The sequence below is a fragment of the Leucopleurus acutus genome (genome assembly GCF_964270905.1).
Source record: "Leucopleurus acutus genome assembly, chromosome: 2".
In the NCBI taxonomy this organism is placed as follows: domain Eukaryota; kingdom Metazoa; phylum Chordata; class Mammalia; order Artiodactyla; family Delphinidae; genus Leucopleurus; species Leucopleurus acutus.
This window is the reverse complement of record NC_139143.1, coordinates 76,795,235-76,867,323: the sequence shown is the minus strand read 5'-3', so window position 1 is coordinate 76,867,323 and position 72,089 is coordinate 76,795,235. Positions and strand designations below refer to the sequence as shown.

Genomic DNA, 72,089 nt, shown 5'->3' with positions numbered 1-72,089 from the left:
AATGGTTTCATTTTTTCACCACTGAGAATGATGTTTGCTGTGGGTTTGTCATATATGGCCTTTATTATGTTGAGGTAAGTTCTCTCTATGTCTACTTTCTGGAGGGTTTTTATCATAAATGGGTGTTGAATTTTGTGGAAGCTTTTCTGCATCTATTGAAATGATCATATGGTTTTCTCCTTCAATTTATTAATATGGTTTATCGCATTGATTGATTTGCATATATTGAAGATTCCTTGCATTCCTGGGATAGACCCCACTTGATCATGGTGTATGATCCTTTTAATGTGCTGTTGGATTCTGTTTGCTAGTATTTTGTTGAGGGCTTTTGCATCTATGTTCATCAGTGACATTGGCCTGTAGTTTTATTTCTTTGTGACATCTTTGTCTGGTTTTGATATCAGGGTGGTGGTGACCTCATAGACTGAGTTTGGGAGTGTTCCTCCTCTGTTATATTTTGGAAGAGTTTGAGAAGGATAGGTGTTATCTCTTCTCTAAATATTTGATAGAATTCGCCTGTGAAGCCATCTGGTCCTGGGCTTTTGTTTATTGCAAGATTTTTAATCACAGTCTCAATTTCATTTCTTGTGATTGGTCTGTTCATATTTTCTATTTCTTCCTGATTCAGTCTTGGCAGGTTGTGCATTTCTAAGAATTTGTCCATTTCTTCCAAGTTGTCCATTTTATTGACATAGAGTTGCCTGTAGTAATCTCTCATGATCTAGGGACTAGTGCCTGTGTTCTGGTAAATGAGGCTGGATCTTGTCTTTCTGGTGGGCAGGATCACGTCCAGTGGTGTCTTTTGGGATGTCTGTGACCTTATTATGATTTTAGGCAGCCTCTCTGCTAATGGGTGGGGTTGTGTTCCTGTCTTGCTAGTTTGTTGGCATAGGGAGTCCAGCACTGTAGCTTTCTGGTCATTGAGTGGAGCTGGGTCTTATCTTTGAGATGGAGATCTCTGGGAAATCTTTCACCATTTGATATTACATGGAGCTGGGAGGTCTCTGGTGGACCAATGTCCTGAACTCAGCTCTCTCACTTCAGAAGCACAGACCTGACATACGACTGGAGCACTGAGACCCTGTCTGCCACATGGCTCAAAACAAAAGGGATAATGAAAGAAAGAAAGAAAGAGAAATAAAATGATTAAAATAGAAAAAATTATTAAAAATCTAAAAAAAATTTAATAATTAAAAAATAAGAAAAAAACAGACAGAACCCCAGGACAAATTGTTAAAGCAAAGCTATATGACAAAATCACACAAAGAAGCATACACACACCCATTCACAAAGGTAGAAAAAGGAAAAATATATATATATTTAAAAAATGACGAGAGCAACCAAATCAATAAGCAAATCTACCATTGATAATAAACTCTAAATACTAAAATAAGATAAAAATAAAATCAGAAACAAATTGGATGCAGAAAGCAAACCCCAGGTCTACAGTTGCTCCATAAGTCCACTGCCTCAATTTTGGGATGATTCATTGTCTATTCAAGTATTCCAGAGATTCTGGGTACATCAAGTTGATTGTGGAGATTTAATCCGCTGCTCCTGAGGCTGCTGGGAGAAATTTCCCTTTCTCTTCTTTGTTCGTCCTGCTCCTGGGGTTCAGCTTTGGATTTGGCCCCGCCTCTGCATGTCGGTTTCCTGAGGGCATCTCTTCTTCACTCAGACAGGACGGGGTTAAAGTAGCAGCTGATTCAGGGGCTCTAGCTCACTCAGGTTGGGGGGAGGGAGGGGGACGGAATGCGGGGCAAGCCTGCAGCTGCAGAGGCCAGTGTGACGTTGCTACAGCCTGAGGCGCGCCGTGTGTTCTCCTGGGGAAGTTGTCCCTGGATCACGGGACCCTGGCCATGGCAGGCTTCACAGACTCCCCGGAGGGGAAGTGTGGATAGTGACCTGTGCTTGCACACAGGCTTCTTAGTGGCTGCAGCAGCAGCCTTAGTGTCTCATGCCCATCTCTGGTGTCCACGCTGATAGCTGCAGCTGGTGCCCACCTCTCGAGCTTGTTTTCGGGGTGCTCTGAATCCCCTCTCCTCGAGCACCCTGAAATAATGGTCTCTTGCCTCTTAGGCAGTTCCAGATTTTTTCCCAGACTCCCTCCTGGCTAGCTGTGGTGCACTAGCCCCCTTCAGGCTGTGTTCATGCAGCCAGCCCCAGTCCTTTCCCTGGGATCTGTTCTCCAAAGCCCGAGCCTCAGCTCCTAGCCTCCACCAGCCCCAGTGGGTGAGCAGACAAGCCTCTCAGGCTGGTGAGTGCTGGTCGGTGCTGATCCTCTGTGCGGGAATCTCTCTGCTTTGCCCTCTGTACCCTTATTGCTGCTTTCTCCTCCGTGGCTCTGAAGTTTTTTCCCCGCCACCCCCCAACTCTGCCAGTGAAGGGGCTTCCAAGTGTGTGGAAACTTTTCCTCCTTCACAGCTCCCTCCCAGAAGTGCAGGTCCCATCCCTATTCTTTTGTCTCTGGTTTTTCTTTTTTCTTTTTGCCCTACCCAGGTACGTGGGGAGTTTCTTGCCTTTTGGGAAATCTGAGGTTTTCTGCCAGCATTTGGTAGGTGTTCTCTAGGAGTTGTTCCACTTGTAGGTGTATTTCTGATGTATTTGTGGGGAGGAAGGTGATCTCCAAGTCTTACTCCTCTGCCAACTTGAAGGTCTCTTCAGTTGTATTTTTAAATGATTGATTTGTAAACATTTACTTTTCTTTAAGCTAATTAAATAGAGCTCATTTACAAATTAACCTCAACAATATTATCCAAAGACACATAATCATATTGAGACATACATATATCCAGACAGAGATCTCATAGCCTCATCTTAAAATTTAATCATGAATCAGATATTTTCATATAAAACTTATTAGTTTATAAATTTTACCTACTTCCCTCTCTATTGTAAAACAGCTGTAATTGCATAAGTCGCATAGTTCAGAGATCTACTTGTGGGTCACTTTTTCCCCTGAATCTTAGGAGTATTACCGCTAGCCCATATTACAAGGGAAAATCATCTTTTTATATATCACTGGCTTATAAATGAAATTCTCCAATTCTGGAGAATGCACCTCAAGGGGCTGCATCTGGGAAACAAATTTGAGTTTCCCACAGCTGACACACTTACACACAAGATAAAATGCAAACATACACACAAAGAACAAAATCTAATTCCTGTGGGACAAAAACAAAAGGGTGAAGTCCAACAATTTTCTCAAAGTTTTTCAAAAAAGGATCCCTCTTTTTAACAACAAACAACATGTAAATGGAAAGATAGGGAATAATGACCACACATGTCATGGCAATTTACCTGGCAAATGCAAAATCAAAAAAATAACATTAGGAATAAGTTAAGTTTACTTACTTGAGCTTAAAAAGTCTCTTTATACTTTTTTCCTTGCTTGAAGTTCTATTAATTAACCCAAGGCCAAAGTCTCAGGCAAAGGTGAGCTGTGTTTGTATTTCAAGGACATGATAAGAGTTAAAACTTCAAGCTTTTTCCTAGGAATATTTTTGTTTTCTCAGGGTCAGAATTCTGAAGTATTTTATCAAGCCAGCTTTTTCTAACTACCTGTGCAAAAAGAACTAGTTTTGGAATTTCAAAAGAGTTTCATCTTAACCAGTTTTCTCCAGAGTCTAAACAATATTGTGCCACAGAGTTTTAAATCATTTTTTCCTTAGTCATATGTTCATAGCTATAATAAGATCATTTTTCCAAAATATGCCCCAGAGGGAATGTTCCCCAGACAAGAGAAACAAAACACAAATGGTGCCCCCCAAACCAAATGTTAGCATCCAAATAAACAAAGAACCAGTTCACAAATAGGGTAGAAGTCCAACAACTGTTCCTCTTTCCAGCAAGCTACCCCACACCAACATGAAACAAACAGGCTTATTCTGGGGAGGAAAAGCCCAGGGTAGAGAGGAAAGGAATTTTTGGTTTTACACACAAAAGCATCTTACCCTCCTACACTGAGTTGGTCAACTCCCAAATGTCTGTTCATTAGCAGAGACAAATCAAAAACAGAGCTTTTTTCCTTCATCACAGAATTGAAAGCACTGTGAGCCGATAATGTCTGGTCAATCGCAAGCACTTGGGGCTGTCCCCAAGACAAAGGTGCTCAGGCAGCTGCTGAACAGGATTCAAGAGCCACCTTCATCCAGGCGCTGATGTGCCACAGGCAAAACACCCACTTGGGACTTCCATCCCAGCTGGGGTGCCAACATTGTTACCAAACAAAACTTGGGTCCACTTGCCTGTGCACAGTAAAGCCAATCTACTGACATCAGGTTGTGGTGAAGGAAAGTGTAATGTTTATTACAGGGCACCAAGCAAGGAGTCCACGTAGCTAGTGCTTAAAAGGCCTGAACTCCCGGAAGGTTTTCAGGGAAAGGTTTTTAAAGATAGGGTGAAGGAGAGGGTTGTGGGGTATGTGATCAGCTCATGGACATTCTTTTGATTGGCTGGTGGTGAGGTAATGAGGAGGCAACACCATCAACCTTCTGATTCCAATTGATCTGGGGTCTACATGCTTGTGGGCAGCATACAGTTAACTTCTCCCACCTAGTGGGGGTTTCAGCATCTACAAAACAGCTCAAAGGACAGGGCTCAGAATATTATCTATAGTTCTTCAGGAGGAACTAAAAGCCCTTGACTTTGATTAATGGCTGAAGTATTATTTTGTCTTGCTTGACTGGTTTCCTTTTTTTCTGTGTTCTCTCACTTCTTTGATTCATTTTGTTCTTTGATTAAAAGTTTTCTACAGAGAAAAGGCAAGCAGAGGATATTGGGAGGAGGGGTGTTCTGGGAGGGGCCCATAGGGTCCTGCTTGGTTACACTTGGATTTCTAGATTTCACCAGGATGTGTTCAAGTGTGGGGTTTTTTTTTTCTTCAATATACTCCTGTATGGCACTGATTTTTTTTCTTCAGTAAAGGGCAATTTTCTTCTGTTTCCTTGATTATTACTTCTTTTCTGGCCTCTCTACTTTTTATTCCTGAAATTCCTATTAAAATATCTGAAGCTATCCTCCATACGGATGAATTAACATCTCCCAGTTTTCTCTTTGCCTTTCTGTTTTACATTCTGATATAATTCCTTATAGACATCTTATAGAACATCTTCCAAACACAGGTTTCAACCATATTCATACTGCTCTTCAGCTTTTTGCTTGAGTTTTAAATTTGGGTAATGTAAATTGATTTCTAAGAGTCTTTTCTTAGCCTCCATTTGCACCTGACTCTGGATTTATGATTATCTTTAATTCCATGTTTGGGAATTCTCTACACTAGAAAAAGTGTATAGTAAAAAAAAAAAACATAACGACAAAACCCTGTAAGAAACAACTATGACTGGAAGAGAAGGAAACTGTGAAAGAATTGTTAAAGTGGTCAGAGGAAAACAGGAGAGTAATGTCATGAAATTCAAACAAAGAAGGGTTTAAATAAGAAAGGAATGTTGAGGCATTTTTAATTCTGCAGATAATTGAATGAGAAATGAAAGAGTATGTGCAATTTTTAAAATAATGTAAGCAAAATTTAGGCTCTGAGAAAGAAATAAACCAAATAACCAAGTGGCATAAAAAGGCTCCAAGTCCATTTACCTGCATGGCCATAGCTTTGAGCTTAACAAAAAAATCCCCAAAAAAACTGTCAAGAGGGAAGAGAAAGGAGGATACCACAATTTAAGTGAAAAACAAGGGGAAAGTTATAAGATGACAATGTTGTACAAATAGTTGAAAACATGAGAGAAAATACAGAAGACTACAGTCCCCACCCCTTTGCTATATTACCCCATCAGGTTTTTTTAACCATTCTAGGCCTTGGTTTCCTGATTTGTAAAATAAGGGCAAACCATAATAGTACCCTAAGTTTGTTTTGCAGTTTCAATGAGAATGTCTGTAAACACTTAGCAAAGTGTTTGGCACATTGTGAGCTTTCAATAAGTGTTAGTTCTTGATATTATCATTACTAAGAAATGAATAATAAATAGCATATCATTTGAACAACATTAATGATCAGGAAACTGTCCACCAGAGGGCAACTGATGGTGAAACATTAGGCACTGACAACAATAAGAAAGACATAATTATCTTTTATTGATTGCTGAGTTTGTTTCCAGGACTATGTTAAACAATTCCAGATGAGAAATATTTGAAGGAATTGGGGTTGATTAGCTTGGAAAAGAGAAAATCTGGTGAGGGGGCTGGGATTAAGGCAGGGAGTGAAACAGTGTAATAACCATGGCCAGATATTTGAAACACTGTTGCTTGGATGATGACATCAAGGTGTCTCCATAAGGCAGAAATAGTCACCATGGATCTTGTTCCAGGAAGCAGACTTCAGTTCAACATAAGGTTTCCTGTTGGTCCTCCTGCCTCCACCAACAAGTGTAGTCATTCCCCAGGGACTACACCTGGACCTCTAGTTAGCAGATGCTGCTGTGGGAATGTCTCATTTTGTAGTTGAATCTTGAATGTACCCAAACAAAATTTTTTAAATTCTGTGTTTCATTCTTATGAAATCCTCCCTAGCTACCTAGTGTGTGGGGCCATGAAATTAGAGGTTGTTTATTTAATAGATTTTGTTTTTCTAGCTGGCTTAAAATACCATCAGCAGCTTGTGGGTAACCTAAAATGATAAATATCAGTGGAGGAGGGGATAAATTCTGCAACAATTTTGATATTCTCAGCATGCAAACTAAAACCAATCACTTTTTATATCAACATATGGAAATCTATTTGGGAGTCATGAAAATCAAAGATGCTTATGTTTAATTGTTAATCAGAGACAGTGTGAAACACCTGAAGCTTACTAGTGCTCTCTGTCCAGTTGTTTGGAGAAAAAATCATGTGAAGAACAGTAAGCCCCCCTACACACACACACACACACACACACACACACACACATACTCAAGTGCATATCTTCCTTAAGTTATTTGCTCAGAGTCCATTATTAACATCTAATTCATATCTTTTGTGCATAGGGAGAGGTTCAGTTTTTAAATACAACTCACTATTTTCTTCCTCTCTCCTCATCTCTCTTATTTCTCTCCTATTTTTTTATCAAAAATTATTTGAAGAGAAGGTAAGACAACTAACTTAAAAACAGAAAGATCAATGTTAGTTTAAAAAATATATTCTTCTAAAAAATTCCAGTAACCTGGAATTAGAGACAGATACAAATGAAAAACTAGAAAAATTCTGTGACTATGTACCAGGTATAATTATTCTATTTATGTTATTCTATTTATGTGACTTTAAAAAAAGACAAATAATCATGGAAATTAAGTGGAATAAAGAAGAGAAAACAAATATGCTTTTCGGAAGGGACAGTATGGTGGCTCTGAGTGAAAGGTCAATCTTCCTCCTTGTTATTTGGACTTTACCCTTTTCCCTCTCTCTATCCTGCATCACCAATTTCTACCTCATCACTGGACAGCAATGTAAATACACAAACATGCTTTATAAACTAATCCCCACAGTATTATATCCTAACCTCACATCTTCTACCACAGGGGTCCCCAACCCCCAGGCCATGGACCGATATTGGTCCGCGGCCTGTTAGGAACCAGGCCGCACAGCAGGAAGTGAGTGATGGGTGAGTGAGTGAAGCTTCATCTGTATCTACAGCTGCTCCCCATCACTCACATTACCACCTGAGCTCCACCTCCTGTCAGATCAGCAGCAGCGTTAGATTCTTATAGGAGCCTGAACCCTGCTGTGACTGCACATGTGAGGGACCTAGGTTGCACGCTCCTTATGAGAATCTAATGCCTGATGATCTGAGGTGGAGCTGAGGCAGTGTTGCTAGCAATGCGGAGTGGCTGCAAATACAGATTATCATTAGCAGAGAGGTTTGACTGCACAGAGACCCTAATGAATCAATTGCTTGCAGACTCATATCAAAACCCTATCAGTAAGTGGCAAGTGAAAACAAGCTCAGGGCTCCCACTGATTCTGCATTATGGTGAGTTGTATAATTATTTCATTATATATTACAATGTAATAATAATAGAAATAAAGTGCACAATAAATGTAATGTGCTTGAATCATCCCAAAACAATAGCCCCCACCCTAGTCTGTGGAAAAATTGCCTTCCATGAAACTGGTCCCTGGTGCCAAAAAGGTTGGGGGCCACTGCTCTACCATATACCATCTCATTTTCTTTCCTCCTATTAAAAGCAAGACTTATTGAACTATGAAAATATTGTCATTGTCTTCATGCCCTTACTTTACTTTCTTATTTCAGCCGTCTCCAATAAATCTCGGCTCCACTAAAACTCTTCCTGTCAAGTTAATCTGTAACCTCCACATTGTGAACTGTATTGGTTGATTCTTTGTTCTCTTCTTTTTAAAATAATTGTATAATTTATCATCGAAACCAGATGTTTGAGATTTAAAGGGGCACTTTAATACTATTCAATTATTTGAAATATTAGTATTTTGGATGACAAATTGATTTTTATTATAATGGTGAACTGGTAAAATAGTTTTGTAAGAATATTTTCAAAGTGAAATGTTTTTCTAAAAAGACATGTTTATGTTTATTGAAGTAAAATAAAAACTTTATTACTATTTATACATTAAATTATATTTATATTATTGGTCATCTGAACATCAAAAATAACATAAAATAAAATTTTTTAATAACATAAATAGAATAATTATTCCTGGAACATAGTCACAGAGTTTCATTAGTTTTTCAGTTGTATCTATCTCTAATATCAGGTCACTGGAATTTTTTATCATTTAAAAAATTTTATTGGAGTATAGTTGATTTACAATGTTGTATTAGTTTCAGGTGTACAGCAAAGTGAATCAGTTATACAGATACATATATCCACTCTTATTTTAGATTCTTTTCCCATATAGGCCATTACAGAATATTAAGTAGAGTTCCCTGTGCTATACAGTAGGTTCTTATTAGTTATCTATTTTATATAGAGTAGTGTGTATGTCAATCACAATCTCCCAATTTATCCTTCCCCCCACCCCTTATCCCCTGGAAACCATAAGTTTGTCTTCTACATCTGTGACTCTTTTTCTGTTTTGTAAATAAGTTCATTTGTACCACTTTTTTAGATTCCACGTATAAGCCATATCATATGATATTTGTCTTTCTGTGTTTGACTTACTTCACTCAGTATGACAATCTCTAGGTCCATCCATGTTGCTGCAAATGTCATATTTTGTTCTTTTTTGTGGCTGAATAATATTCCATTGTATATATGTACCACATCTTCTTTATCTATTCCCCTGTTGATGGACATTTAGGTTGCTTCCATGTCCTGGCTATTGTAAATAGTGCTCTAATGAACACTGGGGTGCATGTATCTTTTCAAAGTATGGCTTTCTCTGGATATATGCCTAGGAGTGGGATTGCTGGGTCATGCTGGTTCTATCTTTAGATTTTTAAGGCCAGGTCTCTGGAATTTTTAAGAAAAATGTGTTTTAAGCTAACATTTATCTTTTCATATTAGGCTAATTCTCTTATAAAATGACCTGTAAGCTTCCTAAAATTTACATTTTATTATTATTTTGAATTGTTGGCACCTTCAAATGACTTTTCTAGAAATACAATATTTTTAGTTAAGAAGCTGATCCCTCCATAGGCGCTGAGGTTCATGGTAAACTCAGAGAAAATTCTGCAAAGTGGATACTCTGAATTCTAAATTTTTATATGAAAACCTGTGAACATTTTAGCCCAAATATTTTCAAATTCCATATTAGTACCTCCATTCAAAATATTTTCTTTTACAAATATTATTTATGATACAATGTTTGTCAAATAAATTATATCTAATTATAATTCTTTGGTTATTTTGCTTAATTTAAGTGCTACAAAATTATAAGCCTCATTAATTGCATTCAAATCCAGTACAGAATAAAAATGTGACCAATAAAAAATAAGAATTTGATTCAGAAATTCTTTGCAGAAGTCAAGATATTGCAAAGCATAAGTTTTCCACTTCCAAGTGGGATGTAACAGTTTGCACCAGGTCAATGCTGAAAACATTTTAAACAAATTTTAAAAGGCCAGATGAATTATAAAAGTCTTATTTTTAAAGGCATCAGAGGACTGTGGAAAGGATGGGACCCCATGACCTAAAATTCCAGAGAGGCAGAACTTTTCTGAGGTAAGCTAACAATCACCAGCCATTTTTACACTTGGAGGTAGGGGAGATGGGTTTACTCTATTCATTAGCTGAATATTGAACTTGGTCCAGGTTGAGTAAGGGAGGGATAACAAGGATTTTTGACTGTGAAAATCTAGAGGGAAAATTGGAAACCTGAGGCAGTCTCTAACACATGGCTGATTTTCTGAACAGACATTTGCTTGGTTCCAGGAGTACAAAGGAGCTAGACTGACATCTTCTAAGAGAAGAGTGAAATCTTTCACAGTCCTGCAGCCCTGTGAAAGAGACCTACCGTGATGGTCCTTCCCTTAATTCATTGCTAGAATTTGAAGTTGTGTGGGATGGAGGCTGAAGAGTTAGATCTTCCACTGTCTTTCAGATCTGAGGAGGTGGATGCCTTAATCAAAGGCCCATGAGAGCCACACCCAAAGGACAGAGTAAAGCAGAGATAAATTAAGTCTTGTTTAAATTGAAGCCCAGCCCAATCAAGCAAACTCTCTGATTGCACTGAGGTGATCAGCCTCTTACCCTATCTGCCTAACAGAAAAAAAAAGGGAAACTTTTCTGCTGAAAGATAACATAATTTGAAGCTTCTTTGGTTCTTTTATACATAATATATGGCATTATATTGAAAAAATTCTATGCAGACAAAACTATGATTGATAATAAAGAGAGAAAATAGACATTAGAAGCAGACCTACAGATATAGATTAAATAAATATTTTAAAACAACTATGATTAATATTTTGAAGAAAATAGAGGAAAAGATGTACACAATAGATGAAAAGATGGAGAATTTCAACAGAGAATTTGAGTCTATTAAAAAATTAATTTGACATACTAAACCTATTAGATGATAAAATAGAAGAATATCTTTATAACCTTGAGAATGAGGAAATTTTTTAACCAAGATATAAAAAACGCAAATATTAAAGTGAAAATTTTGTTCTTTTTTATGGCTGAGTAATATTCCATTGTATATATGTACCACATCTTCTTTATTCATTCCTTTATTCATTCATTTAGATTGCTTCCATATCCTGGTTATTGTAAATAGTGCTGCAATGAACATTGGGGTGCATGTATCTTTTTGAATGGTTTTCTCCAGATATATGCCCAGGAGTGAGATTCTTGGGTCATATGGTAGCTTTATTTTTTTAAGGAACTTCCATACTGTCCTCCATAGTGGTTGTACCAGTTTACATTCCCACCAGTAATGTAGGAGGGTTGCCTTTTCTCCACACCCTCTCCAGCATTTATTGTTTGAAGATTTTTTTGATGATGGTCATTCTGACTGTTGTGAGGTGATATGTCATTGTAGTTTTGATTTACATTTCTCTAATAATTAATGACATTGATCATCTTTTCATGCACTTTTTAGCCATCTGTAAGTCTCTTTTGGAGAAATGTCTATTTAGATCTTCCACCTATTTTTTGATTGGGTTGTTTGTTTTTTTGATATTGAGCTGCATGAGCTGTTTGTATATTTTGGAGATTAGTATCTTGTCAGTTGTTTCATTTGCAAATATTTTCTCCCATTCTGAGGGTTGTCTTTTCATTTTGTTGATGGTTTCCTTTGCTGTGCAAAAGCTTTTAAGTTTCATTAAGTCCCATTTGTTTATTTTTGTTTTTATTTTTATTACTCTAGGAGTTGGATCAAAAAAGATCTTGTTGCAATTTACATCAAAGAGTGTTCTGCCTATGTTTTCCTCTAAGAGTTTTATAGCATCTTGCCTTACATTTAGGTCTTTAAACCATTTTGAGTTTATTTTTGTGTATGGTGTTAGGAAATGTTCTAATTTCATTCTTTTACATGTAGCTGTCCAGTTTTCCCAACACCACTTATTGAAGAGACTATCTTTTCTCCATTGTACATTCTTGTGTCTTTTGTCATAGATTAGGTGACTATAGGTGCTTGATTTTATCTCTGGACTTTCTATCCTGTCCACTGATCTCTATCAATAAAGGAATAGGTAAAGAAGATGTGGTACATATATATGGTGGGATATTACTCAGCCATAAGAAGAACAAAATAATGCCATTTGCAGCAACATGGATTGACACAGAGATTGTCATACTGAGTGAACTAAGTCAGACAGAGAAAGACAAATATCATACGATATCACTTATATGTGGAATCTAAAAAAAAAAGTTACAAATGAACTTATCTACAAAACATAAATGGAATTGTAGTTGTAGAAAGAAAACATATGGTTACCAGGAGATAAGGAGTGGGTAGGGATAAATTGGAAGATTGGGATTGACATATACTCGTTACTTTATATAAAATAGATAACTAATAAGGACCTACTGTATAGCACCGGGACCTCTACTCAGTACTCTGTAATGGCCTATATGGGAAAAGAATCTCAAAAAGAGTGGATATATGTATCTGTATAACTGATTCACTTTGCTGTACACCCAAAACTGACACAACATTGTAAATCAAGTTACACCAACAAAAAAGTGAAAATTTATAACTACATCAATTTAAGTTTTATAGTTAGAGAAAGACACTATGCACAGTGTTAAAAGAGAGGTATACATAACCAACTGAGACTTAATATCCCAAACATATAGGAATAACCTGCATATTATCAAGAACAGAACAGAATATCTCATGATACTGAGTCCATAATATGCATAGGCAATTCATAAAAGTGGAAACTAGATCAGCAAACAAGCATATGGAGAGATGCAATACCCCTCAATAGGGATCAGAGGAGTGAAAGTTAAAACAACTATGCTATATCACATACTTGAGTGGCCAAAACAAACAAACAAACAAAACAGATAATATCAAGTGCTGTTGAGGAAGGGGGAAAGGAGAAACTTTAATGTACTCTCAGCGAGAGTATAAATTTTTCAGAATAATTGCACATATCTAGAGAGCTGAGTATGTGCATAATTTACTACCCAGCAATTCCACCCCTGTTACTACCCAGAAAATCACTTATATGGGTGGCAAAAGAGATATAAAATGATGGATATACGGTCATTCATAATAGCATTGTTTGAAATAACAGAGAGTTAGAAAAACTTCAATGTCTATCAATAGGGAAATGGATAGATGAAAATGTAGCATGTCTGGAGGATGTAATACTATACAGCATTGTAAAAGGTTGACCTAAAGCTACATGTTTCAGCCTAGAAAGATCTAAAAATCACAACATTGGGCAACAAAACCAAAATGAAGCTGAGAAGCAGAATGAGATGTCTATATACGTAACTTGAAAACAATTCTAGATATTCATGTATACTTATAAACACACACATAAATAAATATATAGATAATGAACTAAAAGAGCACACATTAGATAAATTCTATGCAGGGACATGGAGGTGGGAAAGGGAGCAGGGATGTGGTATGAAGGAGGAAAAATAAGAATAAAATTAAAATGAGATAAAAGAGGTGTGATACATGGGCCAGTGATGATCATATACCATGAATTGAGGAATATGCTTAAATGTATTCATCCATTTCTGTAGACCTGAGTCCAACTTAAAAATCAAAATGACTGTATATTGCTCATATCATGGAAGATAACAGTTCCATTCTTGTCTGCATTGGTACATCTGAAGCAAAGTTCAATCTTGAGCAGTAAATTTTAAGAGGCATTGACGAACTGGACTGTGTTCAGAGGAGAGCAGTCAGGACAGTGGGAGGGACATGTAAGGGGCGTGTGTCATGTAACAGATAATTGAAAAAAAAGGAGACTTAGACACAATAGAATCTTAGGAGAAGGAGGTCTTCGTTTCCATTGTTACTTAAAACATTTTAACTTAAATAAGCTTACTCTCCTCACTCCTGAAGTCTGAGTTTTGTGCACCTCCTCTGTGCTTACTGAATATCCCTTACCCTCTCTGTCATTAGGGGGACTACATATTCTGATTTGCCCAGCCATTGCCACAGTATAATTATTAACAGCACCTCCTTTTACTTTCAAGCAGTCCCAGTAGAGCATATGGTTGTCTACCTACTGTAGTATTTTATTTATTTATTTATTTATTTTAATTTTACTGGAGTATAGTTGATTTACAATGTTGTGTTAGTTTCAGGTGTACAGCAAAGTGATTCAGTTATACATATATTCATTCTTTTTTTAGATTCTTTTCTTATATAGGTTATCAGAGAATACTGAGTAGAGCTCACTGTGCTATACAGTAGGTCCTTGTTGGTTATCTATCTTATATATAGTAGTTTGTGTGTGTTCATCCCAAGCTTCCGATTTATCCCTCCCCCCACATTTCCCCTTTGGTAACCATAAGTTTGTTTTTGATATCTTTAAGTCTGTTTCTATTTTGTAAATAAGTTCATTTGTATCTTTTTTTAAAATTAGATTCTACATATGAATGATATCATATGACATTTGTCTTTCTCTGACTTACTTCACTTAGTATGATAATCTCTAGGTCCATCCATGTTTCTGTAAATGACATTATTTTGTTCATTTTTATGGTTGAGTAGTATTCCATTGTATATATGTACCGCATCTTCTTTATCCATTCCTCTGTTGATGGACGTTTAGTTGCTTCCGTGTCCTGGCTATTGTAAATAGTGCTGCAATGAACATTGGGATGCATGTATCTTTTCGGATTATGGTGTTCTCCAGATATCGGATATTGTAGTATTTTAATTGACTGTATTTTTTGTATCTCCTACTGGATGACAACCCCTAATACTTAGTGGGAACTTAATAACTATTTGTTAAATGAGTGAAGCACTGAGTAGAATTAGGAGTCTTCTGTGAAAGAAACTTATTGCAGTTAACTTTGATTACAGTCTGTTATCAACTCACATTGGGCCTCCTTATCTCTAGGGGGAGGGGTCAACTCTCCTTCCAGCCTGTAAGTGCTGTGAACTGATGAGAATCCAGCCACCATTTCAGCAAGTCTATGACTAAGTCCACATCCTTTAGATGCAAGCGAAGTGGTGTTGGAGATGCTGGTGTGGGATGGACTATATTGCTACATCTCCCTCTTGTGGTTGTTGTGTGGAACTCGTCACAAAATCCTCTGGTTATAACCATAGCCTCTAAGTTAGTGGTTCTATAGATTGGTGTCCACAATCCCCGGTCCACCTACCGGTTCTGGTCCGCAGCCTGTTAGGAACTGGGTCGCACAACAGGCAGTGAGCAGCAGGCGAGTGAGCGAAGCTTCATCTGCCACTCCCCATCGCTCGCATTACCGCCTGAACCCCTCCCCCACACCTACCTCCCACCCCTCCCATCCCAGGACCACAAAACTGGTCCCTGGTGCCAAAAATGTTGGGGACTTCTGCTATAGATCTTCACCCAGATTTTATTTGTGTTTGAGGTAGGGTTTGGGCAGGGAGCTCTAATATTTAGATAACCTTGGTAATATTGGCAGATGTGGGTCATGCTTAAGTGACTAGGTGGCCACTTTCAAAATATGATATTTGATAGATCTACTACTTGGTATATTGATGAATATTTAGTCTATGCAAAGATGACTAGGGAGCCAGTATGTTTCTAGATCATCAGCTCTCAATTTAGGGGTTCTCAATCAGTGGGAAGATTTTGCCCAGTAAGGAATATCTGTCAATGTCAGGAAGCATTTTTGATTGTACTGACCAGGGACAGGGGATGTGCTACTGGCATCTAGTGGGCAGAGGCCAGGGATGCTGATAAACATCATATGATGTACAGAACACCCCCCATGTCAAGCAATTATCTGGACCAAAATGTCAATAGTGCTGCAGTTGAGAAACCCAGTCTAGATTTGCTCCACAAGGGGAATTTGGAGAAATTCAGGAAAGGCAATTACCCTGGCAGTGACAAAAATTAAATACTCCTTTAAACACAAGTTATCCTCTCCATGTGGAGTATGACTTCTGACCTTCCGCCTAGGATAAGGACAACCTCATACTTCATCAAATCAAATCAGCCACCTTCAGTGCTTCACACCATAACTATAGAGACACAAGGTCATGAAACATGTTTTGCCACACTGCTATGTTATGCGTTCTCTGGGCAACACAAAAACAAAAGGGCAATTTCTTGGATGGACTGTCCATATTTTACTCATTTCCAGGAGGTAGAAAGAAAATCTTGAGGAAGAGAAGTAACTTACTGTAATCAGTGGTTTCTTAGTCAGCTTATGGACACTTTACCAATCACATCCTGGTCGTGTGACTAGAGTTAGTGTCCTAAGGAAGCTCAAGGTTATGCCCAGCTGTATTTCAGAACCCCAATCCATTAATACTGAGAATGAGCCTGTTCCTCCTGAGTTCTCCAGAATTCAGATATGCTCAGTCAAAAGAAAACATCAGAGAAGAAACACGGGGAAACCAGAAATCAGAGAAGAAACACGGGGAAACCAGAAATTGAAGTATCAGTTTTATTTAAGCCGAGGAAGAAGAAAACTTCAGCTCATGCACAGTGCCTTAGGGGAAAATTGGAGAATGGTAAGAGAATAATCTGAGGGGTTCTCTGCTTTCCCACTTGAACCTGGGACCTGGTGATGCAGGACATACATCAAATGTTGTTTGAAGAATGGCTCCAAAGACTGCTAATCACAGCCATCCTCCCAGTGAGCTATTGAGTCTTGTCAGGGAATTTTGAGGGGATAGCCTCTTCTTTCCCCCTTTGTTTCTGCCCTTCCATCAAGTAGAATTCAGCCACAGGAAAAACCCAAATGTTGGGAACTGAACTGTTAAAACAATCTGAGTTATAGTAAAAGAATGATTGCTCATAACCCCAGGGTTTACAAATCCTGGTTAGTAGCTCCTTGGTTTTTTAGTATAGACAGCTAATGAGCCTAAGATTATACAAGGGTGGTATAATGGACATTGTGTGTGTGAGTGTGTGTATGTGTGTGTGTGTGTGCCTGTCCAGCATGGAATCTCACTGCTTGTGTTTGGGGAATTCCCTAATTCATAAGAGACAGACCCCACCACCACCACCACTATGAACATGGAAAATGCCATGTATTCAATTCCCAGCCTCCTTTGGAGGTAGAACATGGATGTGTGACCTAGGATTGGCCGCTTGGTCCTGGACTCTGATTTAGAAACTAGGGATGAAAAGCTGAAGAATGGACCCTGGAGATGTCACTTTGGTACAGATAGTACAACAGCAATTTGGAGTTTTCAAGTCCAGCTGAGGCAGGGAGGGAATGATGGAGTCTGGATCTAGAGCTGGGAGGACAATAGCAAAGCAGCTGGTGCCCAGCATTGTCATCCCTGGGCTGGGTTTGTGATTTGGGCTGTGGCCCTAGTCACAGTCCAAGTCTCCCCTTCCTTGCTCATTTTCAAACCATCATTTTACAGAACCTCCTAACAGTTATCTGAACCAACCAGTATCTTTTCCGTAGATTCCTTTTCTACATAGAAAAATGCAGAGTCAGTTTCTGTCTTCACAAAAAAGAATACTAATGCATTGGTTCCAGGAAGTGGGATGCTCCAAACAACAGAGCTAAAATGTGAACTGACTGAATAGAGGGGATAAAGTACAAGGCTATAAGGAGCTCAGAGTTTTGAGCTGGAAATTTGGTGAGTCTTATTATATGGGTGTAAGACAGTTGGTGATTTCTTTTTTTTTTTTTAACATCTTTATTGGGGTATAATTGCTTTACAATGGTGTGTTAGTTTCTGCTTTATAACAAAGTGAATCAGTTATACATATACATATGTTCCCATATGTCTTCCCTCTTGCATCTCCCTCCCTCCCACCCTCCCTATCCCACCCCTCCAGGCGGTCACAAAGCACCGAGCCAATATCCCTGTGCCATGCGGCTGCTTCCCACTAGCTATCTACCTTACTACGTTTGTTAGTGTGTATATGTCCATGACTCTCTCTCGCCCTGTCACAGCTCACCCTTCCCCCTCCCCATATCCTCAAGTCCGTTCTCCAGTAGGTCTGTGTCTTTATTCCTGTCTTACCCCTAGGTTCTTCATGACATTTTTTTCCTTACATTCCATATATATGTGTTAGCATACGATATTTGTCTTTTTTTTTCTGACTTACTTCACTCTGTATGACAGACTCTAGGTCTATCCACCTCATTACAAATAGCTCAATTTCGTTTCTTTTTATGGCTGAGTAATATTCCATTGTATATATGTGCCACATCTTCTTTATGGTGATTTCTTAAAGTGCTCACTAGGGTCACACAAGACCCTATCAGACAGAAGTGCTTAAATTGAAGAAGGCCTATATGAAAGCGAGAATAGAAGGGAAATAGGACTTTAATAGAAGAGGCTCTTTCTGTCTGCAGCCAATAATTTAAGTTATTAAGCATTCAATTACTTGAAACTGTTGGGCCAATATATGTTATTGTCTACTTCAAGATACATTTAGTGACGGGGAGAGGTATGCAAGGATTAAGAAGTGTCTGGTAGAGACCCTGAGGATATGAGGTCATGGATGTAAAATGGACTCAGAATCAGTTTGAAGAGTCTTAGTTGAGGCTCCAGGTTTGTTGTTCAATGGAGTAAGCAGAGAACTAGGATTTAAAAATCATTTTGGGAAGTGAAAAGTCACTCTGGGACAAGTTCTGATTATCCCAAGTTCCTTTGTAACAGTATCACCAAACACTTACCACTTTTCTTTTTTTTTTTTTTTTTGGTGGTACACGGGCCTCTCACTGCTATGGCCTCTCCCACTGCGGAGCACAGGCTCCGGACGCGCAGGCTCAGCGGCCATGGCTCACGGGCCCAGCCGCTCCGCGGCATGTGGGATCTTCCCGGACCGGGGCACGAACCCGTGTCCCCTGCATCGGCAGGCGGACTCCCAACCACTGCGCCACCAGGGAAGCCCTACCACTTTTCTTTAAATCTGAACATCATTTGCACAAAACTGTACTTTTAAGAATCTTAGATTGTTTTTCATTCCATTATTCAAAGCTCAGAGACCTCAAAGTCATATTTTCAGTTTATTGACTCTTAGCTTCCAGGTTTTACAAATAAAATACTTTATTAGCTTCTTTTATGGAATAATCTCAGAGTGTTTATTAATCTCATTGAGACAATAATCTCATTGTCTATCCAGAGAGAGAAACTGAGGCCCGGAGCCTTGATCAAGTCTGCATGGTGATCGGGAGCAGCTCCCAGACCAAGGACAGGCAGCCCAAGTGTACGCTGTTCCAGACTTTGTGGCTGGTGGTCAGCTGTCTGAGATAGGTACTAGATGTCCTGTCCTGACTTTCTGCCTTTGGCTTTTATTACCCAATTGCAGCAAAGAGCGAGACACCTCACTGGTCCGGCATTATCCATTTCATCTGCTACACCACAGAGATGGAAAGCTATTCCAAGCAGCTCTCTGTTCTGAGCCTGTGCCTCCCACAGAGCAGGCTAAGTGCTTGGGAAACCTCGCTTCCTTATCTATTTCGCGGGTAGATGTGGGAGAAACATCACCAGGGAGTCGATCCAAGAAGAGTACAGATGTGTAGATGTCACAAGAAACTTGGGACTTGGGACCAAGTTCAGTGTTTATTTTGGCTCCTCCGTATTCCTTCAGAAAGTCCCTTCACTGGATCTGTGGTGTCAGCTCTCTGGAAGTGTCACGCTGGCATATACTGTGATGGAGCTTGATTGCTGGGGGCAAAAGAGAACAAGTCTGTGGGTGGAGGGACCAGCACTAGGTTCACAGGCTACAAATGGAAGCAGTGATGCTTAGAAAAAGGAAAGCGTCTCAAGAATCATGTAGCATTGCAGCTTGCTCAGGGTCTGCCACAGCTGGGTATTGCTAGAGGTAGCACTCAGCTTCCCAGACTGCTCCCTCGCCCACAAGATGGGTTACAGCTCCCTTCAAGCATACGCATGTCATCAGGGAGACTGGGAGACCTGTCCCAGTCATCTGAGGACCTGCACTCAGTTTAGAGAAGCCAAAAGAGTTCTAAATTACTGAGCTCTAAAAAGGGGGGGATTAATGAGACCCAAAGGGAGAAGAAAGAAGTGGTTCCTGCAAGAGAGGGATGGGGAAGAGGTGAAGATTGTGGGCAAAGACTTCTCGCAGGGAGAGGAGATTCAAGAGTCTGAGACAGAAAGAGACAGGAATGAGGGAATTTAGGCGGTTTTGCTGTAAAATGTGAAATATACCGAGTGCTGCGTATCTTCCCCAAGAAAACATCATTAAAAATCTACATTATTTAAAGCTTTTAAAGTCAGATTTATGTTTTTACTTCCCATTGGATAGGAGAGTGGTCTGTGAATACACCTCAAGATGAAGATGAGGCATCCTCCCAAGCATTGCTGAGTATGTGTACAGTAGGAGCTTTGAGGAAAATGGGTAAATGTAGGCATTTCTGTGGCCTTTTGATCCTCCATTGTCTCCTAAAATGCTTTAATTAATAGGGTCCAACTACAGCCAAGATTTTAGCCCAGAATTTACTTCTGTTCGTTTAGTAAAAGGAAAGATTCCTGTCAAGTAAACTTAATCCATGCTGATCTTGCAATGGGGTAGAACAGGCGGGCCATGTGTCATACTGTCTTCTAGGCTTTACACCTACGCAGAGTTCTACTCCTAAATGTTCTGATTAAACAGGGATGAATGGAGACTAGGCATGAGCATTTTTACAAAGCTTCCCTGGCAATTCTGTTAAGCAGCTGGACTGGAGAACTCCTGGACTCAAGGTGCGATTCCTGAACTTAAATGTGCATCAGGATCACCAGGAGGATGTTGTTTTTTAACGTGTAGATGCCTGGTTACCCACCATAGACATTCTGATTGAACAGAATCCTAGGTAGAAGGTCCCAGGAGCCTTTATTTTCAACAAATATGCCAGTTGATTCTGACGTGACAGCTCTCAGAGAAAGCCTGGTGAGCAGAGAGTGAGCAGAGACCCCATGTAAGCAGCCACGAGGGGTTTCCCGGAAGCCCTGCAACTGAGGCTGCAGATGCTCCTTGCTACCTGCTTGCAAGGGCCTACGTCCTCCATTTCAGCTCTACACAGGTTCCACCCTTTCCCCTCCTCCACCTATTCCCTCTCTACAGAGAGGAGGCACAGAGCAATGCCTCACCTGGACGGGCTCTGGCACAGGCTCTGTGGCAGCAACGTAAATGGTGGTGCAGGGGTCCTGAGCTGGCAGAGAGTCAGGTTTCTTCTGAACAGACTACAAGGGAAGCAAAGACAGCAGGAGATTAGCTGAGCAGCAAGTTATTTCCCATTCAACTTTCCCCATGGAGAAGCGTAGCATCAAGAAGTTTTGAGTTAGAAAGCTCCTTGGAGTCATTTGGTCCAGCCTCCTTCCCAGGTGAAAATTCTCCCCCAAATTCCCTGGAACTCAATTCTCTGGGCTTTGCTCAGACTCCCCCGAGTGACATGGAGCTCACAGCCTTGTGAGGCAGCCTGATTCATCATCATCCCTTCCCAGATGTTTTAAACATCTTGCTCACAGTGAACTGAAATTGGTGTGGTTCTTACATAGGCAGCTGAAGGGAACGCGATTTTTATAGTATTTTAGTCTCACTCATATCACCCACAACATGAAGTCCTGCTATTACTCACTCTAATATGGTTTCTCATCAATTCTCTTTCCTGTCCAAACATTGAACTTCATAATAACCACACATGTGCGAGTGTGTTAAAGTTTACCAAGTTCTTCACATATATCTTCCCATTTGTCTCACAACCACTCTTTATGTTAAAGACTGTTACTCACATTTTACAGATGAAGAGGCTAAAGCCCAGAAAGATTTAGTACTTTCTTAATGTGAACATGTAAGAAGTATCAAAGCCAGGATTTTAACTTAAAATATCTTTTAACTTAAAGCGCATGTATTTTCCATTATACTGTTCTTCTTTGGTTACCCCCAACTTATAATGACCTCTCCTTCACCTAAATTCCTCAGGTACCTAAAGTCTAATTCACACATTACGGCACTTAACTGTACACTGTATTTAAGACACTCTGATGTATTTACACATCGCTTCTCCAAACAGACCATCAATTCCTTGAGAAATAGCCTATTTTTTCTTTGCATTCCCCATGTAACAGTGCTAGGCACATAAAAACCTTCAGCTGTTGTTTGTTAATGTTACTTAGAATGAATTAAAATCCACAATACCAGGACGAAGTCATTGTAGGCATAAATTGAGACCCCGTCCCTCTAAGATGGAGACGACATATCTTATGCCTGGAAAGTCATCTTTTCAACATACTTGCGGGCACTGGTGTAGGGTAATGCTATCCTCTGCCTTTCCTGGACATAGAACAAGCCTTAAAACGGAAGCACATGGGTTATAATGGGAGAGAACTTGGAATCTTGTCATCTGGTGGAAGAGATAAGGAATTGGAAAACTTTACTGGAGGAAAGAAGATTCAAGGTGGGACATGATCTTTCTTTTCATATATCTGATGGGTTGCCATGTAGAAGAGGAATTACATTTGTTCTGTACAGTCTGTCAGCTTTAAACCAAGGTTGGAATTTTTAGGGTAATATTTTGGTTCAATATAATAAGATCTTTCTAATAGTAAGAAGTGCTCAAATGTGGGATGAATTACCTTGAGAGGCAGTGAATTTCCCATTACTGGAAGTGCTTGGGGTAGAACAGGGCTTCTCACACTTTAATGTGCATATGAATTACCTGGAAATCTTGTTAGAAGTCTGGTTCTATTTCAGAAGATCTAGGGTGGGGCCTGACTTTTTGCATTTCTAATTAGGTCCCAGGTAATGCTTTTAATAAAAGGTCCTTTTAGTAAAAAGGTCCTTTTAGTAAAAAGGAGCTAGCCAGCACTTTGGAAGTAATGTTGCAGAAGATAATTCAAGGAGTGATAGGGTAAAATTAAAGAAGATCTAAATAAAGGATATATCATTTTATGAATTGAAAGACTCAATAGGAAAACATATATGATCTTCTGAAATTGATCAATGCAGTTCTAATTAAAATTCCAGCAGGATTTTAAGGAGGATTTTTACAAACTGAATCTAAAATATATAGATGAAAATGCAAAGGACCAAAAATGGCCAAGAACTTGAAGAACAAGAACAAGTAAAAAGATTTGTTTTACCAGATATCAAACTTGTAATAAATCTGCAATCACAGATTTGTTAAGACAGTATGGTTCTGGTGCAATTGTAAAGAAATAAACCAATGGAGCAGAATAGAGAACTTCAAAATAGATCCACACACAGATGGACGCTTGATTTATAATGAGGTGGCACTGCAGTGAGGCAAGGACAGTTTTTAAATATAAATAGTCAATAGGATATCCATATGGAAAAAAATAAAACTTGACCCATCTCACACCACACTCAAAAAATCATTTTCAGGTACATAGCAGATATAAGTTGAAAAGATAAATCATACAGTTTTTAGAAGATGATAGAAGAATATCTTCATACCTGGGAGTAAAGAAAGATTTCTTAACTGGAATACAAAAAGTGTTATCTTTTTATAACACAAAGGAAGAGATGATGAAATTGTTCTACAATAAAATTGAGAACTTTCCTTTATCAAAATGTATCTTTGAGAAATTGCAGAGGCAAGCCACAAGATGGGTGAAGGTATGTGCTAAAATATAACTGCTAAAAATGTTTAAAAGCCTTATAATAATCCCACCCAAAACAGACTGAAGTGCAATGGAAAATTGGCAAGAGATTTAACAGTCACTTTAAGAAAGAGGATATTTATACAGCCAATAAACATATGAAAAATTGTTCTACTTTCTTAATAATTAGAGGAATGCAAAATAGAACTATAAAAAGACACATCCAAAAGAATGACTAAAATTTAAAAGACCAATAACACCAAATTTCAATTAGAATGTGTAGCAACTGAAACTCTTGTATGTAGTTGCAAAAAAGTAAATTGGTACACCCACTTTGAAAAACAGTTTGGCCTTATCTAATCAATTTGAGGATATGCATACTCTGTGACTTAGCAGTTCTACATTTAGATATATCCCCAACAAAAATATGTGCACATATCTACCAAGAAGCACACATATGAATATGAATGGCTGCAATTTTCATAATAGCTTCAGACTGGAAATAACACAAATGTTCATCAATAGTCAACTGGAAGAATAAACTCTTGTATATGTATACATTGATATTCCATAAATCAATGAATATGAATGCATTATATCTAAGCTCAAAGACATGCTTGAATCTCATAAAAGGTAATATCGAGCAAAATAAACTGTACACAGGAGGAAAAATGGTATAAGATTCCATTTTTATAAAGTCCAAAGGGGAAAAAAAAAGAGTAAACTATATTTTCAGAAAGTAAGGATAGGAAATCTTTGGGGAGGAGAGAGAAGATAGTGATTATGAGGCACACAAGGAGGTCTTCTGGGGGTGGGGACAATGTTCTGTTCCTTGATCTGGGTGGTAGTTTTATGGTCCTAGAAGACTCAATACTGAAAGATATGATTTCTCCTCAAATAGATCTGCAGATTCAATGTAATCCTAATAGGATTTTTCCCCTTTCTGTGATACTTGAGAAGCTGATTCGAAAATACATATGCAAGTACAAAGGGACATAATAGCCAAAAGCTCTTGAAGAAAAACAAGCTGGGGAGATTTGCTTTACTAGGTATCAAGATGGGGTAATTCATTGAGCTGACATTTATACATTGTGCACTTTTTGGTATGGATGTCATACTTTACAGTAAAAAGAGGGGTGCTAGGGCTTCCCTGGTGGCGCAGGGGTTGAGAGTCCGCCTGCCGATGCAGGGGACGTGGGTTCGTGCCCCAGTCCGGGAAGATCCCACATGCTGCAGAGCGGCTGGGCCCGTGTGCCATGGCCGCTAGAGCCTGTGCGTCCAGAGCCTGTGCTCCACAACAGTGAGAAGCCTGTGTACCACAAAAAAAAAAAAAAAAAAAAAAAAGAGGGGTGCTAGCAACATGGGATAGAATAGATAGGGAAGGCACCATGGTTAAGTTGAACCTGATTACCTAAATATGTATATGCAAAAGAGGTTGCTCTTGGGACTCATATATTTAAATGGAGTTTGGTTCTCAACGGTGGTCATGGCTTGTGTAATACACCCTCCAGGCCACTAGGGGACAGCAGAAAGAAGGGCTTTGTCCAAGAGTTTATCTCTGGTTATCAGAAATGCATTTACTGTCATCTGATGCAATTTTCCAAGGTGCTAATCAAAGCTGTCTTTACCTTCACATCTTTTACTCAAGAATTTGCCTTCCCCTACACCCTGAATGGCCGTATTCTGGCCTATACATCACCTAGAATTGCCCTCATGTCAGAAAAATAATATCTTCATATCTAGCCATCATTCTTTAGCCTCCCTCTTACTTCTAACTTATCTGCTCCTCAACTTCATCATGACTCTAGTTTTTTAAATCCATCTCTTCTGTTTCAGCCCAACCATCACTTCGTCACAGTTTTGCTTTCATCTGGTGCCTACATATCATCTTCCATCTCACCAACCACTCTCTAGGCAGAATCCTCAAGATCTTCCTTCCTTGTCTCTTTGATGTTTGCAAACTCTTAAGCTTGGATCAGACCAACATGTCACACAATAGCCTTTCTCATTCTTCCCCTCTCTCCTCAAGCTGGCACCCTCTTCCATAGAGAAGGAAAGAGTTTGATATCAGAGAACCGTAGACTCCTAGAATGCCAGAGCTGGAAGGAGTCATACATCACGTGTTTCTAGCTTCCTCAATTTTTCCTACGAAGAAACAGATGACCAGAAAATTACCCAGTGTTTCCCATTATTTCAAATAATAAATAGTCCCATCTAACACCGAAGTTAATGTCCTTTTAGAGAGCTCTTGTTCTTGACTTCTGCTTTCTTAATTTCCTCTGCTTCAGAACCCACGTAGAACCATGAATGTCAGACATGCAAAGTGAACTGAATGGCCAGGGATTCCATGGGAAACATGACAGGTCCACCCCAGACAAAGACAGTATAGGACTTACACCTGATTTCTGGACTTGGGCATAGATAGTAAGGCTTTTTGCTTCCATTGTTGGCTGGTAATTGTCTGTTTTACCTGGGGAAAAGAAACCATAGTGGTTATCTCCCTCTGGTCCCCAGCATGAACTCTCTGCTCAGACCTGTCTGGTCTTTACCCCCCATTGCACACCCACCTTCCCCAGAAGTACCACAGGAACAAAGCACTGAGTCCCAAACCCCGTGTACATTTGTCATATGACATTAGGTTAGTTACTTGATCTCTCTTGGCCTATTTCCCTATCTGTAAAATGGGATTGAAATACCTGCCTCACAGGGCTGTTGTGATGATTACATGAGACATTACTTGTAAAGTGTATAGAACAGTGCCTGGCACATAGTGTTAGGTGCAATTGTTAGGTGTAATTGATATGCCATTCAATTATTTTGATCTCTATTGTTTGATGTATATATCTGATCTCCTAATAGAATTCTAAGTTCTTTAGGGGCAGGGCAAGTTATTTATACCTCTTTCGAATTCTTCAGCTCATAGCATGTTGTTTCATTCACAGCTTTCTCACCTCCCTGTTTCTGGGGGACGGTGTATGTGTAGGTGGAAGGGGTGTAAGAGGGATGATCTGCCTGGGACTATTTGGAATAAAGTTGCAATGTCATTCTAATGCCTACCATCTCTTTTTGCTCAGAGCCTAGGATCTCTGGAAATTAATATGTTGCAGAACATTTAAATTTTTAACCAGTTTTTAAATTTTTTCTTTTTAAATTATAGGAATAATTCATTCTTGTTACAAAAATTTAAATAATAGAGAGTAAAAAGTATATCCTCTTTCCCCCATTAACCAGTACAATTTCATTCTCAGAAGTAATTGCTTTTAACAGTTTGATGTATATCCTTCCAGATCAGCTCTGTACAATAGAACATCATCTTCGATGATGGAAATGTTCCATATTTGCAGTCTACTATGGTAGCTGCAAGCCACAAGTCACTACTGAGCACTTGAACTGTGACTAATGCAACCGAGAAACTGAATTTTAAATTGTTTTTAATTCTATGAAGAAGAATGTATATATATGTATAACTGAATCACTTTGCTGTACAGCAGAAATTAACACAACATGGTAAATCAACTATACTTCAATAAAATTATTTAAAATTGTGTTTAATTCTAATTAATTTAAATTTAAACAGCCACACGTGGCTGATGACTACCGTATTAGACGGTGCAGCTCTGGACACTTGCTATACTTATACAGATATTTCTTCTGCAAATACAGTCATTCCATACACTTCTCTGTAACTTGACCCTTTCAGCTAAAATGTGTTGAGGACATTTTCCATGCTAGTGCAGTAGACCTATCTCATTCTTTCTAATGTTTTGTGGTATTCTTTGGATATATCATGTAGCAGTGAGAAGGATGGAGGGTAAAAAACAGATGGGAACAGGGAGGCCTGTTTTGGGACTATTGCAAAATCCAGGCAAAAACAATGGAGACTTGATTCAGAGGAAATCACGTGAAGTCTTTAGGGTAGACTTATTTTAACACCAATTAATTTATTCTCTTAAAAATCTAGGAGCATGTCTCTGAGGGAATAGCACTTAGGAGAGGTATATTTTTATTTGGAAGGGAAAGGCCTTGTATGTATGTACGTGATGAAGGTGGCGGAAGGTGCTGCATGAGGGTGTGACACTTGGGAAGGAAATGATGGGCAGCTGCTGGGAAGCTCAAAGAATTCAAAGAAGCCAACGTATGGTTTTCCTGTGCATGTGTGGGCATGGAGTACCTGCCTGGTGGTTCCAACTTCACTTTTTTGGTCAGGGTTGATAACTGGCTGAGGATGCGTGTTGCGGGGGGATAGGGAGGGAGGATAGGGTTTGGGGTGATCAGAGGAGATAACAGAGGGGGCACAAGTTACTTCTGTGAAATACATCCTTCGGTTCAAAACCATGAATGTTTGCACAGTTAGAAGCCCCCACTCAGCACTGTCCTAGGTGTTGTAGGGGAACAAATAGTGTAGAGAACAGACCTCGGTCCTTAAGGACTTTCAGTCTTTCAGGTCAGCTCAAGCTGAAAATTACAATTGAGGGGAAAGTCCCAAAGGGTCAGAGAGATGGAAAAGGCAAGGCTGAATGTTGCTTCTCAAAAAGACCACTGGACCAAGATAATTCAGTCTCATGCTTTTCTTCCCCAATGCAGAAACAGGTTTTCAGGAGCCAGCTCAACTCTAGTCACTGAGGCCTTAAGATCTAACGAAAAATGTCTTGACCTTAGCATTGGGGCATCCCCCTTCTAGCCCTCATTAGCTGTGTGTCATTGGACAACATGTCATCTCAATGGGTCTCTTCTCTTACCATGACTGTAAAATGAAGGCATAGTCGGTCTAATATCCTTTTCAGCTCTCATCTGAGGCATAAAGTTGTCTTATGTTACCCTAACCTCAAGTACTTTAAATCTGTTCTAGGTGCTCTTCCCAGATCCTTCCAGCGCTGCCCTCTGCTGGCAATAGAGATTAAATATTGATGCTTACATTAAGAGATTAGTCTTTCTGTGTGTGTGTGTGTGTGTGTGTGTGTGTGTGTGTGTGTGTGTGTATCCATCTATTTATCCATCTCTCATCCATCATCTATCCATGGAAGCCATCGTGTTCAGTGCTTTCAGTATATTGACTTATGGATCCCCACATCAATACCATGAAGTACATAATATTATCCCCATTTTGCAGATTTGTTTGCCTTTCGTTTGATCACAGAGCTTGTCAGTGGCAAAGTCTGCATTTGAATGCTAAAAATCTATGTTCTTATCTAGTGTGTCTCCTGGACACGAAATTTCCAGAGAGTCCATCTGAAAACCTTCAGAGTCAGGCTGCATTCTGGAGGTGACACCAATAGAAGTTGGCAACAGAATCTCTTGAGCTAAGTCTTATGGGGGTACAGCAATTAAGTATAAGCTTTTCCTACGGACTTAAGGCAGGGCTTTGTATGTTCCTGGCTTACAAGGAATACACGGTGATTAGAAACAAGGATGGGTACGTGTTTGGGAAAAGTAGTAGAGAATTGCAGTGGGGTGGGGAGCGCTATTCCCTTCAGAGACAACCATGTGATGAGCAGGATGTAGTTGAGGAAAGAGTGCAGGTTAGGATCCCAGGACCTTCACCAGCTGGGTTAATGCAGGTATGTTAATCTCAGTTTTCTCATCGCTGGTATTTCACTGCTTCCTTATTGTCTAAGACAAATGTGGCTGCCCTGGCCCATTCCCATAGACTCTCATCGTGATTTCTGTCTGCATTGCCGCACTCCCCCCATTCCTCCCCAGCTACCTCTTAAATGGAGGAAATGAGACAAAGTAGGCGGCTTGCTATGACCTAGATTTTTTTACATAAGCAAAACCAACATCAGAGTGCTGAGACAGGGCTTTTCCAAGAAGGTTATATGTGGAGAACACTGATCTACTTGAGAATGAGATTGGCCATCAGATATGTGGTGTGAGGATCAAGTTCTATTCTCCCCATGGGAAGACCAGCCCAGGGATCTGTCCTGATCGTGGGGCAGGACCTTCTGATGCTAATGTGAGTGGGTGCTGGGTAGTGTCGCTGAGGGGAGCACACTGCCCAGGATATTGAATCATAGGACAACTTGGAGGGGAGGCCAGGAGATACTAACTCTAGGCATTGAAACTGCAAGGGAGTAATTGGGCCCTAATGGTTTCAGTCTACCCTGGGCAACTTTCCATAACTATTTAGTTTGGCTTTAAGTGACCTCATGAATTGCACACTTGTCCAAGGTGAATCAGAATTTGTGCTAAAATGGTAGTAAAGTGTGTTCTCTCTGCTGTCTTCTGATAAGCTGTGGGCCTTCCTAGAGAAACACGCCCCGGTAGTTGGGACACATAGTTGCAGTTCTGATTCCCTCACCAATCAGCTGGGTGACTTTGCAAGAGTCAGCCTCTCTGTGCCTTGGTTACCCCATTGCTAAGTCACATAGAAACAACTATACCCTCCTTTTCTCAGAGGGATATTGTAAGCATAAAAAGAAATTATAGGGACTTCCCTGGTGGCACAGTGGTTAAGAATCCATCCGCCAAGGCAGGGGACATGGGTTCGAGCCCTGGTCTGGGAAGATCCCACATGTCGTGGAGCAACTAAGGTTGCATGCCACAACTATTGAGCCTGCACACTACAGCCCGCGAGCCACAACTACTGAAGTCCACATGCCTAGAGCCTGTGCTCCACAACAAGAAAAGCCACCACAATGAGAAGCCCTCACATTGCAACGAAGAGTAACCCTCGCTCACCACAACTAGAGAAAGCCCGTGCACAGCAACGAAGACCCAACGGAGCCAAAAATAAATAAAATAATTAATTTAAAAAAAAGAAATTATAGAAAGGTTTCAACCCTTGGGTAAAAGCATCCTTTTTATTATTAGTCAGTAGTTATAACTTTTCTGTTGAACAAGATTCAAGGGTCCTCTGTATTCTGCTCCTAGTGAATATTTTAAGCTTCTTATCTGGATCCCTTCAGCATCCTGTACACACCTCTGCTGCAGTGTTCGTCATATATACTGAATTTAAATTATCTGTGTCATGTCTCCCATATTAAATACCTGTGGTTCATCTATCTTTTTATCCCCACAGCCTAGTGTGGCGGGATCAAGCAAGACATGTTGAATGAAACTGAATTGAACAAGATCCGAGGATATGTTTATGTAGTGTTTTTGCAAAGGCATTGCCTGCAGAAAGCCCCAGTGGTGAGAGCAAGTGCTTGTGGGGAGAGGTCCCCTGCTTACCACAGGGAGTCTGATAAGAATCTATTGTCACCTACCTCTTCTTCTCAACAGTAGTATTACCACTTGCAGAATCATGATGACACCAATGATGACCCCTAAGAAGAGCCCAGCATACAGTGCCCATTGTCTTGCTTCTGAAAAAAAGTCAAAGGGCAGTCTCAAAAGTGCTGTGAGCTTAAAAACATCCCATGCAGAAGTGGGGAGACCTAGCCTCATGTTTTCTGTCTACATTCTTCCTCAAGGGAGACATTCGATCTTATGGTTTTAGAGATCAGCTTTAGACCACTGAAGAGTTCCAGATCTGTTTTCTTATCTGGATTTCTCTCACTACTTTTGACTTTCATACTCCTAATTTCTTTAAAGATTCTTCTATTCAAATGTTTTATTTTTTACTTCACTTTAGACAGTCTACCACATGACTAAAATTAAACTTATCTTTGTTTTTTCTAAGTCAACTTCTCTGTTCAGTTTCTCTGTTTTTAAATTTCTAATGTGTCCTGTATCCATTTTGGTAGAAAGAGCATGATGGCTGCATGTGCTGTCCCCATACTCCCACACCATTCTCATGAGACACTGGGAGGAAGGAGGATCTACTTATGTTTTTTAAAAAATAAACATAATAGTGCTATTATTGTCCTTCCATGCAAATAACTGTATTGAACCCACCAGACCTGAACTGAAAGAAAGGTATGTAGTTTTACTCTGAATCAGTCCTGTGTTTAATATTAGCACTAGAGTACATCACCCAGGCTAAAAATCAGAGAGTCAATTTTCATTTTTTCTTCTTTTCTCCCTTTACCAAATCCTTCTGAACCAGGAGCAGCACTTTGGAAAACAGTGGACGAGACCTCTTACCCCAGTAAATAAGACGTTTAGCTCAATAAGATAATAACAGACAACTATTGAGCATTTACAATGGGCCAGGCATTTTTTTTTTAGTGTATCTTGTTTAGTAATGTATTTAATCCTCACAAAAATCCTATGAGGTAGATACTCTTCTTACTCCCATTTTATGGATAAGGAAGCTGGCACAGAGATCCTCAAGAACTAGAGGTTGGTCTAGGAGTAGAAACATGGCTGAATACTGAAGACAGACTTCTTGGAGAGTCAGGGAGACTTATGGGCTTGGGGTAAGATACACCAGGATAATTAACGGTGAGGGATAACCCGAAGCACCACTAGGGTTCTAAGTAATAGCATGTACCTTCTAAATACCAGGAGGTAACATTAATGTGTAAAGGTAACTTATAAGGATGGTTGTGGAATCAGCCTGCTTGTTGTTGAACTTATGATGGATTTGTTGGGAAGAAATTGAAAGGAAGAAATAGGTAGGGTACAAAGGGGTAGAGTGCTTGCAGACACAATTCAGATGTTTACAGAGTTAACCAAAGATACAGACTGAAGTCTCAACAAATTGATGAAAACGCACCCCACCAAGATCCAAGTGGGCCTTCAGCCTGACAGATAACCAGTGGTTGCCTCCTGGGTTTGAAAATATTCTCTTTTTCTTTCTAGGCTTTTCACACATCGTCATCCCAGGGAATCTCACTGAACTGGTTTTGTAAAGATCTTGATGATAGAGTCTCTTCCCAGAATTAAACATGTTTTAACCCTGCCAGATACCAACTTCAGCGGTCATTTGACCCCTGATCAAAAAAGCTAGGGGGCAAGCAGAGAGTTGTAGTAAGACTCCTGAATTTATATAAAGAATGAAATATGAGTACAAAATCACTGCTGAGGCTAGAATTGCCCTGTGAGCAGCTGTACCCTGAGTAACCACTCTGAATGGCTTATGGTTGCTGAGAACTCACTTCACAGGTGTGTGTGTGTGTGTGTGTGTGTGTGTGTGTGTGTGTGTGTGTTTGTCCAAGAAACAGTGAGAGACTGTTTATTCAGATTGATGTTGCCAACACCAGAAACCCACAGAGAACGCTTTCAGATCCTAAGATAAAGAAGCAGAGCTAGAAGTCTAAGTACCACCAGGTTTCATCAGCCCATGGAACTGACCCAGCAAATAGTTATAGTAACACTTAGTATTTCAAGACTATTTCCTCTTTTTTCTTCCTTCATGTATTTTGAGACCTTCTAAATCAACGGTTAATTTAAGAACAAACATTGCGACTATTTAAGTCATTTTAAAAAATACTAGTTCTCTCAAATTTCATTCAGATAAAAATAAAATAAAACCAACAAGGTGGTGCATCTAAAACTAGAGAATAGCAAAATAAATAAATACATAGATACATACACAAAATAAAATTAGGAAATAGCAGATGACATAAGTGTATCTGTAACACTTCTGCCAAGTGAGACTTTTTCCTGTTGCTGACAGCTCAGCTGCCCACCTACTCACATAAACTAAAGACGATGGGGACATATAACTGGCCCAGGGGACACAATGACACCAGCCCTCTCTTTCTTCTCAGGGTCTCAGGAGGATGAAAGCTATGTGTTCCACTTGTCCTATGACATACATGACCAGCTTCGGCCAGTCCAGCCAGATCTGAGAGGCAACCTGGCCACAGTCCCGAAAGATATTTCAGAAGTCCAAGTTTTCTCCTAGTCTTTGGATACAAAGTAATATGAATCTACTGGAGGATTTATGTTACAGGACCATAGACTTTTGTAACCTTAAAGGAACTGTAGTGCTTATCTCACCCAGCTCACTAATTTTATGTTGAGGAAACTGAGACTCAGACAAGTGTACCTAGAGTCACAGAAGAAGGTGATGGTCGAGCCAGGTGACATAAGACCTACAGAATTTATAGTTTGTGTTTTAGCCTGTAGTGGTGAGGCCTCCACATGGAAAGCAGCAGAAGGCTGGGTTGCCTGGGAGACCTCGTGAGTCAAAGGCCCTCTGAGGTGCCAACTAGTCCCTTCACCATCTTCCATCCAACACCTGTGCACATGCTCGGTCCTCTATTCTCCCTCCCGCTGCACCTTCAGCAGTCCCCCCCCAACCACTGCTGAGTCCTGACCCCCCAGGCCAATCTTGCTTCCTCTGTGTGACTTTTCCTGACCATTCTAGCTCCCATTCTTCCCTCGCCCTTGGACTCTGAAGTACCTTGGTTTATGTCCTACATCTTAGAATTATGTCTGCTGTGGAGACTATTTTCAATGAGAGCATTTGGAGCCAGACAGATGGATTCCAATTCTGGGTCTACCACTTGATAGCTCTGTGACCTCAGATAGGCTGCTCCTACTCTCTGGGGCCCCTGTTTCCTCATCTGCAAAATGAACATAAAAATATTCAGTTCACAGAGTTGTTCTGAGGAACCAAAGAAATAATGTATGGAAAGTGCTCAGAGCAATGCCTGCAATCCAGCATGTGGTGAATAAATGTCAACTCCACTTGCCTCAATTCTCTAGCTAGCTGCTAGGGTCTTGGAGGCCAGAGACCACCTCTTTACTTCTTTTGCAGCTCTCTTACTACTTGACACATAGAGGTCCTTGGTAAATTCTTGCTGGTTGATTTTAAGGACAGGAGATAGGTTTGATCTCAAGTCCAGAGGGGTCCCTGAACATCAGTGAAGGATGGATGCTTCAGAACCATCGTGTCATTTGCTTACGACTTAATTTCTCTATCTGTCTACCAGGTCCAAATATTTCTACACTTGGTGCTATCTTTTTGGTGCTCTTATTCAATTATGATATGGAAATGGAAACTAAATGTCAGAGACTCTAGGCTGTCAGGAATTTGGGTAAATATGGACAAAATGCTACTTTTACAGCTTGGTGGGTTCAGGCTGCCCATGATTCCTGTAATTTCTGGGAATAACTTCCTCATGGTCCTCTGAGTTTTCTCTCCTGCAGCTCTACTTGTTCTAGTCTCAGCTGTCCTGGGTGCAAGGTACAGTGCCTTCATCAGTTTCTACAAAAAACAAAATAAAACAAAACCAAAAAACCTACACTAAGAATTTTGTGGGTTCAAATCCTCTAGTGTAGATTTGAAAGGTCACAAGGAGCAGATTCCATCATGAACCAGGCAGCTTCCCACCCTCTGACAGGCTCAGACCCTCTCTTTCTCTTCCTATATCTGCACAAGCAACATTTTCCCCCATTATAATACAGAACTATCTAACCTACAGCTGGATTCTTAGGGGGAGGGGTCTCACCTTCTGCAGTCTAGCATTTATGAAGCTACTATCCTAAACAAACTCTGTTGCCTTCCAAGGAGGAATTCTAGTAGTAGTTTCCTTAATATGATCATGTTTTTCTACCTGGTAGCTTCTGAGTCCTATCTAGATTGTAAACTCCTTGAAGGTAGATGCTGTACCTTACGCTTCATAGGCATTACCCTTTCCACGTGACACAGGGTAGGGCAGGAGGGCACTCAACATAACTGTGATGGACTAAGTTAATTTAGAGGCAATAGAATGAAGCTTGGAGAATTCTGTCATGTCCCTTGTGTTAAGAATTATCAGAGCACTAAGTATGAGAAAGTCTGGGAAGGAATGCAGAGTCACCTTCTGAATGGCCCAAGGCAGGAGTAGAGGGGAACAAGCAATGACCTATTTGGCATGTGTTTTATTATAACAAGATGGAACCAGGAAGAAGGTGTGCCTCTCTGCTCTCAGCACCATCTGTGCTCCTATTTCAAACCACCATTTCCTGTGGCAGAATCTCCAGCTCTCCTTCTTTTTGCTCAGTCATGTAGTGAGGCCCCTCAGGATGGCAATGCTCGAAAATCAGGCCAATATTGTTCTGGAGTCCACAGGTCCCATTCTTTGTCCACAAAAAAATGTTATCTTAACATTCTTAAACAGGAGGTTTGGGACTTTTTCTCCCCTGGAACCTCTTAGAGGTAGCTGAGCAGGCTGGTTGAGAACTCCAGTACATTTTATGAAGAGTTCTTTGCACAAGTCTCCACCCCTGGTCTTCTACTAGATTGGCTGTGGTTTAAACCTGATAACTTGGCACATAGACATGCATCCAAGGAAAATGCTGAAGGGCCTTTTTTATCTCTGAAAGTCTGCTGCCACAGGAACACAAAAGCTCCTCTCTCTCAAGTCCCCAAACCTTTATTCTTTAAGGCAGGTAAAGAAGAAAATAAAAAGAATCTGAGAAACAAATGTAGCTCACCCCAGGAGTTACTGAGATGCTAACGTAACCGTCTGAGAGTGCCAGATCTCTTTCCTGCCTTTCATGTGGTTCTGTCAGAAAGGCCGCCTGCCTGGAGCACATCAACTTGAAGAAGTCAACCATCTTCAAGAGACATCTTTTTGTTGGTGGAAGTTTCCTCTCAGAATTGTTAGTGGGGGAAGGGTGGTCCTAAACCATACCATACACTAATTTAAGATCTGGGACCATCGAGGTAAAAATTATTACAGAGTTCACAGCTTCCAGAAAAATCCCTTACAACTGCCTATCCTACCCAGCACTGTGTTGCAGGGGCTAGTAGGTGTGCCTCCAGGGGCATTTTCATTCTCCCACGACAATGCAAGTCTTGTCCAGTCACATGGCTGCCCAACTAAGGATTACGTTTCTCAGCATCCTGTGTAGCAGGTGTGGCCACGTGACAAGGCTCTGGTCCATGAGAAGTGTCCAGGTTCCATCCTTCCAAGATTGTTGCCATGCTTCCTGGATTGGGAGTACCAGGGAGAGGGACCTGCTCTGTGCATGGAACAGCTAGGTGACTCTGTAACAATGGGAGCTCCCTTTTGATGAAATGGCCTTTTTAGAAAGGGGGAGCCCCCAGAACATACTGGCAGGTGTCAGCTTTTCTTTCCTTCTACTGAGCTAACCCAGACTTGCTGAGCCAACTTTTTGCTAATCTGCAGAAAGGGGTCCTCTTTTCAAGATGAGCTTCCATGGGTATTCCCTTTGAGTTGGGCGATTTAAGGTTTAGTATTACTCATTCTTGCACAGAGAGAACTATTTCAGAACATGGTCATGAAGGACGGCAGCATTTCACACACTGTCCAGTGCTGACCCACATCGACACGCACTGCATGACCTAGGAGAATGCTTGGTAGCACCCTTGGAAATGGACCTTGCAGTAAAGAGGCATCATAACAATAGACATGAAGGTGTTTCTTGCTGTAAAACACTGAGATAACAGTTGGAATAAAGATTTATATATGATGGAGAGCCTAGACAGTTGTTAGAAAGAAAAGATTTTGAGGAACAGGGAATTCCCTGGCAGTCCAGTTGTTAAGATTCCACGCTTCCACTGCAGGGGGCCCTAGTTCCATCCCTGGTTGGAGAACTAGGATCCCACAAGCCATGCAGTGTGGCCAAAAAATGAATGAATAAATAAATAAAATAAAAATAGATTTACCTTTAAAAAGAAAGAAAAGATTTTGAGGAACAAATATGTTCTTTTGCTGTTCAGTTTGAGTCCTGACGAGAAGCAGTGCTGACATCATGTCTCATTTGCTCTCATCACATCATTAACCACTTTGAGTTTTTCATTAATGAAAGTGAAAAATATCTTAAAATCACTGTCCTCATTATAGATGGTGAAGTGACCTCTAATAAACCCTCACACCCCACCGCTTCAGCCCAACGCTGGGGTTTCCCTTGAATGGAGTCTTTGTTAAACAAACAGCCACTGCTCTGGTTCAGGTCTCATCATCCCTTGATGGGTGACTGAAATAATGGGCCCGCCTCATAACTAGTTTCTCTTTCTTCTGCCTCTTCCCCACCCCAATCTATTCTCCACACCACTGAATTTTCTCTCTGAAATGCAAGCTTATCGTGTTACTCCTCTACCTAAAACTGTCTATTAGTTCCCATCAGGATACTATAGGATAATACAGAACAAGACCCAGTTATATCTGCCTTTTCCTTTTCCTGGAATGTCTTTCTTTTCTCTGCTTGGGTAATTTCTACTTGTTCTTCAAAACTTTGTTTATGTCACATCCTCTGTGATGCTCTTTCTGATTCCCTGAGACAGTGTCAATCATTCCCTCCTCTTGCTTAACTTGCACGTACTTCTGTTTTGCACCTGTTGCATTACCAGACCTGGGATAATTAGTTATTTTTAGAACTATTCCTTCCTTAAGGGCAAGGACTGTGTCTTTTTTTGTCTTTGTGTTCTCAGCACCTAACACAATGTTGGAACATAGTAGAACCTCAGTAAATGTTTTGTCTAACTAAGCACAGTATTTTAAAAATTAGTGACATTCATTTGCAAACACAAATCAATGAACTAACAAAACTCTGTTTTCCATATTTAGGCAACCTGGTTTACTGCGAACGGCATGCCACAAACTAGCTGTGTGATTTGTTTCTGACATGCTGTGGTTCCCCATCCCTGGAGGCAGGGGAGGGGATCTTTACTTGTGTTACGGGTTGAATGTGTTTCCCCCAAAATTCATATGTTGAAGTCCTTAGAATGTGACCTTATTTGGAGACTGGGTCTTTACAGAGGTAATCAAGTTAAAATGAGGTCATTAGGGTGAACCCAAATTTAGTCTTACTGGTGTCCTTATAAGAAGAAGAAATCTGGACACTCAAAGAGACACTACGGATGAGCATGCCCAGAGGAAAGACTGTGTGAAGACACAGCAAGAAGGTAGACATCTACAAGCCAAGGAGAGAGCCCTCAGGAAAAACTCAACCCTGCCGGCACTTTGATCTTGGACTTCTAGCCTCCAGAACTTGCGAAAATAAATTTCTGTTATTTAAGCCACTTTGTCTTTGGTATTTTGTTACGGCAACCCTAGCAAACTAAGTACAGGTGGGTCCTAATCTAACATGACTGGTGTCATTATAATAAGGGGAAATTTGGACAGATATACACATAGAAGGAAGACAACGTGAAGAGACATAAGGAGAAGACAGCTATCTCCAAGCCAAGGGGAGAGGCCTAGAACAGATCCTTCCCTCACAGCCCTCAGAAGGAACCAACCCTGCCGACACCTTACTTTTGGACTTCTAGCCTCCAGAACTGTGAGACAATAAATTTTGGTTATATAAGCCACTCAGTTTATGGAATCTTTTTACAACACCCCTAGCAAACTAATATACCTTGGTAACGCTTTATTAGCATTTCTTATTCAGGTACATACAAACTGAATCATAGAATATTTACTCTGGAAAGAATGTCACTAGTTCACCATTTTCATTTCACATGTAATGAAACAGAGGCCCAAGAAAGTGCAGTGGCTGCTGGGTATTTGTCTTAATGCCTGAGCTGAGGTCCTGACAGGGCTTTCCCATGGTGCCATGTTTCCGCTTCTTCTTTTCCTTCCCCATCTCACAAAAGCCTGCTCCATACCCAGTAAATCTGGTCACATTAGGGCATACATGGTCCTCAAAGTGGCTTAGATGCGGAAGAGCATTTTTTTTTTTTTTAGTTTTGGCTGCACTGCACGGCATGCGGGATCTTAGTTCCCTGATCAGGGATCCAACTCGCGCCTCCTGCAGTGGAAGTACAGAGTCTTAACCACTGGACCACCAGTGGTTAAGTGTTTATTTCTTTTTGAAAAAATTAATTTATTAATTAATTTATTTTTGACTGCGTTGGGTCTTCGTTGCTGTACGCAGGTTTTCTCTAGTTGTGGCGAGCGGGGGCTGCTCTTTGTTGCGGTGCACGGGCTTCTCATTGCGGTGACTTCTCTTGTTGCGGAGCACGGGCTCTAGGCACGCGGGCTTCAGTAGTTGTGGCGCATGGGCTTAGTTGCTCTGCAGCATGTGGGATCTTCCCAGACCAGGGCTTGAACCCGTATCACCTGCATTAGCAGGCAGATTCTTAACCACTGCGCCACCAGGGAGTCCCTATATGTTTCTTAAGAATGTCCTGAGCTAAGTGCCCCTAGGCGAAGCTTTATGGCCAAGACTTTGGAAAACATTGATTAAATTCTCATTAAACTATATTGAGGAGCATGAAGAGAATTATTCCTCTTTTCTGAGGTGAGTCAGGGTAAAACATTTGGTGCCCTGTCTTTACTCTAAGAGGGTTGCTGTGACCAGAGAAGGCTGTGCAGGGGTAAGGGCTACTACTTCCTCAGACTTGAGGGAAATACACACATTTTTATTATGATTTATAAGGCATTTAAAAAGTGTATTATCTGTTCCACTAGTACCTATGAGGATTTCAGAATCAGACAACTCAGCTCTGCCCCTTGCTCTGTGTGTGACCTTTCCATATCTTTGTTTCCTCATCTGTAAGGTGGGGATACTAATACTATTTGGTTGCTGGGAGGATTAAATGGGATGCCACATACTGACACATAGTAAACAATTAAGACCTTTCAGCTGTTAGTATTTTAGATAAAGAATCTAAGTCTTAGACAGGTTAAGTGGCTTATCCTTGTGAGTAAAAAGGGTAATATTGGATCTAGGACAACTGGGGCCACATTCTTTAAACTCTGCACTCATGCAAGACTGCTTTCTTGATCCCACCGGCACATTCTGAATAGCTGTGGGCAGAGAGAGAGGTCTGAACTGGGGGAGGAGCCTGTGAATGTGGCTTGTGTGCAAGGTGGGCAAGCAGACAGACACACTGAGTGGGTGGACAGGTGGCCAACTCCGCCATGAATGGCTGGGGGAGGAAACAGGCAGTTGGTTAGGCTCACAAATGAACTCTCAGATGAAGAGACCAGGTAGATTTTCCCAGCAGTCCCTCTGGAATACCTCAGGGGAGTCGCTGACTGGACATGCTATGCTGAAGGGCATGACCTGGCTGCATTCCCCTGTCCCTAGATCCCTGGTCATCTGGAAAAGCCCTCCACATATACACCAAGTCTACTGTGGGCAGGAGTCCCCTTGGAATGACTCTTGTTTCCCCCCAGTGGTTGCAGAGGGAAGAATGTCAGAGCACAGGTAATACCTTGCAGGGCCAGCACTCTGGTTCTTCTGTCCCTGAGCCTACCTGAGGCATGGACACAAGATCGATTAATGAAAAGGCTCAGTGATCTATCTTGTTTCCAATCTCAAGTGGTTAGTTGAGCTTACTTAATCAGCCCTTCGTTCCTTTTGATAACAGAATAATGATGCTTTATCTTTCCAGAGAAAGATCAGTCAGAAGATCTAGGTTTAGGTGCTGACTCTACCATCTATAAGCTGAAGAAACTTGAGGAGGGTACTTACATGCTATGAGCTTAAACTTCCTAATTTGTGAAATGAAGATGATGACAACATTTATCTGATAAGACCATTGTGAGGATCAAAAGAGATCATACAGTTGAAAGCGCTTTGCCAATAATAAAGTGCTCTATGACTTATCATTTTCCCAGACTTCACAGTCTAGGTCTTAGTCAGAGAACTGACTACCCTGGCCCTCTGACCTGCTATGGGATTCACAGTACATTTCATGAAATGTGGCCCTTTATTACATCCTGCTTTTCATTACTGAGCACATGTTTCATGTCTTATCTTTATAACATGTTGACGGAGAGCAGAGGTCATTTATCATATCTATTCCCAATTTTCTACAGCATAGGTGATTGATAAATTCTTATTCATGGTGTAGAACAATCCCACCATTGGTAGAGCATGGACTTGGGAGTCAGGACCTGCCACCTGCACTCCCTCACCCGGCCAACCTTTCAGGTTGGTGCCACGGCAGGAGGGGAGAGGAAGGACCATAACTTGAGACCTGGGCTCTGGGTCTGGCTCCATCGTTTCTCATTGGTTTCCTCAACTCTGAACTGAGCATAATGCCACCCTGGTCATTATGAACAGTAACCACTCACTGAATGCACATGGGAGGCTTTTACAAACTATAGAGAAAATATAAAGTGTTGTTCCCAAAGTGAAGACCATGGCTATGGAAGAAGAGCAATTGGTCCAGGTGGGGACTGAGCCCATATCGTTAATGTGGCACACTAGCCGCCACAAGGGCACTCACCTGAGGAACCGAGGCTGCATCTGGACCACGGGATGAAGGTCTGAGAGCCATTGCTGATGGGGTTGCTCACGGTGCAGATGTAGATGTTGTTGGCATCCTGAGGGCCAAGGGTGAGATACAGGAGGTGGGAGTTCTTGGTGGGGCTCAGCAGAGGGGTGCCCGCCTCCTCACTCCAGTTGTAAGCTACATGGTCCCCCTTCTCCACCATGCAGGCCAGCATCAGGCTACAGTTCCCATTCTCCTGGCTGGAGTTCAACACCTTAATTTCCGGAGTGGAGACCTGCTCTGTCAGGAGGAGGAGAAAGGGAGCCATCACTGAAATGAATCCTCTGGAATGCTGACTTAAACTTCTTGTTAGAAGAAAATGCAACCTAATGGCATCTTTCCACCACCCCTCCCCCCCCGTGGATATGCAGTGTGATTTATTTCTGTGGGGACCTACTGCTTCGCACCATCCCTCTCTCATATGCCCCTCCCCCATACTTCTTTCCAGGATCACCTTGGGATAAAATAGAGACGAAAAAATTGTCTTTTAGTTCCCCCCAACCAGTACTGTTAGGGCTCCCCTTGCCTTTCTGTTGTTCCTCATCTAGGTTGCTCTCTTGTATTCTACCTGTGGAGTTTGCTGTCAGCTAACTCCCCCATGGGTATTAACTGTCTTTGGCTAAATTATTACCTTCCAGATCGAAAAACATGACTTTTTACTGGTGAGATTTCATCTATACTCTGTGTGTGTGTGTGTGTGTGTGTGTGTGTGTGTGTGTGTGATAGCAAGTGCTTTAGGGTGTCTGAAATTGGGATAGCCACAGGCCTCACCAACTTATCTCACTCTAATGCTGTGAAATAGACAAAGTAAAAGGGAAAGTCTTATTTATTCAGTACATACTATAAGACAGGCATAATGCTAGAATTTCACATTTGTAATATTTTTTAATCTTTCAACAACTTTCTCAACAATTATGAACCTAGTTATAATTATTCCCATTTTATAAATGAGGAAACTGAGACCCAGAGAGGTGGAGTGTCTTACATAATGCCACTCAGCTTCTAACAGCCAAACTGAGATCTGAAACTACGTCTTTCTGACTCCAAGATCCAGACTCTTTCTTTGACTTGAGAAGAACACCATGGTTGCAGGAACCATATTTTCTAAGGTAAGAATCTGATCATAAAAGAGAAGATGTGACAAAGGCAGTGAACTGTTCTAGAAAATGCATGTGTAATCTTTGTGCTCATGGCAGCCTTGCCCCGGGAACACTATTGGAATGATCAGGACACCCTGATACCTGGTGGAGGGCTGTGGGAATTCTGCATACACTGTTTGGAGGGAAGGGAATGCTAGGGCCAGGGGAAGGGCAGGGAGGGTATTTCTGTCTCTCTTGTTGGTACCTGAGGATTTTAAAGAAATGTTGGCTGTTTGGGGCTCCTGTCCCATCCTCAGAGATAAGAAACTCACTGTTGAAGAAGCAGGGTAGCCCGCATGGCTGCCAGGATCCCTGGGAATTCAAGGGAGCCTTGGGACTTAAGAGACAAACTCTGGGTGTGTTCAAGAGGGGCTGGCAGTTAAAGAGGCTCACAAATGCACTGGCCTTAGATTTAGGTGGACCTACGTTCTAGTTTAAGTTCTGCAACTAAGCAATTTTATAATCAGAGCATTTGTTTAAATGAGAAAAATATGCCTCTTCCACCAGGTAGATGCAATCCTCTGCCAGGATGCGGGGCTTGGTGAGTGATGTGTGGGCTGAATGTCAGCCCTCCGTCTCCCAGGACTCCTAGTGCAGTGAACCCACCTACGCAGATGTGAGTAGGAACGTGCAAACCACTTATCTCTAGATTTCAGTGTCCTCATCTATGAAAGCGAGATTGAGCTTGATCAGTGGTATTCAAAATCTTTTTAAATTAAAAAAACACCTTTTTTCAAATAAAATCTTATTTGTAAATTGAGACTCTTGGGGCTCCAGACCCTCTTGTCAACAGGCAGAGGGGCTGTAGGCAAGAGGGCCTGGAGCCCCAAGAAAATGGGGTTAAAGGTAACTTGTGCTAATCAGCTATCACTAACGTGCAATTTGGATGAAAAAAAGATTTGTGAACTTCTAAAACTTCTTCCTGAAGGACGGTTTACCCCTGGACTGAGATGTCTTTCAAGTTGCTTCCAACTCTGAATACCCTTTGCTTCTGAGAGAGGCCTAAATTCTTAGGCAAGGAACTATCTCATCCCTCCAGTGGGGACTGGGGAAGCCACCATCATTACCATAGAGCTTCAGCTGCAGGCAAAATTGCTGGACTGAAATGTTTTCCTCCAGGCTCATAAAGTACCAGCCCTCATCCTCCTTCCTGCTTTTCAGGATCCTCAGGCTCAGGTTTTCTGGATGAAACTCATAGCCATTCTCCAGATGGCGTGGAGAGTCACCTTTCCGCAGATCCAGAGACACTATTTTCTTCTTGACGGTGTCTATGGGTGATTCTGCCATTGTGACAAGGATGTGAATACTCTTATTCATGCTCTTACTTATCCCGTCAGATGTCAGGGGCAGCAGCACACTGCTTCCCAGCCGCCCAAGGATCATCACTGGGCAATTCGTCGAGCCCTCACCTGCAGGAGGAAGGAGAACGAAGTCCCTTATTATGGAAGCCTTTGAGACTCACATCTTGTCTGTGGATCAGGAATAATAGACTGGATGCTCTCCCTCTTCCTCTTGGCCAATCCCTGGGGTTGCCAGGTCCTTAGTAGTTTATAAGGACTGTCATGAGGATCCCACTATATTCTCAGTTTTCAAAAATGCAGTGGAAATCTTAAAATCCCTTATGATAGAGCTGTATAGACTAATTAGGACTCTGGGTTTCTTTGATCCAGGAGGGAATTCTATCAACTCAGATTTATAGTTAAGGCACCTAAGGCATAGAGAAGTTAGATGACTTGCCTAAAGTCATATAACTAGTAACTGGATGAATTCCTCAGCCAGACTTCCCACCACCATTGGAGATATAGCATGAAGAATGGAGAGTAACTGAAACTAATTCTGAGCTTGTGAGCCCAAGAGACCAAGGTTAAGAAGCATCATTTCAGATAAGGAGGAAAGAGAAAAGTCTGAGGGATGTGGAGTCCAGGAGGAGATGAGCCTCATATTCAAACTGTGGAATCCTAACTCCCCAAAAAGCTAAGATATTTAACAATGTCAAGGGTGAAAAATTATTTTACTTCTCTTTTTCAAAAAAGCTGAGGCAACAACAACCAAAAAAAAAAAAAAAACCCACAACCTCAGTTGATGACCCTGCTTCTCATTTCACTGAAAAAGGAGAAGAAACAAAAGAGGACTTCCATTTGTTTCTACCACCAAGTCAACCTACCTACTTGGATGGATGGTCTCTGCTCCCAGATAAGGCTAACCTCTTCCTTCATGGAGCACTCACTCACTTCAAGGCTTTGCTTCTGCAACTTCCCCCACCCCTTGCATCATCAACTTTGTTATTGTTATGGTATGTTGTGGGTTATTTTTACTAACACACAACATACCAACATGTAATTTCCCTCATCTTAAAAACCCCTCCCCTGGTGCCAGGTCCATCCCCAGCCACCTCCCCATTTCTCTGTTTTCTTTTATTCCAAAGTCCCTTAATGTGTGTTTATACCTTCTGTCCCCATTTCCTGACTTATTTTTCCTTGTACCCACTCCAGACAGGCCTTCTCCTTACTACTCATTGGAACCACTCTTGTCAAGGTCACCGTATATTCCATGATACTAAGTCACTTCTCCATCTTCATCCTTGCTTTCTCATCTTGCTTTCACTTGGCATTGTTCACATTCCCCCTTTGAAACACTGCCTTCATTTGGCCTGGGGAACAACACACTCTCCTGGTTTTCTTCCTATTTCACTGGCTGCCCTTTCTCAGTCTCCTTGCCTGAAACTTTCTGCTCTTAAAGACTGGAGCATCCCAGGACTCAGTACTCAGACCTCTTCTCTTTCTCAGCCACACTTATCTAGTTGCATAGTTTGACATGTTTCTGGAATGCTTACAGAGATATATCTCTTACCCAAACCCTTCACAGTACTCCAAATTGCCTACACTGATTGGTATTGGTATTTGGAGGTCTAAAGGGCTTCTCAAACTTAGCAAATGAACTCTTGATTCTATAGCCCCTTCTGCAAACAACATTACAATTCCTAGGCCAAAACACTGGAATCATCTTTGACTCCTTTCTTCCTCTGATACTCCACATTCAATCTATCAGCAATCCTGTTGACTCTGCCCTAAAAATATATCTGGCATCTCAGGACTTTCAACCACCATCATCACCAGCCTGGCCCTGCCATTGTCTTCCAACTAATCTTCCTGTGTCCATGCAATGGACAGTGTAACCTTTTAAAACTATATCAGATTTTGTCTCTCTCCTGCTTTTAATCTTCCAGGGCTTTCTAAGCACCCATAGAATAAAATCCATAGTCCCTGTTATTGCTTCAAAGACTGAATAACCCAATCCCTGGTACCTCTCCAACTCCTTCTCCTGTCCTCACTGCACTATGGCCACACTGGCTCCGGCTGGTCTGTAACTCATCCAGAACATTCTCATCTCAGAGCTTTTGCATTTGCTGTTCTCTCTCTCTCTTTCTGGCAATCTCTTCCCGTACATATCTAAAGAGCTCATTCCCTCATTTTATTTTAGATTTCTGCTCAAAAAATCATCTTCTCTGAGAGACCTGCTCTGACTATCCTACCTATCCTATCCTATCCCTTCTTGTTGTGCTTATCACTGTCTGATGTTATACTGTATATATTATTCATTTTATTTTATTTTATTTTATTTATTTTATTCTAGTGTTAAACACTAGAATGCCAACTTCTCAAGAGGAAGAATTTGATCTTGTTCACTGTTTTGTCCCTAGGACTCACAATTGTGGTTGGCACATAGTAGGCTTTAAATAAATATCTGTTCAATTTATGAATGCTGAAAGCCATGTTACCTGACTAAAACCTCTCTTATTTAGCTCTGCCCAATATGTGACTGAACTTAATAATTGAACTTAACCATAAGCTAATGTTTGTAAAAGAAGGAGCCCGTGAGTCAGAGAGAGCACAAATTGTTCTAGTTGATAAGAAAGTCAGAAGAGTACAATAAAACTGTCTGCCTAAGTAGTGCAGCCATCTAGAAAAGACACAATAACTCGTGGTTAAGGTGGATGTTGGAAATTTGGGCAAACTGATTCAGATGTTCTTGATACCAACATGCTCTGAGATCCTGTAAAGGGCCCAGCTGATATCAGACTAGAGATTCAGAGGTTGGGAAAAAAGAAAAATCAGGATTTGAGTGGTGGACACATAGTATTTTTTTTCTTTTGCTATGCCATGTAGCTTGCAGGATCTTAGTTCCCCAAACAGGGATTGAACCCTGGGCCCCGGTAATGAAAGCCCCAAGTTCTAACCACTGGACTGCCAGAGAATTCCTGACACTTATAATTATTAAGGAATAGTGAGAAAGACAATTAGGCATTTGCTCTTTTACATATTGCCAATACATCAACTGCTCAATTGATTCAATAAGGACTGCTGTTCATGGTGCTGGTGTTGCTGTTTTTATAAAGATAAACTGCAGGGCATGTTGGAATTCCTTCCAGCCACACTTATGGATGCCTGACTGTCCAGATAATGTGGTAGGTACAGTACCCAAGAGAGTAACCTCTTGAATCCTGAACTTAAACTTCTACCAATAAAGGGATGACAGAAAACTAGAACCATCCATGCAAGGAGAAACATCATGTGGTACATAGGCCCCCTGAAATTGTGTACAAAAGCGGTATAAATAAGCATATGTACATTTTTCTGGGAGCATAGCCATAAATGTCATCTCTCAAAGGAGTCTGGGCTTCAAATCAAGGTTGAGAATTGCCATCATACTGTTGATTTTTTTGGATCAATTTTAATATAGAGAAAGAAGAAATGGAAATTATACCCATTCATAGACCATAAGTCTCCACCCTGCCATGTCTCCTGTGTGCCCCTTCTGCCCATGTAACCCAACAAACTCTTTACACCATGGCTGTTTTCAGAACTTGGAATTGGAAGGGAGTCAGGGGGAAGAGGAAATAGAGGATGGGGCAGAGAGTAGTCAAAAAACAAAATCAAAAAAAAAGTTTTGAAAAAAGAAAAGAAGAGGGTAAAGAGGGAAAGAAAGAGAGGGCAGATGAGAAGAAAAGGCTGAGTGGTTCAGGCAGACTCAGTCATGGGGAGTGGAATCAAAACTTCATCAGGAAGAGACCCTCACACGCTACAACCCACATAAAGAATGATGATGTAACAACTAAGCATGTGAGTGGCCAGGTCTGCAGGGGGTACGTGAACTCATTGCCACCTAAGCAAGAGTGGAAAAATAAGTGGGGACTTTAAAGTGGTTCATAAAACACTTCAAGTAGAGTCCCAGCTCCTGAAACATCCTACTGCTTGATGAGTGTTTTCCAGCAGGTCTGTGATTCAGTCAGCCCCTGGTTACTAAGAGAGTCTGGAGGAAACATTTGTAGCTGTTAACACCAACTCACTTTCCTTCCAGGAAAATTCAACTTAGAAAGTAGAGTGATTCACATGGGCCCGTGGATATTTTCCTGAAATCAGTAGCATTTAGCCAAACTTTTCACAAAATGGGATTCTACCTAATGATAACAATTTTTTGGCCCAGCCCTGTTACTGGGCATCTTGCTACAACATTTCTTTCAGGTAGGACTCAGAGCCTTCACAGTTCTTATGCGAAATCTAGGCTTACAAAGAAAAGATAATGTGTCTTTAATAAGTCTCATTTTTAAACAGAAGTCCTACCAGCTGTCCTCCTAGTCCCATTCCTTGACGCTGCTGGGTCTTTCTATCTTAGAATACTTGCACTCACTGTTCCCCAGCCTGAAAGCCTGTCACTGCTCTTTATTTGCCGGGTTAACTCCTTCTGTCCTTCAGGCCTCTGCCCTTGACCCTTGGCTTAGATTCGGTTTCTCTGCCATATGCTTCCAGTTCACTTTGCATCTCTCCTTTCATATCACTCAACACATTTTTAACTCTCGTTCAATGCTTGTCATCCTTATTCAGTTATAAGTTTCCAAGAGTAGGGACTGTGTCTGTTTTGTTCACTGCTGTAATCTTAGTACCCACCTGGGACATGGTAGGAACTCAATAAATCCTTTTTGCCCGAGAGAATGAAAAAACTGAATGAGATGAATGAATGAATGAACAAATGACAAAACAGAGTCTAATTTCTTCTCTCTCCAAAATCTGAATGTACTCTCCTTTATCTTTATAACATCCATAAGAGTTGTTTATGTAGGGAGATGAAGGGGACCCTTATCCCTATTTGCCAGGTGAGGAGCTAGAAGTGCCTTAGCTATGAAACCTCTGTTTCAGGTGCAGCAGGCCACTTACAGTTCCCCCTGAAAACTCACAGCACTTTACCTCTGCATCTGTGCCTTCAACTAGAGTACTCTTTTCAAGTTATATAAGAATCCCACCTACCTGATGTATACATTTAAAAGGACATGCAAGAAACTGGTAACAGTAGGGAGGGGTATAGAAGGGAGATTTGTCTCCATTCTGTACCCTTTTACACTGTTGAAGTTTTATAGACATACGTGTGATACTCTTCCAATAAACAAACTAGTTAACAAAAAATTAAATGAAAGCTACATGATGAAAGATGTTTCTATCCACTTTTCAAATTCCAGATCAAATACCTCCATATGCCTTGTACTTCCTTCTTTGATTTTGTCAACTTCTCTCACCTTTTGAAAATTCCTATACTTCATTTCAGTTCAATTAAAATCAACTCATATCCTTCAATTATAGACAGCATATTCTAATTTTTACCATGGGACCTGGAAACAAATTTTAGGATTCTCCTCCTCCCTAAACATAAGCTTATCTAGTTTCATTCATTCAGGCCTCTGGAGTCAGGCTGGGTGATTAAAGAGAAATTGCTAACTGCTCTGTGCCTCTTTTTCCTGTTTTATAAAATCATAATGTAACAATAACTACACATATCTCATAGGGTTGGTATGATAATTAAATGAATAATACACACAAAGCACTTACCACGGTGTTTGGTATACAGCAAGGATGCTGTACATACTATTATTATTCATTCAACAAACATTCATGGAAGGGCTCTCACAGATACTGTGTCAAGTGCTAGGCAGAGGCTGTGGTTGTTCATTTTACTTCCCCCACACCTCACATAGTGCTAGCCACATCGTGTGTCCTTAGTAGATCGTTGCTGAATGGGATTGTTCAAAGGCAATCTATGGATAAAACCAAATAGCATTGAGGTTCTGATTTCCAGTCCAACACTGGAGACAGTGAAGGTAGTGGCATTATATCACAGTATTAAAGCTTTTGAGTGATGGAAGTGCCTAGATCTGCATCTTGGGGTACAATGGGCCAGTGAACAACAAGGTTGGGCCAAGTCTAGGATGCCCCCACTTGTCCCTCACCTCTCCCCTCATGTGTGTGAAGGATGTGAGGAGGACCTGAATGAAGGAATAAAAACTCCCACTGGGGTAGATTCATCAGTTGTAAGAGATGCACCACTCTGGTGGGGGATGTTGTTAATGGCGGGGGGGCTGTTCATGTGTGGAGGTAGTTGGAAATCTCTGTACCTTCTGCTTACTTTTGCTGTGAACCCAAAACAGCTCTAAAAAAATGAAGTCTATTAAAAGATGTATCATTGGGGGAAATGGAAAATTCACTTTACTTGGGGGAGGGACATGTGGACTTCTTGATTTTTACAGTTTTGACTGGGAATTGGAAGTCGAGCTGAGTAGAGATGGGAAAGGGAGTAGGTACTGATTTTACAAGAATGGGGCTTCTTGGTTGGGTGAATCTGTCATGAATGACCTGTCCCATTTGCAAAGCATTTCCTTCTGGGTTTTATTGGGGTTTCACAAAAGGGTGCATATTTTAAAATAAAAACACTAAAATTTTTGTACATATTTCAAAGCAGACAAAGGAAGGAAGGGAGACACTACCGATTGGGTAGCCATGCCTGTGGGGCTGGGCTGTTTCTCACTGACCAGTGACCTCCAAAGCTTTCCGCGCAGCAGCTGTCAGCAGAATCTGAAATGCCAGGGCCAGACTGGCCAGGAGGCAAGCCAGCACAGAGACAGAAAAGTCCAGCTCACTGTTCAAACCCATCACACCTGATAGTCACTAAGAAGAATTCCAAAAATGGTGGAGTCACAAATGGGGTGCACCCAGGAAAGTTTGACTCTCCCTGTGATGGCTTAAAGTGGTTTCGTTTGGCTTTCTGAGCCCTCAGTTCAATTATTGCTCTCTGAGACCTTGGGTAGCAAGAGCCATGGGTCTGCCTGATTCTGAGGAAAAGTGGGGCCAAGGAAGGCCTATTCATCTGGGAATCTGGCAAAAGACAGATCCCAAGTGCAGCCCCTCTGACAATCCTAGCATATCTCTGGGCTTCTCCTGGAAAAGTCCATAATGGATTTGTGGTCTTGAAAACCCCAAGAACAGAACATCCGGAGCCTCAGGACGTCCCCCCTTCCTTAATGCCGCTTCCACTCCAGACTGCTTCCCACAGTCCCAAGGCATTTAAGCAGAAAGGAGATTCTCACCCACTCCACAGTGAGCCCAAAGTCTGCCCCTTGCTTGGCTTTTTCTTTCTCAAACACCTTTTCTCATAGCTCAGCTATTACTAAACAGAGAATACCAGCAAACCAGAAAGACAGGAGTAGAGCCCAGCTTCAAACACTTTGTCTTGTGTCTGGCCTTACACTGGAGCTGCCCTGACCCTGAGCATTTCCGATTTGCATTTCTCACTTACTGTAACCAGCCCTGGGCTCCAAAAATCCTGGCCTCTCCCCCTCTTGCTGCCTTGGAGCCTTCTCTTCCAGGAAAGTAGCCACCAGTATGACCACACTGTGGCCACTATCTGTTCTCAACCAGTGCCTGGGGTTTTCACTTCTACCCTCTCTTCGCACTACAGCCTTTTCATGTAGGTGGATCATGTTTTTCGTTTGTCTGCTTGCGTGTGTGAGGATCCCCATCCAGGACAGGGTTGTAGGAGTAATATTCTCCCAGAGCTCCATCCCTACAGCTCATTCCCTTAGCCTGGGTCTTTGCCAGAAAGATACTCATGCAAAACCAACCACTCAGCCAGGACTTTGACTGGAGCCTCTCACCCAGAGAGGCTGGTCTAGAATGTGACCAGTGCCTTTGGCTTAGAGCTCCTGGTTTCCTTGGAAACTAGGACTGGTGGGGCTTAGCCTCAGAAGCCAGGACCCCAGTAACTCACAATGTTCCTTCCTCTTTAAAAGAGGCAGGAAGAACTCAGAGTCAGTCTCTGAGGAAGAGGCAGCCGAAAAACAACCTGCCACCCCTGCCTCTTCTCTCCATCCATGGGCTACAGCTGATTCCTGGCAGGTAATCATGGGACCCAAGCCCTCAGACAGATGAGCACTCACCTGTTCTGCAGCTCAGCTCAAAAGCTAGGGAGAAAAACAGCAGGACGTTCAAGGAGAGGAGCCCCTTGGGATCCATCAGCCAGTGAGGAGAGGGAAGGGAGCCCGGTGAGGAGCCCGCCAGCTGCTTGCAGACGCCACGGCAGAGTGAGCTCTTTGTCAGGCAAGTGCTGCCTCTACTGTCTAGTTTATGCATCAGGAACCAGTAGGCTTCCTGTCTCACTGGGACTTTTTCTGCCTGTGCCTCGAGGATTGCTCATCTCCTTTCAGGCTTTAAGTCACTCTGCTGTTCCCAAGAAGTCAAAATCAGGTGCTTAGACTGCAAGAGCCGAGAAGGGAGCTGGGTAATCACCCAAGGCTGTGGTCAAGCCCCAGCCTTGGGCAGAAATGTGCTCCCCACTCCCTTTCTTAGCTGTCTTCTGGAAAGGGATGTTAAGACTCTCTGGGTGGTTCTGTCTGGTAACTCTCATTATACAAAGAAAAAGATGTAGTCATGTCAGGCCACCCCAAATTTGGATGTGTTAGTTCAAAGCTGAACTTGGATGACTGACCTTTAATGAGCTGATGGACATTTTACTTCTGATTTGTTCTATAATTTCAGAGAACACCTCTCCGTGCAGTCAGGTCCTGGTGCCAAAGTCACAGAGAGATGGGGGTGGGCAAGGGTGGGTCAGCTGGCAGAAACCCAATTTCCCTGCTGGGTACATTGTGGTAGAATTTAGTGAGCCCTGTGCTGTGTTTGGAGGGGCTGCCTTATTTTAGAATTTGTAACTAATTTTTTGTTGAGGAGAAGGGACTAGAGTTGACAGAAGAAAGATCTTGTGCTTTTCCATAAGTTAAGCTATAAATATGAAACATGGGAAAGGTGCTATTATTGGCTCACAAGGAAACTGAAGGTCCATTTTAACAGGTCAAAGGCACTTTCCAATGGGCCTCCCTAAGAGGACAAGGGTAATAAGAACCGGTGATATATGCGAAAGTGTTCTTTATTCTCATCACCCCCCCACACACACTCAAACACCTGACACCCAACTATCCTCCCCACAGCACTACCCGGTGGTGTGCTGGAGCCAGCACCTACCAACTCATGAGAGCCAATTGTTAAATTTTCAGAAACCTTATGAGCTGGTTATTGATACACATTACATTATTAAAAATTGAATTACATAAACTTACAATTAAATAAATTATATCAAAAACTAAGGGAATAAAAACTCATTACTTCTTAATTATTTTACATTTTACTATTCTCTATGCTCTTGAGAACATTTACATCTATTGTATCTCTGTGGTGGAAATTAAATATCAGGTCACTGTGAAATGCATAAAAAATTGAGGAAATATTTTCTAGTACTTAAAAACTATGATCTTATTCAGCATAAAGTCAGTAGTGTCGCTGAAGAACAGGTGAGGTCATGATATATGTCTTCAAAATGTCTCCACATTTATTTAACTTTAAAAAATGAACTGCAAGTAAGAATTGAGAGTGGAGTAAAATATTTAAAGTGTTGAGGAAAAAAAACACCAACCTATAATTTTCTGTACCCTGTGAAATTACCCTTCAAAAGTGAAGGAGACATAAGGACTTTTTCAGGCAAACAAAAATGGAGGGAATTTGTTGCCAGTAGTTCTGACTTGTAAGAAATGTTAAAAGAAGTTCTTTATAGAGAAGGAAAATAATAAAGGTCAGAAAATTGGATCTACCGACATCAAAGCAAGGAAAGTTATCAGGATAAAGAAGGATGTTACATAATGACAAAGGGGTCAATTCTCCAAGAAGACATAACAAGCCTTAACATGTATGTGCCTAACAACAGAGCTTCAAATATGTGTGGCAAAGCTGTTTGAACTACAAGGAGGAAGAGATAAATCCTCTCATAATTGGAGACTTCAACACCCTTCTATCAGAAACAGACGAATCCAACAGGCAGAAAATCAGTAAGGACATCATTGACCTCAATTCCACCACCAATCAACTGTATAAATGTACATCTATAGATTACTTCATCCAACGACAGCAGAACACACATTCTTCTCAAGCTCACATGGAACATTCACCAACATAGACCACCTTTTGGGCCATAAAACACACCTTAACAAATTTAAAAGAATACAAGTCATACAATGTCTGCTCTTAGACCACAATGGAATAAAACTGGAAATCAACAGAAAAAAATGGAAAACTTCAATATATGTGGAGATTAGACAACACACTTTTAAATAAGACAGATTAAAGAAGAAATCTCAAGAGAAATTTTTGAATATTTTGAACAAAATGAAAACACTACTTATCAAAATGTGTGGGATATAGCAATAGTAGTGCTTAGAAAGAAATTTATAGCATTGAATGCATGTATTAGAAAAGAATAAAGGACTAAAGTCAGTAATTGAAACTTCCACTTCATCAAACTAGAAAAAGAAGAGCATATTAAATCCAAAGTTAGCAGAAGAAAAGAAATAATGATATTAGAACAGTAAGAAATGAAATTGAAAACAGGAAATCAATAGAGAAAATCAATGAAACCAAAATGTGGTTCTCTGAAAAGGTCAGCAAAATCTATAAATCTGTAGCCAGGCTAAATAAGGAAAAAAAGAGGATGCAAATTACTAATATTAGAAATGAAAGAGGGGACATCACTACCAACCTCATAAACATTAAAAGGATAATAAAGAAATGCTATGAACATCTCTATGCCCACAAATTTGAAAATCTAAATAAAATGGACCAACTCCTTGAAAGACACAACCTGCCAAAACTCATACAGGATGAAATAGACAATCTGAATAGGTCTACATCTATTAAATATATTGAATCAATAATTAATTACATTCCAAAGCAGAGCATCAGTTCCAGATGGGCTTACTGGTGAATTCTACCAAATATTTAATGGAAGAAATCATACCAGTTCTCTAGAATCTCTTACAGAAGATAGAAGTAAAGGGAATTCTTCTGAACTCATTATTTTACATATTCTAACTCATTCTAATAACAAAACCAGACAAAGACTATACAAGGAAAGAAACCCCATGGACAAATAACTCTCATGTGCATAGGCAGAAAACTCTTCAACAAAACATTAGCAACTCCAATCCAACAATGTACAAAAAGAATTATATACTACAACAAAGTGGGATTTACCTCAGGTATGCAAGACTGGTTTAACATTTGAAAAACAATTAATCCATCATACCAACAGGCTAAAGAAGAAGAATCACATGATCACGTTAATAGACACAGAAAAATAATTTGACAAAACTGAACAGATTTTTTCTTCCCTCTACACAAATCTTTTATTTTTTTAACATCTTTATTGGAGTATAATTGATTTACATTATTGTGTTAGTTTCTGCGGTATAACAAAATGAATCAGCTATATAAATACATATATCCTCATATCCCCTCCCTCTTGCGTCTCCCTCCCACTCTCCATATCCCACCTCTCTAGGTGGACACAAAGCACCAAGCTGATCTCCCTGTGCTATGCAGCTGCTTCCCACTAGCTATCTATTTTATATTTAGTAGTGTATATATGTCCATTCCACTCTCTCACTTCGTCCCAGCATACCCTTCCCCCACCCCGTGTCCTCAAGTCCATTCTCTATGTTTGCGTCTTTATTCCTGTCCTGCCTCTAGGTTCCTCAGAAACATTTTTTTTTATTCCATATATGTGTGTTAGCATACAGTATTTGTTTTTCTCTTTCTGACTTTCTTCACTCTGTATGACAGTCTCTAGGTCCATCAACCTCACTACCTATAACTCAATTTCGTTCCCTTTTATGGCTGAGTAACATTCCATTGTATATATGTGCCTCATCTTCTTTATCCATTCATCTGTCAATGGACACTTAGGTTGCTTCCATGTCCTGGCTATTGTAAATAGTGCTGCAATGAACATTGTGTTACATGACTCTTTTTGAATTATGGTTTTCTCAGGGTATATGCCCAGTAGTGGGATTGCTGGGTCATATGGGAGTTCTAACTTTACTTTTTAAAGGAACCTCCATATTGTTCTCCATAGTGGCTGTATCAATTTACATTCCCACCAACAGTGCAAGAGGGTTCCCTTTTCTCCACACCCTTTTCAGCATTTATTGTTTGTAATTTTTTTTACATCTTTATTGCAGTATAATTGCTTTACAATGGTGTGTTAGTTTCTGCTTTATAACAAAGTGAATCAGTTACACATATACATATGTTCCCATATCTCTTCCCTCTTGCGTCTCCCTCCCTCCCACCCTCCCTATCCCACCCCTCTAGGTGGTCACAAAGCACCGAGTTGATCTCCCTGTGCTATGTGGCTGCTTCCCACTAGCTATCTATTTTACGTTTGGTAGTGTATATATGTCCATGCCACTCTCTCACTTTGTCACAGCTTACTCTATTGTTTGTAATTTTTGATGATGGCCATTCTGACCACTGTGAGATGATACCTCAATGTAGATTTGATTTGCATTTCTCTAATGATTAGTGATGTTGGGCATCCTTTCATGTATTTGTTGGCAATCTGTATATCTTCTTTGGAGAAATGTCTATTTAAGTCTTCTGCCCATTTTTGGATTGGGTTGTTTGTTTTTTTGATATTGAACTGCATGAGCTGCTTGTAAATTTTGGAGATTAATACTTTGTCAGTTGCTTCATTTGCAAATATTTCTCCCATTCTGAGGATTGTCTTTTCGTCTTGTTTATGGTTTCCTTTGCAGTGTAAAAGCCTTTAAGTTTCCTTAGGTCCCATTTGTTTATTTTTGTTTTTATTTCCATTTCTCTAGGAGGTGGGTCAAAAAGGATCTTGCTGTGATTTATGTCATGGAGTGTTCTGCCTATGTTTTCCTCTAAGAGTTTTATAGTGTCTGGCCTTACATTTAGGTATTTAATCCATTTTGAGTTTATTTTTGTGTTTGGTGTTAGGAAATGTTCTAATTTCATTCTTTTACATGTAGCTGTCCAGTTTTCCCAGCATCACTTATTGAAGAGGCTGTCTTTGCTTCATTCTATATTCTTGCCTCCTTTATCAAAGATAAGGTGACCATATGTGTGTGGGTTTATCTCTGGGCTTTCTATACTGTTCCATTGATCTATATTTCTGTTTTTGTGCCAGTACCACACTTTCTTGATTACTGTAGCTTTGTAGTATAGTCTGAATCAGAGAGCGTGATTCCTCTAGCTCCGTTTTTCTTTTCTCAAGATAACGTTAGCTATTCGGGGTGTTTTGTGTTTCCATACAAATCATGAAATTCTTTGTTCTAGGTCTTTGAAAAATGTCATTGGTAGTTTGATAGGGATTGCATTGAATCTGTAGATTGCTTTGGGTAGTGTAGTCATTTTCACAATGTTGATTCTTCCAATCCAAGAACATGGTATATCTCTACATCTGTTTGTATCATCTTTAATTTCTTTCATCAGTGTCTTATAGTTTTCTGCATACAGGTCTTTTGTCTCCTTAGGTAGGTTTATGCCTAGGTATTCTTTGTGTTGCAATGGTAAATAGGAGTGTTTCCTTAATTTCTTTTTCAGATCTTTCATCATTAGTGTATAGGAATGCAAGAGATTTCTGTGCATTAATTTTGTATCCTGTCACTTTACCAAATTCATTGATTAGCTCTAGTAGTTTTCTGGTAGCACCTTTAGGATTCTCTATGTATAGTATCATGTCATCTGCAAACAGCGACAGCTTTACTTCTTTTCTGATTTGGACTCCTTTTATTTCTTTTTTATCTCTGATTGCTGTGGCTAAACCTTCCAAAACTACGTTGAATAATATTGGTGGGAGTGGACATCCTTGTCTTGTTCCTGATCTTAGTGGAAATGGTTTCAGTTTTTCACCATTGAAAATGATGTTGGCTGTGGGTTTGTCATATATGGCCTTTATTATGTTGAGGTAAGTTCCCTCTATGCCTACTTTCTGGAGCATTTTTATCATAAATGGGTGTTGAATTCTGTCTGAAGCTTTTTCTGCATCTACTGAGATTATCATATGGTCTTTTCTTTCAATTTGTTAATGTAGTGTATCACATTGATTGACTTGCGTATATTGAAGAATCCTTGTATTCCTGGAATAAACCCCCCGTGATCATGGTGTATGATCCTTTTAATGTGCTGCTGGATTCTGTTTGCTAGTATTTTGTTGAGGATTTTTGCATCTATGTTCATCAGTGATATTGGACTGTAGTTTTCTTTCTTTGTGGCATCTTTGTCTGGTTTTGGTATCAGGATGATGGTGGCCTCGTAGAATGAGTTTGGGAGTGTTCCTCCCTCTGCTGTATTTTGGAAAAGTTTGAGAAGATAGGTGTTAGCTCTTCTCTAAATGTTTGATAGAATTCGCCTGTGAAGCCATCTGGTCGTGGGCTTTTGTTTGTTGGAAGATTTTTAATCACAGTTTCAATTTCAATGATTGTGATTGGTCTGTTTATATTTTCTATTTCTTCCTGGTTCAGTGCCTGAAGGTTGCGCTTTTCTAAAAATTTGTCCATTTCTTCCAGGGTGTCCATATTATTGGCATATAGTTGCTTGTAGTAATCTCTCATGATCCTTTGTATTTCTACAGTGTCAGTTGTTACTTCTTTTTCATTTCTAACTCTGTTCATTTGAGTATTCTCCCTTTTTTCCGGATGAGTCTGGCTAACGGTTTATCAATTTTGTTTATCTTTCAAAGAAACAGCTTTTAGTTTTATTGATCTTCACTACTGTTTCCTTCATTTCTTTTTCATTTATTTCTGATCTGATCTTTATGATTTCTTTCCTTCTGCTAACTTTGGGGTTTTTTGTTCTTCTTTCTCTAATTGCTTTAGGTGTAAGGTTAGGTTGTTTGTTTGAGATGTTTCTTGAGGTAGGATTTTATTGCTATAAACTTCCCTCTTATAACCATTTTTGCTGCATTCCATAGGTTTTGGGCCATCATGTTTTCATTGTCATTTGTTTCTAGGTATTTTTTGATTTCCTCTTGATTTCTTCAGTGATGTCTTGGTTATTTTTAGCTATTGTTTAGCCTCCATGCGTTTGTATTTTTTACAGTTTTCTTTTCCTGTAATTGATATCTAGTCTCATAGCATTGTGGTCTGAAAAGATACCTGATATACTTTCAATTTTCTTAAATTTACCAACGCTTGATTTGTGACCCAAGATATGATCTATCCTGGAGAATGTTCCATGAGCACTTGAGAAGAAAGTGTATTCTGTTGTTTTTGTATGGCATGTCCTATAAATATCAATTAAGTCCTTCTTGTTTAATGTGTCATTTAAAGCTTGTGGTTCCTTATTTATTTTCATTTTGGTTGATCTGTCCATTGGTAAAAGTGGGGTGTTAAAGTTCCCTACTATGATTGTGTTACTGTTGATTTCCCCTCTTATGGCTGTTAGCAGTTGCCTTATGTATTGAGGTGCCCCTGTGTTGGGTGAATAAATATTTACAATTGTTATATCTTCTTCTTGGATTGATCCCTTGATCATTATGTAGTGTCCTTCTTTATCTCTTGTAATAGTCTTTATTTTAAAGTCTATTTTTCTGATATGAGAATTGCTACTCCAGCTTTCTTTGATTACCATTTGCATGGAATATCTTTTTCCATCCCCTCACTTTCAGTGTGTATGTGTCCCTAGGTCTGGAGTGGGTCTCTTGTAGACAGCATATATACGGGTCTTGTTTTTGTACCATTCAGCCATTCTATGTCTTGGTTGGAGCATTTAATTCATTTACATTTAAGGTAATTATTGATATGTATGTTCCTATTATCAGTTTCTTGTTTTGGGTTTGTTTTTGTAGGTCTTTTCCTTCTCTTGTGTTCCCTGCCTAGAGAAGTTCCTTTAGCATTTGTTGTAAAGCTGGTTTGGTGGTGCTGAATTCTCTTAGCTTTTGCTTCTCTGTAAAGATTTTAATGTATCTGTCAAATCTGAATGAGATCCTTCCTGGGTAGAGTAATCTTGGTTGTAGGTTTTTCCCTTTCATCAGTTTAAATATGTCCTGCCAGTCCCTTCTGGCTTGCAGAGTTTCTGCTGAAAGATCAGCTGTTAACCTTATGGATATTCCCTTGCATATTATTTGTTGCTTTTCCCTTGCTGCTTTTAATATTTTTTCTTTGTATTTAATTTTTGATAGTTTGATTAATTTGTGCGTTGGCATGTTTCTCCTTGGATTTATCTTGTATGGGACTCTCTGTGCTTTCTGGACTTGACTGACTATTTCCTTTCCCATAATAGGGAAGTTTTCAACTATATACTCTTCAAATATTTTCTCACTCCCTTTCTTTTTCTCTTCTTCTTCTGGGCCCCCTATAATTCGTATGTTGGTGCATTTAATGTTGTCCCAGAAGCCTCTGAGACTGTTCTCAATTCTTTTCATTCTTTTTTCTGCTCTTTGGTAGTTATTTCCACTATTTTATCTTCCAGGTCACTTCTCCATTCTTCTGCCTCAATTTTTCTGCTATTTTTTCGTTCTAGAGAATTTTTAATTTCATTTACTGTGCTGTTCATCGTTGTTTGTTTGCTCTTTAGTTCTTCTAGGTCCTTGTTAAAGGTTTCTTGTATTTTCTGCATTCTATTTCCAAGATTTTGGATCACCTTTACTATCATTACTCTGAATTCTTTTTCAGGTAGACTTCCTACTTCCTCTTCATTTGTTTGGTCTGGTGGGTTTTTGCTTTGCTCCTTCACCTGCTGCGTTTTTCTGTCTTCTCATTTTGCTTAACTTACTGTGTTTGGGGTCTCCTTTTCGCAGGCTGCACGTTCATAGTTCCCATTGTTTTTTGTGTCTGCCCCCAATGGCTAAGATTGGTTCAGTGGATTGTATAGGCTTCCTGGTTGAGGGGACTGGTACCTGTGTTCTGGTGGATGAGTCTGGATCTTGTCTTTCTGGTGGGCCGGACTGCATTCGGTGGTGTGTTTTGGGGTGCCTGTGACCTTGTTATGATTTTAGGCAGCCTCTCTGCTAATGGTGTGGTTGTGTTCCTGTCTTGCTAGTCGTTTGGCATGGGGTGTCCAGCACTGTAACTTGCTGGTCATTGAGTTGAGCTGGGTCTTAGCATTGAGACGGAGACCTCCGGGAGACCTCTCACCGATTGATATTACATGGGGCCGGGAGGTCTCTGGTGAACCAATGTCCTTATATCAGCTTTCCCACCTCTGAGGCTCAGGCCTCACACCTGGCTGGAGCACCAAGACCCTGTCAGCCACATGGCCAGGTACGTGGGCCGTTTCTTGACTTTTGGGAAGTCTGAGGTCTTCTGCCAGCGTTCAGTAGGTGTTCTGTAGGAGCTGTTCCACATGTAGATGTATTTTTGATGTATTTGTGGGGAGGAAGTGATCTCCTTGTCTTACTCCTCCACCATCTTGAAGGTCCTCCTGCACAAATCTAAAAGCTCTTTTTTCTCCTTTCCTCTTAGAGATCACAGAAGATTAAAGTTCCAGAGCACCCAGGTAGATCATTTACCAACGGAACAGTTTTTCTTGATAAAAACTCTTGACCAGCTAGAAACAGTGGGGAACTTCTCAATTTGATAAAGAATATCCACAAAATCCTACAGTTAAGCCATCAAGTTTGTGGTAATTTGTTATAGCAGCCACAGGGAACAGTTACAGGACCTAAGAGGCAAGGTGACTAACCTGAGGTTTGCAGTTATTATACTTGGTACATCAAGCTGCTTCATCAGCTATAAAGAACAGACTTTGGCAGCCAAACAACAAAAGATACACAGGTGACAATGCCTTGAATTTACAAAGCCATTTTCAAAGGCTTATTTGATCTTTACAGCAGCCCTATGAAGGAGGCAGTGCTGGTGGTGGTGTAAGGCATGGTCTGAACAAAACTTGGGAATCCTGACTCTGGGTCAAGACGTCTTTCTCTTCCCCTGGAGTATACTAATTTCCCCCATGAATATTCAAGAGGGTAGGAAGAGGAAACTTCTGCTAACTCAACTTCCTAAATGTCCAGGGCCTCCACATACATTATTCCATTAATCTTTGTGATAGTAAAAAGCAGGCATATTTATCACTATTTTACAGATTGAGGAACAGAGCTGCTAAATAACTTGTCTAATGGCTCATAGCCAAAAAAATGGGAGGATTGGATTCAATCCTAATTTGACTCCAGAGTTTGTGCTCTATCCACTCACCATACCACTTATTACACTGGCAAGAACCTTAACCAATCTTCAAACTTGTGTTGGTCAACAACCCATTATCCGTGGAACATTCCATCTGGCACAGAGAAATGTATAGGCAACAAGAGCATCCCGGGTGAGCACCATTTCCTGACCCACATCTTCATCACTTGTGACAAAGCACCACTTCCTTCCCTTTGGCTATGTGGAACCTCTCCTTGAGAGCAAAGAGGACGTGTGTCTGTGGGAAAAACCCCTCCCTAAACAATCTCAGGTGGGCTGCACAATGAGGTCATCTCCTATTCTTAAACAAGAGAGTCTAAATATTCCCCTGAGACTTGCTGCTCTCTCTTCTGACATTTTAAGGCCTAGGATGGCAAAGTGACCTGCCTGAAGGTGCCTGGGTCTGGGCTGCCCCTGAGCATCCCATCTTCCCAGCCAATGACGGTTCTCATCACGGTCTCTGACCAAAGGTCCCTATAATATAGGCCAGCCCCACAGTGAAGGGTCACTGAGAAGCAGTCCAGACCACCTGGCCACTTGGAGCCCATGATGAGTACACTTATCTGGATAAGTAAAAGAAAATCAAAAAACAAAAACCCCACAAAAACAAAATGAAAGTATAAAATTCCCCCAAACTCTGAAACATCTCCTAGGAGATCTGATTGCAGAGTCTAAAACTGGCCTGGGGAAAGCACTGGGAAAAATACCCTGGGGTCAACCCTGCTGGGTGAGATGAGGAAGCCCATGGGGACAGGTGTCTGATATGGAGGCTGGTCAGACCAGTGTACCAAACAGCCCTGCCGTGGGCTGGGGTTGTAAGGTTGAGCGGAGATGGGGGCGAAAATGAGACTATGAGGTGGCTCTCTCTCAGATCTAGGCCCAGGTTTTATCCAGCATCTTTCCCCTGAGAATTCAGGAAGTCACCTTCCTGAGCAGATAGCTGTGCCCAGGTTCAAGGAGGGGAGCTGGGGACATAGCCCAGTATGACCTGTGATGATGCCCACTGGCAGTGCTTTCCGGACCTTACCCAATCTGTACTACTCAGAAAGCCCACTCCAAGGCTTTTACCAGGTTTCCCACATCAGTGCCTCCTCCAGGGTTCAGATCTGGTTCAGAACACTGGAGTTTGGAGGTTAAGGAGAGAGATTCATGAGCATCTGTAATCTGAGGATTTTCTCCCCGAACCCTTGTCACTTTCCTGATGCTCCTGCCATCCTTCCAGACCCCAGAGCCAATATGTGGAATCTCTCCCCTTCTGGGGCCTTCCTGGGACTTGACCCTGAACTTCTCATGTCCCCGCAGTCTCCACAGCTCTTTGAGAAACATTCTTGGTAGGGTTGGGGGTACTTTTTAATGTCCCTCAAATTACCCTGCACGGCAAGCCACGTAGTTTGCTAGCTTGCTTTCTGCTGCCATAAGCTACTTGAGAGAGGGAAGTGTCCTTACCATTCCACACCTTCTAGGAAGGAACAGCGTTTAGGGACCAGTAACCATGACTGTTGAGCCACCAACCTCAAACCATTTCTGTGCACCAAAAACTACCTCCCATAACTCTGATCTATCTTCTTAGACAAGAGTGGTAAATATGACAATAATTTGCGAAGTACCCTAGAAACCCTGACTAACCACATTCAGCCTTGTTCTTCCCTCTGTACAAAGCTCAAACCAAGGCTGCATCTTTGGCCATTCTAGAAGACTCTTTGGTATATCCACTGAACACTCTTCCTGAAAAGGCTGGCACAGAGCTGGATTCTCCTTTGTCTCTGAATAGTTCCAGTCCCCAACCAACCAAGCCTTCCCTGGGAGACAGAGACAGCTGGGGAATGAGGACTGCATGCTCCACGAAGTCATTCAATGATCCTCTGAGATGCTCATGGGTCATGTATGCAGCCCAGAACAGGGATTCCTGTGCTGTCATGCCAAAGAAGTGGGCTGACTTGAAGTGAGTCCAGGGAAGAGGGATAGGGAAACTAGGATACTGAGTTCTGAGAAAGTCAGACTCCTTCCTCTTAGCCCCCAGAAATACAGATGTTGCCTGGCCCACCTATTTGACTCTGTATTTATTTCCCAATAAAAGAAGGGCTCTTAAAGGCAAGAAAACAAACAAACAAAAACAAAACAACAAGCTGTAGACTAATAAGCTTCAGTGAAGAACTCTAGCTGGGATCACTGGAGAGTGCAATGAATTGTGGGGACAGCCCCAGATGAAACATGGTAGAGGAAGTGTCCAGTAACTTCCTTTTCTCCATCCACTTGCCTGCCCCAACACTACCCTGAGAAAACCATTCTGTTGGCTTAAAACATAATGACTCCAAACATCCTTTAATGATGTAATCATAAAAGGACTAACACATTTAATTATCCACCACTCAAATTACTTTATCAGATATCATTTCTAGTTAAGAGCAGGACATTTAGAATATGGGATTTTTAAATATTAGGGTTCTGTCTCCTCTTTTAAAAATTGCAAATGTAATACAGCAGTGAAGAAAATTTTAAAAGAAAGAAAATAAAATCTTCCATAGTTTTCCAATCTTGTCACAACTGTTTTCAAGTTTGTAAATCTTTGTTTATAAGGTACTAGAGTGACTGGTTCAGAACTCTGGCTCTGTGGTCAGGGAGACCTGGGGTTAAGTCCCCAGTCTGTTAGTTATAGATCATGTGACCTTGGCAAGCTGTTTAATCTCTCTAAGCCTTTCTTTCTTCAGCAGTAACAGAGTTAAGATGAACCATCTCATAGGATTGTTGGGAGAACTAAATGACACTAATGCAAGTAAGGTGTTCAGTGCAGTGTCTGGAGTATGATGGCCATACTGCATTTGGCATCTGTCATTTTCATTATTTCTGGAAAGTAGGCATAAGTGATTAAATGACAAACCTCATGTAGCTGCAGCAGGTGATGCACAGGAAGTACTACTTGTGGTCAAGATCAAGGGCAATACTCAGACACCTGGAACAGAATGCCTCAGGCACCCCAGAAAGGGATGTCATTCCTGGGTTTCTTCATAAGACCAATGGTAAATCTGCAGCATAAATTAGAGACAAAGCACATCATGGACCATTAAGAACTTTTAGCAATTGAAGACAGAAATGTAGATCTTCTGCAATCAGTATTTTAAAGCCCTGTTATAAAACAATTGAAAATTCTCAGCACAGACCATCACATTTGATAAAGAAAAATATCAGTGTATAAAACAGAATAAGAACAATAAAATAAAATATGAATCAGAACTGAAAATGTAAAGCAGAATGAAAATATGAACTGAACCCATAGCCACACCTGATTCAGTTTTGCAAAGTTCATGTGTGGGAGGTTTTGAAGTCCGTATCAAAATCACACAGTATAATAATTGCATTTATTTTTTATTTTAACTGTAACTGTATAAAATACCTATAGAGTTCTCATTGTAGTGTGGGTTGGTCAACTTAATTTATTCTTTTGCTGTATTAAGCAATTTCAAGTCAAAAATGCCTTTGGGTATCATCATAAGTAAACGTCTGATAGTTGGGCTACTTCCAAATAATTACAGTCAAGACAGGGTGGAGACAGTGGGAGGAATACTCCTTACTGTGCAGTGACTTAAGTTAAGTACTTTCTTGCCTCAGTGGACTACTTATTCTATAAGCACATATGTAACTAAAACGACCGGTGTGCAAACAGTTTTGTGTTTTTTTAATTTAACATAATATATAAAATGTATTGTTATATGTGCTGTTTAGTTTATGAACAGAGATTTCTTAAAGAATTTCATGTTAATTATCTTGCCTTGAAAAGAGAGCAAAGGAAGAGCAAAGGATTGTTTAAATTGTTAGGTTTTGGAAGGCATTCTATGGGGTAAAAGAAGTACAGACTGTACCCGAAGACAGAGGTTGCCTTCTTTAGTTTTTCTGTTTCTAAACTTTGTGCTGTTAAGCAAGATAACAGAGTTAAAACAGTAAGGAGAAGTTCCCATCCTATGATATTTTTCTGGGCATGAATAAGTCAATTAAGAGGAGGCCTCTAAAAAGAAAAAAAAAGAGGAGGCCTCTATCTATGTTGTCTTATATTTAGGAAGCATGGCTCATAGCTCCCAGTTCTGATGACAGAGCAGGGAAACAAACATTAAAATGCTAAATCTTGGTCTCATTGGGCCTCAAGTGGCTGAGATATTAAGTCCTACTTGCTCAGATGGCAACTTGAGCTCCAGCTGTCCTTCTCAAATTTCCCACCAGCTAGAGCCGACAGCAGGAACTTCTGCAGATGTTCCCCGCTGAATCCCAAAGTGTCCACTCTTCCCCCTTGGGGAGACCCACACTGGGACAGAAGGCTGGGAGAAAGACAGGCAATCATATTGCTTCCTGTGTTGTTTACTGAACTCTTTAAAATACAAGAATCTACTTAAGAGCCTGGGTTCTAAATTTGGTTTGTCCACACAGGTGTGTTAGGTCATGGGCGTGGAAGAATATGAGAATTCTAAAATAGAAACAGCCTATTTCTCCTAAGAGCTCTGCACCAGACCTAGACATTACAATTATTATCCCCAATTGACAGATGAGGAAATTGAAGCTTAGAGAGTTAAATAACTTGCTTGAGGTCACACAGTAAATAAGTGACAAGTATAGCACCTGAATATAAGTTCTACCACCTCCTGCCACACTGGCTTGGAATACATGCTTCCTAGCAAAGCCATTATCAAAGCCCTTAATGTCTAGGGAAAAGAAGGCCACATAAGGAGAGATCAGGGGAAGAGAACGGCTATGACCTTATGCCCTCATTCTATCACATTCTTTCTGGACTCTGTACCCTGTATTCTATATATTTATCCATAAGTATCTATGACTCTTGACTTCCTTAGTACTTCCTGTCCTCTTCTTAGGAACTGCCTCCATTTTGACCTTAGGCTCCCTCTTTCTCCCCCTCCCTCTGTCCCACTCCCATTAGTCCTTTGAGCTCTCCATCTCCCAGGACATTTCTGGCCACTGGTCCAGGTCTGTGATTGCTGCCTTGCTAACATTTTTCAGCTGCCAGTTTTCTACAAAGACTCATTTTGGGCATGCCATAAGCATGGTTCTGCTTTCCTTGTCCTCAGTTTCACATCGAATCTCCATAGGTCCTGATTCTTACTCTGTCTTTTCTCAGAAATCTCTATCTAGGACTTTCTTTTCCTTCAATTGAATTTTTATTTTATATTGGGGTATAGTTGATTTACAATGTTGTGTTAGTTTCAGGTGCACAGCTAAGTGATTCAGTTATACATATACATATATCCACTCTTTTTCAGATTCTTTTCCCATGTAGGTTTTTACAGAATATTGAGTAGAGTTCCCTGTGCTATACAGTATGTGCCTGTTGATTATTTTATATATAGTAGTGTATATATGTTAATCCCAAACTCCTAATTTATCCCTCTATCCCAAGTTTCCCCTTTGGTAAACATACATTTGTTTTCGAAGTCTGTGAGTCTGTTTCTGTTTTGTAAATAAGTTCATTTGTAGCATTTTTTTAGATTCCACATGTAAGTGATATTGTATGGTATTTGTATCTAGGACTTTCAATACTTGACCTCACTATTGCTCAAATTCTTCCTCAAAGGATTAATGTGTGTGACAGCTTATACTGCCACCCAAGTACCTGAGGGTTCGAGTTTGACTTTACACTAGTGGAAATTTTTTTCCAAATTGTGAAGGTGTATGTAGTCAAAGGAGAATGGGATCAGAAAAATATGAATTTGAACCATAGAGTTTTCACTCACTACTTGTATAACCTCTAGGATAAGTCACCTTGTTGATGGAACACAGCTTTTCTACCTATAATATAGTGCACTACAAGTTACCTAGTATATACTGTAATGTGCTGCTCAGACCTCCTCGAAAAAAAGCAATCATTCCCCAGTTGCTGGAAGCATTGGTGACTGACAGCTCTCAGCTGAGTCCCACTTCCGGAGCTGCCCTCAGCCAGTCCCTTCCCTGAAGGCCACCCACATCTAACAACTGGTCAGTTGGTCAATGAAAGGATATAGAAGACCAGTCCCTCTGCCTCAGTTTAGAGCAGCCCTTCAGGAGCATCCCAGGTCAAGAGTTCCTCATGGAGCCAGCTGAAGTTTTTGCTGTAACTGCATTCAGAGCTCAACTCCTTTGTCTGCTTAGTCCTACATCCTTTGCTTCCCACAGGCATTGATTCCACAAGTACTCCCCAACAAACTTCCTGCATACACATCTCCATCTCAGTCTATGTTGGGAAGAACTGACCTAAGATATAGCATATATTTTTTGAATGTTAAAACAACATAGGGTATATAAAGCACAGTATTTGATATAGCATGGTCACTCAATATTTGCTACTTCCCTCCCCTTCCTATTGTTCTTTTCTCTCACTGATTCCTAATGATACTTGACGTAGTGAACCTAGGCCTTCTAACAGGAGGCAATGTCCCTCTTCCTACCTGATCAAAGCTCCTTTTCACATACAAAGGGTTAAAAACATTTTTGGAAAGGCTTTCATCCTCTTGATGGGAGCCACCAAAAGTTTTAAGTTGGTCAGTGACCAGGTCATATTTCTGTTTAGAAAGATTACTTTGGCCATGGTGTGGGAGAAATTTAGGTAAAACTAGAGGCTGGGAAATGATTAGCAGAAAAAATGGTCTCCACTACGAAGTGGCAGTGAGGTGGGAGAGAAGGAGGTCCATTGCAGACATTTTATAGTTGGGTTTGGTAGTGTTTGGTGACTGTTAGGATATGGGGTCTAAAGGAGAAGGACCTCTAAAGTGACGTTTAGACTTATGGTGTAGTTTCCAGGCATATAGCAATGTCATTCTCTAAGGTAGGAAGTATAGGAGATGGAGATAACTTTGGATCAAAATTAGGAGCAAGGGCATAAGATTACTTTGTTGGCTTGGGATGGGTACAGTTGAAGTGGTTTTGGTTCACCCAGATGGAGATTTCCAAGGAGTACTTGAATATATAGAGCTGAATTTCAGAGGAGAGGTATAATCTGGAGAAAAACAGAAACAACAAAACCAAGTAAACCTTAGAAGCCACCTTTCAAACTTCCTCATCTCACGCTCAGAAAGCTGAGGTTTAGAGGTTACCACCTCTGAAGGATTTGCCAGAAGCCACGTGGCCAGTTTTTTAAAGCCATGACCAGAAATCAGGTCTCTTGGGTCAGTGTACCCATTCCTTAACTGAGTTTCATTTTGCTCTATTTATATATATGTTTCCCCAATTTAACAATGCCTACTATACAGTAGGTGTTAAAAGTGTTTGTGGAATGAACATACTAATTGCAACCATTCTTTGAGGTAGGGCTGGCCTCTCCCCTCCACAACATCACTGAAATTTTACCTCAGTGGCATCTTGGAAATCATCAGACCCAGAGAAGTCCTATTAAGCCACCAAATTTACATTTCCCCAGGTACCTCCTGACCCCTCTTCACTTCCTCTGAGAGCCAGATCTCTGTTGTGCAGGTCACACCCATGGGCAGGGTTTCTGTGGAGTCCACAGACCTTGAATGGGAAAATTGATAAAAGCAAGAAGAATAGAAAGAAGGTATTATGTGGGGGCACAGAGATCATGTAATCAATTCCTTTTTATTCTACATTTGGAAAAACTTAGGCTAAGACCTTGTTCTGGATGATTTATTGAGGTTATCCTATTTAATCCTGGTGAAAAGATCATCCACTTGTTTTACATGAGGAAACTGAGACTAGAAAGTTTACTTTTCCTGAAGTTCTAAAACTGGTGGATTTGGAACTCAAACCCAAGACTGTCTGGCTCCAAAGGTTATGCTCTTTCCCTCATACCATGCAGCCTTCCAGAGGCTCCCATCGTGTGTGGTTCCAGGTCTTAAGTATAAGCATGGATAGCAAACATGTCCATTCCAGTGCTTTCTCTAGGTACCAATAGGCCCTTCAATTTTCCCATCTTAGCAGACCCTGCAGAATTCAGTGCTCTGGGGTCTGGGAGAATCCAGGAGACCTTTATGAACATAAAATAGGTAATGGGTCGAGCCCAAGGGAGTGCCTAGTGGGCATCAGGAAATCCCAAAGGAAGGAGAGAACATTTTTGACTTCTAGCCTCAACTCTGCTGGTAACTTGTTACGTGGCCTTGGGTATATTACTTCCCTCTCTTGGTCTTCTAAAATTGAAGAAAATATGGGGAAATGCAAATTTTCTGGGCTTCTCTGCTGATGATTTCCAAGTCTTCTCTGTAATAATCATCTCCATCACACAGGGTATGGAAAGAGGTGATGTATGGGGAAAGAGAGAAACTCATCCCTAAGAAGTGGTTTGGGGGCTTTGGAGAAGCAACAATTAGTTTGAATCTTAACAAATGAGTAGGAGTTTGTTAGGCAAACAAGGAGGAGGAGGGGAGATTCCAGGAAGTACAAAAGATTGAGCAAAGGTGCTGAGTGAGTTTTGGGAACTGCAAGTAGTTCAGGAAGGTTACAGCACTTGCTGCAAGGGAGGAGCCAGGTTACAAAATAGATAAGAGACATCCACAGAAGCCAAGTCATGTAGACATTAATTAGTAACCTTGAGGCCCTCTAAACAGTTTATCCTTGAAGACTGTAGGCATGGAGATGTCACAGTCAAACTTGTGTTTTAAAAAGACCCTTCTGCTCTGATTTCTGCCCTCTACCAGAGAATATAGCACAGCAAAGAAAGGAGCTGCTCCTATTGCCTGGGAACTGGAATGGAAAGACATTTGTGGGACAGACCATCCAGAGCCACAGCCAACCTGTAGCCCCTACTTATCTGTTATTCATGACAGCCCTCTTCTCTTCTTGATTGATTTGACAGAAAAATGGTAAGAAGAACACTGTTATCCACACCTCATAGAGCTGCAGAATTAATTAATTACCTCTATTGTTTTTGACAAACACCCCCAGGGGAAAGACTTTCACACTGTGTGATTTTCTAGCCAGGTTTAATAAAGACAGCCTTGCAGATGGGGTCTTTCAAGGAACCACCAGACAGATCAAATAATGACAGTTCTCTGGGAATGAAGTTTTGAAAGAGTTCCAATCCCTTTCTACCCCTCCAGTGGCTTCCAGGCTGTTAGTTTTCACCATGATTGTGGACTTTTGGTTTTAGAGGCAAGAGAGAGGCTAGAGTGGAGTGGGAACGGGGCAGGTTAAAATGCCACAGAGCTCACTGTTCTTACTGGGATTCAGCCATTTTTCTTGAATAAACATTCCTTGAATTGTTGTAAGCCTTTGGTTAATTTCTAGAATTCTGAAAAAGTTGATTCTGATCATTCCCCACCCCCACCCCACCCCCAGTTTTCTCATTGCTTTTACAGATGAGAGAGTTTTCGGAGGTCCATACTCTGCCATTTTTGCTAACATCTACTATTTGGGGGGGGGGTGTGAAATTCTCATTCTATTAAGGGGATTCTCATCTACTAGGTTGATTTTTTTAATTGTCATAAAATTTTTACATCTTTTCTTTGTTTATTGAAGTGATTGTATGCTTTTTCCCCTTTAATGAGCCATTGTGATTAACTGCATAAATAGATTGTTCAAAGTGAAACCATCTTTGCATTCCTGGGATAAACCTATGGTATATCTTATTGGGTTAAGGAATTCCATTTGTTAATATTTTATTTAGAATTTCTATCCACAGGTGAGCTCGGTCTATAATACAGAGAAATAAAAGAAGAATAATTATCATTTGGACAACTGAACTCAGAAAAGTCAGTAACCATGATGTGACTTCCGTGTACAAGAGTTGGCTGTAACTTTTAGTTGGTTCCTCTTGGGAAGTAGGTACATCCATTTGAGGCTACACATGGCAAATCAGTTAGCGTTAGGATTAGATGAGTTGAAGAAGGCTGAAAAAGAGTGCTTTAAGCAAGGTACATGTTTATTATTTCCTCAACTAAACTAAAAGAAGACAAGAGGTAGGCAGTTTATTTTAGTATGGTGATTCTTTGGATAGCTCTAGAATATCTGGGATAGCTCTAGGATATGGTGGTTCTACTATCCTTATGTTGTATCCCTTGTTCTCATAGTCCAAGATGGCTATTGA

The 72,089-nt window shown here is 40.7% G+C and overlaps 1 protein-coding gene across 1 annotated transcript; it reads right to left on the bottom strand.

The window, feature by feature from the left end:
* Positions 1-19,620: 19,620 nt before the first annotated feature.
* SLAMF1 (signaling lymphocytic activation molecule family member 1) lies at positions 19,621-52,093 on the bottom strand. The gene is made up of 7 exons (XM_082832880.1): positions 51,992-52,093; positions 43,800-44,141; positions 41,549-41,833; positions 30,786-30,884; positions 25,977-26,050; positions 21,109-21,201; positions 19,621-19,683 (listed from the first exon to the last, which is right to left on the bottom strand). Exons 1-7 carry the CDS (start codon positions 52,065-52,067, stop codon positions 19,633-19,635), a joined length of 1,020 nt encoding a protein of 339 aa, XP_082689006.1. The 5' UTR covers positions 52,068-52,093; the 3' UTR covers positions 19,621-19,632.
* Positions 52,094-72,089: the final 19,996 nt, after the last annotated feature.

What these genes read in the sequence shown, in the direction of transcription:
- SLAMF1 (XM_082832880.1), bottom strand. Translation starts at nt 52,067, where the DNA reads ATGGATCCCAAGGGGCTCCTCTCCTTGAACGTCCTGCTGTTTTTCTCC. An exon ending in CCTGCAGCTGAAGCTCTATG is followed by an intron (nt 41,834 to 43,799) that starts GTAATGATGGTG and finishes TCCTCCTGACAG; the next exon opens with AGCAGGTCTCCACTCCGGAA. An exon ending in CCCAAGTCCAGAAATCAGGT is followed by an intron (nt 21,202 to 25,976) that starts GTAAGTCCTATA and finishes CTTCCCTTGTAG; the next exon opens with TCTGTTCAGAAGAAACCTGA.